At 40.3% G+C, this 72089-nt stretch overlaps 1 protein-coding gene across 1 annotated transcript; it reads left to right on the top strand.

Moving 5' to 3' along the window:
• The first annotated feature begins 48846 nt into the window (after positions 1 to 48846).
• Positions 48847 to 68456, top strand: LOC144981299 (beta-1,4-galactosyltransferase galt-1-like). The gene is made up of 4 exons (XM_020713863.3): positions 48847 to 48961; positions 57040 to 61462; positions 65534 to 65864; positions 65941 to 68456. Exons 2-4 carry the CDS (start codon positions 60849 to 60851, stop codon positions 66115 to 66117), a joined length of 1122 nt encoding a protein of 373 aa, XP_020569522.2. The 5' UTR covers positions 48847 to 48961; positions 57040 to 60848; the 3' UTR covers positions 66118 to 68456.
• Positions 68457 to 72089: the final 3633 nt, after the last annotated feature.

The raw sequence follows: 72089 nt of genomic DNA, 5'->3' as shown, positions 1-72089 counted from the left end.
TTCATTGTTTTTCATTTGATAAATAACTGCTGTTTTCTTCTTTATTTGCTCGCGCAAGAATTTAATTTCCCTGCGGTATTAATAAAGAACAATTCACGGTTTCTCCGGCACGTCAATCAATCATTGGCATTGAGCTTGAAGGCTTTTGTGCATCGATTTGAACCTCCAGAACGAGGCGGCTTCATCCGTTTCATACACAGTCCATGGGAAGAGCCGTGATTAGCTCTCACAAGTGAAGCAGCTTAATCTGTGCCATGTTTTTCCTTCCAGGCGTCACTCCCCACAGTGTGAGCTCTGCTTGTCTGTAAAACTGAAAGCAGGAGCAACGTAGATAAGAGTTTTACCCACCTCGAGGAGGAATTCCAATCTTCTGCAAACAGTATTCAGAAAAAAACATCTGATTAAAATCTAATGTTTGGGAGTTTTGTCTGCAAAAGTTAATTGATTAACTGAGTATCAACAAATTAATATTTTGTTCATGTTGTGATTATTAATCAGCTTCTTGTTTCAACACCACTGAGCAGCAAAACACATAATAGATGGCATTAACCTTGATTACAGCATTGTTTTGATGAGAATAGAGGAATTTGAGTGGCTGTTGCTGGGTTTTTTGGAAGATGTAAAAAAAAAATTAGTTTATCTTCCTCCTGTGCTTGTCCGCATTTTTTTTCTTCTCCGTTTCAGTCTGTCGCGCCACAGGATACACTTCCTTGGCCTCTACCCCACTGTTCCCGTGTCCGCAGAAGTTGCTGTTTGGATACTTCGGCCACATGTGGACAGTTGATGGCAAAATAAATTTCACTCATTCGCACAATGATGGGAGACGATGGGAGACCGGGGCTCTGCTGCTGTTGACTGCAGAGCTTGGAGATGCTGCAGTAAATCATTTGAAAAAGACAAAGCCACCCGGAAACCAGAGGCACTGCACAGGTCTGCGGTCTGCATTTTTCCAACAAAAAAATATCTCCTGACAGGGAGTTTGCAATTAAAAGAAAAATTACCCATGTTAAAGGTTAGGAGGCTGCAGTTGCTAAATCCAATAAATGCGCAGCAAGCTCCAGAAAACTGCACAGACGAGCAGAATGCAGCTCCTTCCAAGCCAGAAGTGCTGCAATGTAAATGCTTTTTTAACAACAGCAAATGTTCAGAATTGGTTTATGGAAAACACACAACGATGTGATGTTTCACCAGGGGGTGTTTGGAAGTTGGTTCCCATCCTATGCGTCTTCTGTTACCTGCTTATTCTTTTCCTCTGATTGTTGCCTCATTACACCTTACTGCCTTCACATTCCCTTTCTTCTTCTTGCGTTTCAGTCTCATAGTAACACTGAACTATGCCCCCCCCCCCTTTTTTTTTGCTTTTGTATCGGCTCAGTCACGATGTTTTTAAGTATTTCTCTGACTTCTTGTCTTTAGAGACCCAGCTCCATATCAAAAAAATGAATTGGATCCTGAGCACCTGTTTACAGTTGATCTCAGAGCTGAAAGGTTTGCACACAGCAGCTTCGAATAGACTCATTTCGTTCATAGACACTGATAATCCTGCGCTTTGTTTCTGGAAAACTTCTTTTTTCTTATTTTTTTACTAACGGTAATGATTCCATCTCTCTTTCAGAACGCCACAGAGAGGAGACAAAAACAAGTGCAAACCTTGACCTTGGAAATCTAGTTGAACAAGAATGAATCTCCTCTTTTCCACAGTTCATTGAGCAGTTTGATCCTTGAAGGAAGTATATGGATGTTTTTTTTTTTTTTAAATTGTAACAAAACCTTAATCAAACCTTTCTAATTCAAGCAATGTTTTACTGATGCTTTAACTTTTTCTCAAACAATGTTGTATAAAAGTTCCTGAAGTTTCACTTTGGAGCACCTTGCATAGTTTAAAACTGGGAAACAAGCAGTCAGAAGAGAAATTCACTAATGACCTTTTCTGTTGCTGCCTCTTCACTTGGAAAAATGGTATTTAGAAAGTTTCTGCAGTTTTTTTCTCCCTTCTTCTGCTGCCTCCTCTGCAGAATTTCTGACGTTTCTTACAGTTATTACAGCAGGATGAACTCTTTCAAACACTGCCCGTCTCCATCTTAACCATATAAGCAACAAGAGGTTGGAGGCAGGATGTGTATTTGTGCAGGTAAGCCTTATTTTCACCAAATAATTTAAACCAATTATTTGAATGCAACTATTTTTTTAAAGCTGTGACCTGTTTAGTCTTTTATTTTATTTTATTTTTTCCCCTAAATCTTTGGGAGTCTGATTTTAAAATAGTGAGCAGTGATTTAGCCATCTTGTCTTTTTTTTTTCCATTTTCTTTCTGCACGTCAATTGAAAAAAATAGCAATCCTTTCTGATGAGATGCCATTTATTTCAGTTTTTGTTTTTTTTTACGTTAGGCTTCACACTTCTTAAATTATTCACAAACGCTTTGAAGATCAGACAAAGCACGAACACTTCCACTATATAAAATTAAAAATGATTGGATTGACTGCGCAGAATTGTAAAGATGGTGTTTCTGACTCTCTGAACTTTGATTTCATTCATTTAAAAACCTCTGCACTCGCAGCAGTTTGGCGGTTTTGCTGGAAATGAAACAGCTGAGATGGATTTCCTAATAAATTTGATCCAGTAAAAACATGCGAGGCTATGAAATCCCATGACCCTGATGATCCGTGCGCTTTTTCAATCAGCACCAACACAACGTCACATTTCCAGTTTGGCATTATTTGCAGACTAATAACATTTCCAGCAGCCTCACATGACTAACCACTGATCAATTCCCATGTGTTGTGTGGAGATAATGCATGTTGTTTGGTTTGCACAGTCTTCCAGCAGGGGGGCGATATAACTAGTTCACATTTGCTTTGCAGCCGGATAATGAACCAAAACACAAAATGGAAGTCATACCACTTAAAAAATGCTCAGTTCTGTATATTCATTTTGCTCTGTAAACCGATGGATGCACATAAAAAGCAAAAAAACTTGAATTAATAATTACCTGTTGGTTTACAATTCCGGCTAAAAGCTACCTCTTCTGTGGCAATTGCTTCAAGGTTAAGCTATGTTTAACACCTGAAAGCGCTTTTTTGAAAACCTTTTAAAGGTGAAAGTAACTCAGTTTTTTTTCTGAACATAGATCTTTTTTTTTCTTGTTTTATTTTTATTTTTTTTGCTGTAAGGACTATGAGCTTTAAAATGTCTGAATGCAAAGGTTATCACTGAAAACACATCCATCAGATCTTTTTCCAAAGCCTCTGTTTCACCTGTTGACTGCAGATGGATGTGGTAGATAAGAGGTTTGGAAATGGATATTATCAAACAAGCCCCTCTTTTGTCAGAGGCCAAGCTCTCTGAGAAGCTTTAAAAAAAAAAAAAGGCTAAATCAAAATTGGTAACAAAAATAGAAAATATGCTGGTCAAGTGTAAAGAGAATGAAAAGTCATTTGTCATTTCTGTTAAATTTAAGATTTTACCAATCATCTAACGAAAGGAATAATATGTTTTTGAGAAGCATGTAAATTAATTTGAGGATAATTAATGCATATCTTGTGCACATGCAGGCTCGGTTTGATGAAAATCGTGTTTTTGGTGTTTGTAGCATTTGATGATAGAGGTAAAAAAAAAAAAAAAGTTACAATTGCATTTTTGGGTGTTTTTTATTCAAATCATTGTGAATCAGGAGCAGACGGGAAAATTTTAGCGGGCCACAAGCTCCATGCTTAGCTTAACCCTGGAGAACCCACTGGGTCAAATTTGGCCCTCATTTTTTACGTATTGTTTTTGATTTTGTTTTTTTTGTTTATTAATTTTTTGGGTGCTGGTAATGACTGTTTACCGAATTGAACAAACAAAAACCACATTTCTTTGGTTAACTTTAAAAGCCCTGAAGATAATTGTTGTTGGGTTCTCCAGGCTTAAAGAGCAACAGGATGGGGAAAGGGGGGTGGGGTTGTTTCGCGCCAACGGTCCAACCGACAACTCAGAGGTGAATTTCTAGTGTACTACTGCCGCAGTGCAGAAACTGTTGTCTAGAAAATGTTAGTTTCTGGGGGGGGTTGTCTAAAAACGATATAATCATAATTAAAAGACCACTGGGAACGCTTTTAAAATAGATCAAAAGATGATCATAGCGGGACTTGAAACTTCATACCATCAAAGGAAAAAAATCTAAGTGTGTGTTAAACAGCACACACACCTTTTTTTAATTCTCCCCATTAAAGCTAATGCTGGGTATACCTGTTTGAAATGCAGTTAATAATTTATCATAAGCAAGTGTCAGAACCTTTTTTAGAATCAGACATTTTGTCAGTTTGCTTTTCTAAAGGCATTCAAGTGTGTGTTAACACGGTGTCAGAGTCAAAGAAGTAATGGTCCAAACAAATCCATCAGTCCATAATAAAAAATTTAACTTGTGAGTGGAAATGGTGACAGCCAGACAGTTGAGTGTAACAAAGAACTAAACCAAGAAAGATTCTTCAGCTGTTGTGGCTAGCTCTTCATCAGAAGACAGGTTGCTCTTTTGTTACAAAGAAAGATGGAGGAGTGAGACCCAGTATTGGTTATTGTAGTCCTAATTAAATTAATGTCAGAAATTCTTAACCATTTTCTCTCGCTTTTGAATTACTTTAATGGGTCAGAATTTTCACCAAACTGGATTTACAGCACAACTATCTTTGTATCCGCCTCCAGGAGAGTGAGGAATGGAAGACAACAACCTCTAACAACCTTGAAAAAAGGTTACAGACAAGTTTCCACACCATTCCATTCATTAAAGTTCAGACAAACACGGCTTCATATAGAATTCTAAAGAAGATCAAGGCTTTCATGGACTCAAGATTAACATCTGCTCTGGTACTGTCCAACTCTGATGGGTTGGACAGTAGTGAAGGTGGTCAGACTGCGGACCAGACACCATGCTGTCTGACCAGCCAAAAGTAACTTGCTTTTTCAACTTTCTTTTACAAACACAATTACTGTATTGAGACCAAAAGCTTCTGGCCACCAAATTGGCTGTGGAGAAGTGTATGCATTTGCTGCAACACCTTTTAAAGTGTTTTATGGAGTATAAAAAATTGAAGAACCTCAGGTCAGACCAACTGAAAGCATTATGCTATTCCACTATGACTTTAAATCAGGGGTGTCAAACTCCTGCTGGTTTTCCAGAAATCCTGCCTTATGTGCTGCTGATTACCTGGTTTAGGAGTGTTCAATGGCAGGCTGTTGGACACCAGCCCTTGAGACCTGATTTAGATGGTCTTCTTTCGGCCTGTCTTACAAATATTTCCCCTTGAATAAAATATGTTTTTAATCTCATTAAGAAAGAAGTCCTGATTTTTTAAATCCAGACCTTCCTTACATCTCTGCTTCCCCATTGACCCAAGATCTTAAATGATTAACCCCTACAAAGTCGACATTTAATCCTAATTAGTAACCAGTCTGCTCCTGATTCACAACGATTTGAGTAAAATAGTCAGTTATGCCAGTTTAATCTTCATTTTCTTGTTATATTTCCTCAATAATCTGAAAAATGCGACAAGAACATATAAAAAAAAAAACACCCAAAAAACACAATTCTTATCAGAGCGGGTCTTCCAGTAGCTTTCTATTTTTTCTACTCTTGCTTGAGTCACTATCTAGACGACAACTTTTTACTTATAAATAAAAGTAACACTGCTCTGCCTTAATAACTTTCTGATACTTTACCCACCTGACTTAATCATTGCACACTCCAAAGGATTTTGTAATCATTAAGTCAAAAGGTGATGGAAAACAAGAGCCAGGTTCCTGTGGGGCTGTCAGAAGCAGACTATTAGCCTCTGCTGGCTAACCAGCCAGACATTGCCGCGGCTAACAAACCCCAGAAGAAGGCAGTGGCAGCGGATGTGGCAATCTCGAGTAACACCAAGATCAAAATGATGTGCAAAGCGAGTCCAACAGTGGCAGTCATGGTAATCTGAGCTCCTGGGGGCAAAGTAGCAGTGAAGATACTGGGAAGAGCCATCAGCTTCAGGAAGCGCATGAGCTTAATACAGGCAAACATCAGCTGAGGCACTGATAATGGCTGACAGAAGGGCTTGTGTTTGTATTACAGTCTGTTTGTATCATGCTAACAAGTTAGCACGAGTCCCAAAGGCAAAGAAAGGTCTGCAACCTTCACTCCACTAAAGAGAACAGGAGTCATTGTAATATCTGCAAATATATTCTAATACTTTTCAAAATACTACCAGTTCATGTTTTATTAAAGATGTTTGGAGCTCACTGGTTCTAACAGTATAGTTTATAGCGCCACAGACATCACAACATTTTTAGACTTTTTCTTTTTAAGCATTGTAAAATAACTGTCAGTTATACTTTTATTTAGGAATTTCTCCTTGTTATATTAGGTTTGCCTTTTTGCTTGGGTCTCAAGAATAGTAAAGTTCTTTGTTTTTCTCCTATGTGCAGCACCAGTGCAAAAATTCTCTTTGTGAGTTATTTCAAAGGCACATAATTGAGGCTAAAATAGAAGAATTTAACAGCTGTCAGATTGCAATAGCAGCAAAGAAGTGAGGGATCGCAGGGATAAGTGTGACAGCATCAGTACTGCTGGACAGACAAACAGCGGGAACAAATGCGTACATCGAGCTTGGTGCACGCTTCTTTTATCCCATGCAGTGTGTCATGTTGTCATGAAAAACATCCCACTCTGAATTTAGAGAGCCTCAGGTCCTGTTGAGCTTTTCTTACTGCTCTCTGTTATGTCTTTCATGACAGAAGCAGCTAAAAACACATGGATCTGTGAAACAGGATTTAAAGCATTGTGGGGAAAAACTGAGATAAAAATTGCTTACCAAAAACAAAACAAAAATCAGTGTAACAAGAATAGAAATTAAAACACCTTTTAAATTTCATGATATTAAATTATTTTTGTAAATGTAATCACATAATTCACAAATTAAAATCCCCTTTGTTCACTAATTTTTTTTTACTAATAATCTTCTGTAGGGGTTACACATCGAAATTTTCCTTAAACGGGCCAACATCCATCCTGTTTTTTGTTCTGCATCTGCTGTAAATCTGCCGTCACGATACAAACTTGAAGGCAAAGCAGATGTATGCATATGGCTCATTTCAGCTGCAAAATAGCTCAAATGCTTATGAGACAATGAAACAACACAGATGCAAAAGATATGAAAACCAGCTTGATCAAAGAGACAAATGGAAGCCGAGATAAGAGCAGACACATAAAACAGAGTTCAATGAGCAGATTTAAATGATATTAAAAAAAAGGTAACAAAATTCAGAAATGTTTTTCGTTTTCTGAAGTAATGAGTATCATGGTTGACCCGGAGTTTTCTTTGAGTTTATTTGCGGCACAGAAAAAATAAATGCTGCTTGATCTTGTTTCTTTTTAACTCTAGGAAAAAAGGAGACCATGAAGATCAGAGAAGTCTGAGTGGTTCATAATTTAGCAAAATACGGTTATGGACCTCAGCCTTTAAACCAATCACGACTTCACAGACCAAGTGGATTTGGAGGATTTTTTTCTGACTGACAGAAATGCAAAACAGGCTAGAGGGCTGAACTGAATCCATTCTCTCAGTCGTGGTTTTCTTCCAGCTTTATAGCGAGCCTTTGTTTTATTGTTATTACTTGAGGTAATATTGTAGACATTTATACACTGGACCAATATTCTCTGATGTCACCCGTAGGATTGTGAACAGCGGAAATGAACCCTGAAGTGGGTCAGCCATATTAATTAAAGTTTACTCCGCCCAACTTGACAACTTTTCAAAAATTGTTCATCAGGGATGAAAAGTTTTGCTTCTTCCACAAAGAAAAAAAAGTGCTCCTCAAAAATGCACAAAATTGAGTTCTAGTAAACATTAAACAGCTTATCCGACCCCAGTTGTCATAAAAAGAAGCCTGCTCCCAGTGGTTCTTGAAGGAACTGCAACATTTGGTAGTTTTGAAACGTGGAAACGGAATGTGGAGGATTGAATAATATTTAGAAAACGTTAATAGTGTCGTTTGAAAAAAGATTTTAGTTGTGATGTTACAAATTCAATGGGTGGGCCTCCATCTCCCTGCTCCGCTCCATTCTGATGCTTCCACTTGTAGACGACTGGATCCATCTACAAGCTGCAGCTACAAGCTTTTTCCAACAGCCTTTTTGTCTGCTCCTGATTCACAGCAATTTGAATAAAGACATACACAAAAATGCAATTCTAGGATCAATATTCTTTATAAATGTCCATCCTAAAAAAATGCTACAAGAACATGTTAAACACCAAAAACATGAAGATGGAGGATTGTTTTTTTAAACCAACATGTAAAGATTGTTCTTTTCTTAAAGCAGCTTAATCACTAGAACTTTCAGAAAGTGTACAAAAAAAATTAAGAGGAAAAATGCAACTTATGTTCCAGTCAAACACAACATCTGCCTTTGTAATTTCAGTTTAGCACAGTAAAGTTTTTATGCTGTTGGGAGTTTCCCCTTCTTGTTTCAGCAGATCTAATTCCGCACCACTTAGATGTCCTTCATCTAACTATCTCATAAAATATTAGGTATCTTAATGACACACAAGTGTGTGTACACTTTTAATGGCAGCTGAGCATTAGCATTATTTTATTATTCATGCTTTTTACGTAACCTTTACGTAACCATGGGACCTGTGTGCAACTCCATGCACGTGTTTGTGCGCAGGGGTGTGTGTGTGTGTGTAGTTCTTTCCTCTGTAGTTTCCCTCATTATGAGAAAGCGCTTTAATGTTTGTCTCCCAGTGGAGAGGGGAAGGCAGTGTGAAACTGTTATTGCAGAGAGAGCGGGAGGAAAAATCTAATAGAGGCAGCCAGACAGACACTCCTGCTTATGCGGTATGATCTCTCAGATGATGACATAGGTATTTGCTTCGCCAGCAGCCAAGCAGGCACCCTCCCCGTCTGCCTGTGTGACCTCAGCAATATAGTTGCCGATGAAAGAAGAAAGATTGGGGTGTTCTACTTAAAGCGATAATTTGGATCAAGTGGTTGATGGGAGGGAAGGAGGCGAGGAAGACTGAGAGAGGTTGTGAGGACACGGTCCGCTTCCATCAGAGTCAGACAGTGCATAAGAAAGACTGAAGAGGCCTCAGGAATGTGTGCGCTTGATATTTGTGTGCGAGCAGCATGGGCACGCTCTGTTGGTCACTGATAACCCCACAGCACAACTGTCACAGTCATGCTTTCACTCACAACCCCAGCAGTCTGCATACTCCCCGTGTCTGCATAGACGTGTCCATCTGCGTCCCCGTGTCACTGTCTGCCCGCCTCGGCGTTGACCCACCACCTTCCCCGATACCTCTCTGGCATCTGAGGCCGCGAGTTAAAAAACACAAGCTTCTGGAGCCTGCAGAGTCTGATAAAACTGTATCTCACAGCCGTGAGGACGCTCGTGGTCATTACTGCTGCACAGCAACTGAGCAGCCAGCTGGAGTGCCAGCAGGTGTCTTCGTGGGCTGGCATTGAACCAAAGCAGAGAAGAGAAATTGGTGCAAACTTTTGCCACTCACTCGTGAACCTGCAATGGAACATGTAGACACACATCTCCATGTTCTTTTGAGTGTTTTTCGGCACAAACAAGAGGCCTCTTTACAAATACCACTATTACACATTTAATGAATAAAGCTCCAGCTGCCTGAGGTTCTCATTAAAATAAATGTTTTGCCCTGAGCCTGAAGACAGAGTTGACATGGATTATACTTTTAATACGCATTAGCTGAGGTACAAACCGTTCCTTTTTATTTTTGCAAAGACTTGTACTTTTTTAATAATTCACTAGGGGTATAATACTTTCATGATTCATCAAGCGGTCACACTGACATCACATTAAAATCCTTCCACAAACCAATAATTTACCAAACTTACCCTAATATAAGGTTTAAACCGAAGGTTAAGGTTAAGATTACGCACAACCAGTATACTCATAAATAGCTGATTTTGTTGTAGTTTTATCTGTTTCTGCCGCAAAAAACTTAAGGATTTTTTATATCTAATCAAGTCTTGAAAAAGTTCCAATCAACATCAAGCATGAAGTCATATAAACGAGACCTTTTCAACAGAAACACACATAAAGAGACTTATTCTTTCCAACTTTTCAATGGATTTAATAGCAGAATGGTATTTTAAAAGTTTTTCAGCAAACTTAAATAGTTTAACGGTAATTTCATTCAAATAGCCATCTCACAATTATAAAAGTGACCTTGAGCAAATGAACTTTTTCAAGCTAATGACTTTTCTACAAACATGTTTTTTTTAACACTAGTCAACTTCTTGACATTAAATATTTGCAGATGAGTTGTCATTCACCAAAAAAATAAAATAATACCCATAGTACATCAGTTGGAAACTTCTTATTTTCAGATTTTTTTTAAGGCAGCACCATGCATCAAGCCTTTTTTGTTGATTTATTTTAATATAACAATTAGAATTTACATAGATGCTTCAAATCTTGGTGTGTGAAATCTTGAATTTGACACAAAGTGTATCTTTAAATTGTAAAAGTAATGTACTGAAAAAACATGATTAGGTTATGTTTTGAAACACAAATCTAAGGATGTTTACATTTAAAATAAAAAATGTACAAACACTGATATTTCCAGCTTTTATTGAAAAGTACATAGAACAATGTCTTGTTACACTCTGAAATGAAAATATAGTACAAATAAGCAACTGAACACAGTCCTGTAATTCAAAAAGTTGTTTGTTTTTACAGCCCTATCTCCTGAACACAGTCGCTTGTTTGGTTACTGCAGGTAGTTATCAGCTGCCTTGTTTTGCTTTTTTATCACTATCATGACCACTTCATGCTTTCAGGTAACGATTTGAATGTCCTCAAGTAGTTATGGGAAAAATGTAGAAAAAATGTGTTTGGGTCATATTGTTATAGGACCAACTAGACTAGAGCTCTCAGGTGAGTTTTTTACCAGCCAAATCCAGCAAGAGCTGCAGTCCCACTTCACAGTTAAGAAAAATACACTTTGTTTTTGTTTGTATTAAGCCATTTATTTATAAAACGTTGCCTTTAAATATTACAATAATTGAAATATAAATGTGTTATATTTTCCTATTTATGACAATGTTAACTTCTTTGACCTTTGACACAGCATAAGTTCCTTTCAAAATAAAATACACCCCACAACAAATAAGATCCTCCTGCTGCAGCAGATTTACTTGAATTAAAAGTGCAAAAAAGTCAAACGTGGCATTTTGTGCCTTTATTCTTTTTCTTCTATTATTATTCCATATGACAACATAAGTGAATAATCCAATTTTACATAAAAAATCTTTTTACATAAAAATGCCATTTGTAATTTTAATATAAACTACTCTGGTAGTAGATAAAACCTTTTTCATGTTAAAATTATGTTATGTTATTATGTTAAAAATATAAATATAAATGCCAAAACTTAAAGGAGCCTCAGGTTGCCGACCTTGGAACTAGACGCATTACAGAGAGAATTGCACACTACTTCTATTTGTAAGATCCCGCTCAACTAAATTTCACAATGGTATGGTACCTGAACTGCTTTTAAGACAGAGAAGATTTTAGGTACTCAAGAAAAGTTTAAATACCTGTAGGACTGACTTTCAAGGTTTATTTTAGTACTCTTACATTTTTAAACTTAAAAAAATGGTCACATTTGTACCATTTAAAGCTATACACTGGATTTTACCACCTTAAATTGGACTAAACAACTTAAAATACTATGGTTATCTAAGAATTTTGACCAGTTGTTTGAATAACGATATCTTAATTTTTAAGAGGATCTATGAACAACTCAACAGTGGATGCAGTCTATGTTTTCTGGACAAAGAACCCATGTTTGAATGCTCTTAACTTTGCAGTCCTTCGTAGAGAAAAACTTCAAAAGAAATTGAATTCAGAACTCTTAAATCAGCTTGTTTCATTAATTGACCAGCAGTCTTTAAGAAAAAATCTGCTTGCATATAGTTTTTTTTGCAATCCAACTATAATGTGTGGAATTTATTTCAATACACATCTGAATTTACCTCGGAATTGACAATACATACAGATGACCACATAATGTGTAAAAAGAGCCAACAAAGTTTTTCTGTAGTTTCCACAAAGCTATACTTTTGTAGGTGAAATAAAGCTGTCAGTCACGAACAAACCAAATGACTTCAAAATAGATGAAAGCAACAAATGTGGTTATTCCCACAATCCCTCTACAATCAAAGAAACAATTCAACAAGAAACAGACACTTTCCCTTTTTTGTGCAACTGATGGACTGTTTGCATAGTTTATTAGAGGTTACTATTCACCTGAAGTTTTACTCAGACAAAGTCAAACTGCTTACTTTGGCAGCAGAGGATCAGATGTAAAAAGGTTTGATAGCTCAATGGGCACAGAACCCTATGCCTCCAGTGGCTTACACAAAGCCTCATTCTCACACTGATGGGGGAATGGGTAGAAGAAAAGCAGTGTTCGTGGAGCACCAAGCTAAATAATCGCAGATCATTTACTATTTAAAAGACAGCCACCATAAGGTGATCCAACCAAGCAATGACATTGAACTACCTAAAATAGTTTAAAACATATTTTTTAATTGATTCACAGGTAATTGTCAAGTGGCTAAGAAAATTTACAAACTGAACACATTCTCTTGAAATTGGTCAGGGAATTTTTTTCTACTGATATAGGTGAAAAAAGAAAAGAAAAGCAACCAGACCTTCAGAAACAACCTTGACAACCAGTAGTTAAGACCACTCCATAGGATTACAAAAGACTCTTTCATCTTGGAGTCAAAGCATCAAGAAACGAGCATCCGTTCGAAACCTCCTCACAATTTTTCAAATAAAATCAAGCAAAGTTGAGAAGAAAGTGTTTGCTTTAGGGCTTTTATTTCTGTAGGTTGAAAGAAAAGCCAAAGTCTATGCAGACGTCAGAAATATTATTATTATTATTATTATGTTTTTCCACCAGCCATGCTTTGCATATTTTTGCAACCAATCTAGACACAAAAATTACACTGTTGTTTTTACTGTATTTTTTTTTACTAGTTTTCCCTTAATGAAAAGCATCTGGGAATTTAAGGACAAAAAGAAAAAAAATTGCTTGTGGGCAAATAATTTCCGTTAGTTAAACCAATAAAAATCAGGTTTTAGGTGTTTTTAACTTGTGATTCTTGGCATTTTGGGCATGCTGGAGGACACATAAAAATTAAGCTCACAACAGAGCTTCTTTATTCACATCGTTGTGAATCAGGAGCAAATGAAAAAATAATGTCTCAAAAAGCTTGTAGTTGTTGCACAAAATCTACAATCTGCAGAAAACTGCAGTTTTGCGCAGCTGTTTTGGCTAAAAACAACACAATCAGAATCAACAGACCACTGGGAACGCTTTTAAAATAGATCAAAAGATGATTGGAGTTGGACTTTATTTTGGCTCGTTTGATTAATGTCTGCAGTTCAATTTCCTCATTTGCCTCTGTGGCTCCATCTTTGTTTAATGTATGTATTTTTCTGGACAGAAGATAAAGAATTGTGTTGTAAACTTATACAAATTTAAATGTAATCAAGTTATCTTAAGAAACAACTATCTAAATGTGCCTGCACTAAACACATGTTTGCAAAAGCAGGCTGTCTCTCTGCAGACAATCCTTTGTTTTTTCTGGGCTGATAGGATTAGTCACACCTCTTTTCTCATAAATTACGAATCAGTTTTATTCCCCGAGGTGCTCTCTCGTGTTCACAGGCCGGGTGACAATGCATCGAAATGTTTGCAACAGTTCACTGATTGCCAAAGAGCCTGCCAGGTCAGTGGCAGCAGCACAGCCAGAAAGATCCATTTTGCTCCTCTGTTAGTGGTCAGTGCGCTGCAGGACTGATTGTCAGAAAACGGCAAGACATTTCTCAGCCTCAATAGCTGCCAACTTACAAATTGCTCCCTGTAGTCCAAAACGGATGCAAGGTCAATTTGGAGGATCAAAAAGGCTTTGTGGCACCGTGCCCCTGTAATTTTGCGGTTGTGGATCTGTTTCCAGATCTGTGCAGAGTGTTATCCTACACACCTCAGCTGCATGTCCTCACATCTGCACTGGCTCCATCTGTGACACGTCCACATGCAAGCAATGGTTTTTATCCAAAAGTTTAAAACAAAGGAAAGAAAAAATCTGCTCATTTACTTCACTCAGGATGGAATTATGGGAAAACATGATTTGACATGGCTTCGTTTTCTCTTTGGCTTTTCCTTTGCTGCTCCTCAAATAGGATTTAGCCTATTTGTCGATTATAAATGATGCAGCTAGAAGGGAGCATTATTTTGAAGAGTGTGGGAAGGCAGGTGTCAAAACTAACAGAAGCTGAAATGCCTTTAGAAGTCCCATTTTTGGCTCAGATGTAAAGTCTGTAATTCTTCTTGTAGCTCACTGCTGTACAATCAAACATGGGGGAGGAGCTGTATATTGATATTATATTCTGAAAGCAGATTTTGTGTCTCACTTTGCTGATAATGATACAGTAGGGTTCAGCTTATTTTGGATATAAAGTGTATATGTTATAAAATGAACCAGGTCTAGCCTATAAGTGCCTGGTGTGCACTGAGACAGGTTGATGGAAACCAGATTTTATGTAAAAAGCTGGAAAAAAATACTACACTAGACTCCGCCATTACTAAGTTAAACAAGCTCAAAGTCAAACGCCTTAGTGGGCATAAGAAAAATGTCTGGATCTGGCAAAGACAAACTAAAACAAGATTAAATCTACTGATATTTAAATCTGTGAATCAGGAAAAGCTAATAAAAAGTTTAAAAAAACAGAGGAAGGAAACAAAGAAACATAATCAGATGTGCTCAAAGCCAGTTTAACAACAGTTGCTGCTAATGTTTTTGTAGTCTTTTTGTAAGATTTCAACCAGTCAGGTTCGACGATCACATATGAGGCGTGAGGGGTATGTTTTCTTTTTTAAAGTCCCACAGGTAAAAATTGTTTTTTTGTTGTTTTCAACATGTTCTTGTGGCATTTTTTCTGATGGTGGAGGGCATGTCTTAAGAAAATTCAGCTCAAAATTGCATTTTTGAGTTGCAATTGTTCTGAATCAGGAACAGACTAAAAACTGCGCGTTTGTGACATAAAAGATACGCCGGGCAGGCCACAAGGCCACATTCTGATGTATCTACTTGCAGACAAATAGACCCATGTCCATCTTTGTTCTCCTTGTTCGAGCTGCTATTTGGATCAAAACTGCATGTCTGGACTGCTCCAATGTTGCTCCTCAGTTTTGTCGCACCGCGACGGTAGAGCGTGTAAACATAGAGCTCTCAGCAATTGGGAGGATTGGGGGGTGTTGCTCTGAACCAATGGCCTCACCCACAACTCAGAGGTGAATTACTAATAAACTCTTGCCGCTCTGCAAAAAGGTATGTCCAAGAAAATGACAGGTTTTTAGATTCTGGCTAAAAACAGCAGAAATATAATTAAAAGATTGTTGGGAACGCTTTCAAAATGGATCACAGGATGATCAAAGTGGGTCTTTAAATAGCATTTTTGTGGTTTACACTGAAAATTTTTCAATATAATTTGCTGTTAATGTAACAGATTGAATTGAAGTTCTGATAATGTGGCCTTTTCGTACTTATTTTCTGGGCTCGTGACATTCTTTTTCGGGGTCACAGGGTTGCCGGAGCCTACCCCAGTTGCTGTTGAACAAAGGTTGGGTCCACTCTGGACAGATCACCACTCTGTCGCAGGGCACACAATCACTCTAGGGACACTTGAGAGTAACTAAATAACCTTCAAAACATGTTTTTGTTTTGGTAGGAAGCATGAGTCCCCAGAGAAAACCAATGTATGCATAGGGAAAACATGCAAACTCCACACAGAAATTTCCTAGCTGGGATTCGAACCCCTTCTCGCTTTGAGGCGAGAACGCTAAATACGGCGCCACCATGCAACCCTGCATTTTTACTTGAAGCAGATAATTATTTTATTAGTATGAAAATAAACTGATTTTCAAGTAAACATTCATAAAAAATATTCCACGCACATTTCAGAATTATGTTTGTGTACATTTATTTTGCATTCTGGACTGCATCCCCCCAGAGTCCCTCAAGAGGAATCCGAGCAGCCCCTCTGATAGTCTAAGTCAGGTCGTAAGGTCAAATCTACAGCTGAGGCAAACAAAACACTAAACATTGGACTCGCTTTTGATGATAACCAATGGCCATATTAACAAAATGTTGGTCTTATGGTTTGAATTAAAACATGACTTCTGACATACTCCCCATTTCTTGAGGAGGTGGGTCAAACACCAAAATAGAAAATTTTGTCTCAGGTGTGACGACTAATTTTAATGTGTGATGCCTCCTTTGAGTCTATAAGATTTCCCATCTGAAAAATATTGTCTGTTAAAAAAGCTGCTTTTCGTTTTTCTTGTATCAACAAAAAAATTTTATGCCCAAATCCGCTCAGTTCACACCTACTAAATGTAACCAAGCATCTCTTTGAAGTGGATTTAAATTCAGGAGGCGAGCCGATCTCCCGCTTGACAGTCAAAAAACTTCTGTGACCTTCTAATGCAGATTTTTCTTTCATGTTTAATACGATAATAATTGCTTTCATTGTGGTTTCATTAAATTTATGGTGATTATTCCTTTATGTGTTTATTTTGTGTGTCCTGGAGCATAAAACAAACAAATTACAAAAATCCCCAAAATGCAAAAATCTCTTCTAAACATTTGATAAAATATGGGGCTGCACTGATTCCCCTCGCTTGATTTAAAATCCAATTAACTATGCACAAAAACCTTACACTCACCCTTTAGACAAAGCTGTGTGTCTCCGTGACAGACACACAAAGGCCCTTTCCTGTTCCATCATGACAAGGCACCCACTGACAAAGTAAAAGTCCATTAGAAAGAGAAGGGCCCTCCCAGTTTGCAGGGAGAAAAAAAGCAGACATCCCTGCAGAGCTCTGACCTCAACCCCATCAAACACCTTTAAGATAAATTGGAGGAAAAACGGGCTGCAATGGCTGATCGTGCAACATCAGTGACCAGCCTCACTAATGAGGAAAAGCAGAAAGCAAATCCTCGCAGCCGGCATTCAAGATCTTAGACAGCCACTCAGAAAAGGAAAAATATTGTTAAATCCTCCAAGTGCTCAGAATTTATTATTATTATTTTTTTTTAGAAAACAGTAATTATTTTGCTCAATTAAATTTTCTCAAGCCCACAAGCTTGATGTTCCATAATGATATAAATCTGGATTTTAGATTTGATGTTCTTGAATGTTGCAGTGGAAATCAAGCAGCAATTATTCTATTCTAAAGGGGTCAGCAGTCCTGCCAGTCACCTACAATTACAGCGACTAATTATAACCACCGAGCTGGAGCAGAACAATTTATGCAAGTGTGCAGACCTGAAAGAGCTTTTTCTGTTGCAGGTCTGGGAAAATAAAACTATACAATCTGAATATATCGAACAAAGAAAAACAGCCTCAGAACCACGAAGGTACAACAACTTGTTTTGTTTTATGCAGACATTTGTATAATGACGCAAAATCAATTTCCCGTCACAACTGTGATGAATTTTGCAAAAGTGAACCAACAAACCAAGAAAGAAATCACCTATTAATTTGTAGCATGTGGAAGTGCAGACAAATGAATATCCACAACCCAATGTAAACACATGCAGTTTGCTGTTTTCCTTCCTCCCTGCGATCAATAGTATAAATGATGATCACATCTGAACCAGCAATGATTAAGACTGTATTTAAAAACAACAGGGCAGCATTGGCATGAACAGATTTGAAGCAATTCTGCTTTAACACACAGAGCTATACAATTTTCCCTCAGCTTAAATAATACAACAACTCTTTATTTGAGTCACTCGGGGTCAGAGGAAACAGGTTGTTATATGGCTTTCCATTAACTTTGTTTTCTGCCACAACAAACTCCAGAGGGAAATATTTGGCTCTTTAGCCTCTAAATGCACCACAGTTTGGACCAGCCAGCTGCTAACTGTGTCTTGCTGCCGTTTGGTGCTGAGCAAGTAATGAGCGGAGGTTTCTGAAGTTTTAGCAAGGAAAACAGCAGACTTTTCTGTTTGATCTGTAAATTTAGCAGCGTACGCAGCGAGTGATGTCAATCAGCTCATTTGTTCACCGGCTGCCAAGCCACCACCACAAATGTCATGTCTTTCTGCTCCACTTACTGTTCAGCCCCCTGACCGAATCTAACCCGCTCTGATCAGAGCTAAATGAAGTTAATAAACTTATTTTATGCCAATACTGAAAATAAGTGCAGCTCCTCGGTTCTTCCTCGTGTGCGGGAAAGCAGGATGTACCTCTCACCCCTGGGTCTTCTCTTGTTAGACTCAAGAAAATTACATCAGTGCCATGGGTGAGCTTCCTCTGGAACTCCATCCCCACCAAAGTAACCTGGTTTTTTTCTCCAACAGCAAGGTGTGAGGAGTCACATCTTCACCTGTGCGAAAAAAAAAATATATATATATAAAAAAACAACAACAAGGAAACACAGAGGATAGAATTTGTAAACGTTTAAGAAGTTTAAATAGGGCTTCAGGTGAAGCTGGAGCACTTTAACTCCTGCGATCTTACTCTCAAAAGAACCGATTTTCATTTCTATGATTCAGAACAGGTTCAGCATCCACTCCTTTTCAAACTGAACTGTGTTCAGTTAAAGGATCACTTGGCATCAGGTTTTTGCCCTACAAGTAATTTACATCAAAGCAACAAAGCTTCTCTTTGGGGATCAGTAAAAGGAGTTCACTTCAGTTGATCCCATGAATAAAAGAGCACTTGAAAGCAAACAAGTCCTCAATACTGAAAGCAATAACGCAGCTCCATAGGTCTACTAACAATTCCTATAAAAAAGACTGTAAAGGAATGATGGCAGATGTGGCCATGTAGTTTGTGACTGGCCAACCTAAAGCCAGTACTTCTCTTTCACGGCCATCTCTTTATACTCTGGATATGACCTTAAAAAACAGAAACGGTTCTAGAAATGAGAACGGGGCAGAACAGACAAGCCTGGCAGATGTTGGAGGATGCCCGTTGAGGCTGTGGAGGCTAAAATTGTTATGTTTACATGTTATTTAAAGACCCACTCTAACAAAAAATTGTGTTTTTAGTGCTTTTAACATGTGTAAAATAGCATTTCTGAATATTTCTTTATACAAATCGTTGTGAATCGGGAACAGATGTAAAAATGCTGTTTGAAAAAGCTTGCAGCAATGATGGGTCGCACAGTAGGTGGGTCACAAGCTCCTTGCTTCGCTCCATTCTGATGCACGCTGAAATGGCAATGCAACAAGTCCTCAAGTGGTTACTTGGCTCCGAAAAACTTTCCCTCATAAAGTGGCTTTAATCAGGAAGTGTCGCCTTCTGTTTGTTAATAGTAGAATTCTCTTTTACAGCTTTTTTTTTGTACATACTAAAAAGTAAACTACAAAAAAAACTGAAAACTGGATAGCACTTAAGGACCCACTCCAATCATCTTTTGATCAAGTTTAAAAGCATTCCCTGTGATCTGTTACTATAATTATGCAGTTTTTGGGGAATATTCAGAAAACCTGTTTGGTTTTTTAGGACAGCTTCTACAGAGCGGCAGTAGTTTATTAGAAATGATCCTCAGAGTTGTGAGCGAAACAGCTGACATGAGTAACGCCGCTTCCCTTCACCTCCCCTTAGTTGTACACTCAGAGCAGGGACCACTCTTTGTATTTTCTATGTCACAAATGAGCTCTTTTTCCGACTGCTTTTTTGAAAAAAAATGCAATTTTAAACTTAATCCATTATCAGAAAAATGCCACAAAAACATATTATAAAACACCAAAAACACAAGTTTCATCAGAGTGGCTCTTTAAGTATAACTAAAGATGTTTTAAATCTTATAACACCAGCATAAATGTATTCCTATGAAATGTTTGTGGATATATAAAAGCTCCCAGCGTTGTTCCTTTACCAGCTATTTCCGTTTTTATCTGGAGTATTTTGTCTCCAGTATTTTGTGTCAGGCTAAATATAGTGTTGCAATACTTCTCCCTTTGTTTCAGCTGAAGGGGACAAACTGCTGCGTCTCAATAAACCCACAAAAAACTGTCACTGTGTCGAGTGGACTGCAAAGTGGAGCTCTGCCGTACTTTCTCCCACCTTCTGTTTATTCCTGTTTGACTGTGCACACACTAAAGAAAAAGTGGTGGGCACAGTGTTGTCACACGAACCTTAACCTACAACTGAGAGAGTGTTTAAGGATAAGGATCTGCTTCTCTCTATAGTCACCTTTTCTGGTCAAAGTCATACAAGAAAAATGAAATTCGCTAAAATATCTGCCGACTGAGGGGGCGATGCTGTTATCTGAGGCTGCAGATTTGGCCTGAAGGTTTGAAGGTGGATGCCTGAGATGCTGTGGTCTCCCGTGGGTCAGCTCATGGTCTGTGTGGGCTGGTTATCTGATGACACCATATAATCCCTCACAAGTGCCCCAATACGGTGTCTTGTTCAATGTTCAACTCTGAGGCTTCATGGTGGATTACACTAAGAAATAGGGTCAGTAACCTTTTAGCCGTTAAGCTCTGCAGTATGAGCTTTCAAGAAACATCTATTTTTTTTTTTTGCTTTTAGAGGACTTGCTTTTCAAAACATTGCACATCCATTGAGAAACGCTGCTCTTCTTTGTGTCCACAAATGATAGACTATTAGTTAATAATTCCAAAACCCTCTTAAACACTTTCCCTTATTTATTTCATTTTGAGTGTGACTTAAATTTGAATATAATGGCTCTGTTCTCTTGCAGGAAATGATTTTTCTTCAAGTAAGTGCCAGTTGCATCCATTTGCATATTTTAGCTCTGCTCAAGGGGTCATGAAAGAAAAACTTAGACTTACAGCACTTTATAGCTTTTCCTGCACAGTCTGACAATTGCATGTTGACTATATATAGCTCATACCGCTGCTCAGGTACAGAATTTATCACTTTCTGCAACTGAAAAAAGTGACTGTTGTCAAAGATAAATTGAAAGATTTTGAAAAAAAAAAATCAAATCTGTCTGTGGAGACTAAAAAAGGTCAATTTGACAAGAGATAGTTAATAAAGTCCACTAGTGATTCAGTGCTTATGTCTTCCTCTGTGCAAAAGTCATGAAAGAAAACTCTAGAAGATTGGAAAAAGAGTTTTCTTAAAAGCAGTAAAAGCAACCCGAGCCCAGGAAATAGCAGGCTCAAAGATAGTTCATTATGACATTTTTCTTTTAGAAAAAAAGCCAGTTGTAATGGCGGTAAATGGACCTGGTCTTTAAATGCCCTCTCAGAAACCAAATGCAACTTACAACAAACCAGAAGGACAACAAAGTGTAATTCTTTTTACTCTAGGGTTGAAGTACATTTGCAAATGATATAAACTGGAGCCATATGAGTTCATCAAGTTCCCACTGGGGCTTTCTTCCATAACCAATGCAATCGCTAGTCACTTCTTTAATACTGTCATTTTTTTTATAACAATTGCATTGTGGGTAGATCTGATTCATTTTTATAAACACTTTTTAAAACTAAATTTAAGATCAAATTTGCAAAAAGATGTGTTTTTAATCCATAAGAACCCCTGGTGAAATGAGTGCAACAGAAAAACATCAGAAATGTGTTCCGTGGTCCACTCGATATGCTCCATGTAATTTTATTTCTAAGGAAAAATTGGTCTGGGCTCTTATAGGGTAAAAAACATTTGAACTTTGAACCCTTAGCTTCAGAAGAACACAACAGAGCAACTGTCAGACTATAACTACGTCCAGGTTTACTGACTGTAATGCTATGTACACACTGAGCATGTAACGCGCGTTCAAGAACAATCTGAACGCAAGGTCTTTATACGCAATTAGCATATGGTGTCAACGCTGGATTGTCACTACCCAATACTAGCACTTGAATACACAGTCACATTCACCCATTCACACACTGGTGGTGGCTCTGCTGCCAAACACTGACGCCAACCTTCCACCAGAGGCAAGGTGGGGTTCAGTGTCTTGCCCAAGGACACTTCGACACACGGGCGTGCAAGCCGGGAATCGAACCTGCAATTTTTACAATCAGGGGTCGACTGCACCACAGGCACCGTAACTAGACGTGTGAACGTAGCCTCACCCAACAGACCATCTAGTGCAGTACTATGTTTTGCTATGTTTTGTTTTTGTTGTTTTGCCAAATATGACATCACACATTGGCCAAAATATGAACACTTTGCAAGACTTTTTATGAATCCAATGTTTTCTGACAAATAAGAGCTTAGATGATTCATAAAAAATGTTTTTGAATTTTTTTTAAATGACAAATCATTCAAATTAAATGCATTGTGGTCTATATTTGCTAATCTAGCAAGCATTACCCTGTGCAGCAGACAGTGGTTAGTGAATTTAGACATAGCCCAAGATTTGACTCCATGACAGCCACCAACAAGCGCCACTACAACTGTGTAAAACACTGGCTTGAAATTATCCCTAAAGACACTGATATTTATGGGATCTCATACAATGTTTTCCCATGCCAAAAATATTAGGATGAACCTGAAGCATTTGCTGCAGTTCCAGATGAACACCTCACCCTGAGGATACCACCCGCCAAGAGTTTTTCTGCCCACCACCAGCATACCAGCTTTACTTCAAAAGCAACCTGAAACACATGGTGCAGCTACTGCTTAAATTCAAAAAGCTGAACTTGCAGAGGCCTCCTACTCCGCTGCCTCTACATCCAGCATGAATAGCATTAAATTCTGATGAAGTGGAAAAAAATGACCAACTCTCCTGCAGAAGCCGACCCCCAGCACCTTTACAGACCACGCTGGACTCAACTTGACATGACAATGAGAACTTAAATTTCGCCTACAGACAAAACCATCAAAAACGTCCTCAACAATCTGCATTTCAAAGAGATCTGACAATTTCTCATCTTTGGAAAATACACAAGTCACAGCCAGATATGAAATTTTTTGGTTCTGGCCTTTCCAACATGGTGTATCGAAGGGAAACTTGAAAGACATCTTGCAGTTTAGAGCTTAGAGTCCACTGCTGATCAAATGCGCATCAATTGTTTTTGCTGTTTAAAGACCCGCTCCAGTGGAAACACTCTGTGTTTTTGTTTTTTTTAACATGTTTAACAAAGCAAATCAGTCTTAAATTTGCATTACTGAGTGTTTCTTTATTCAAGTTGGTGTGAAAACGCATGTAGATGTGACTCGGAAGCTTCTACAGTAAGCCGCCAGGTTCCTGCTCTGCTCCATTCTGATGCATCCACTTGTAGCCAAATAGATTCACGCACGTCGTTTTCCCTCGCCTGAGCTGGTTTCTGGCTCAAAACTGTACGACTCTATAGCTCCAATATCAGTTTTATGGCCCCGATAATGGTGGGAGAGCATGTAAACAGATGGATTTTGAGAATCAGGGGCAGGCTCACTTCGCCCCAACATCCCTGCCCACAACTAGGTGACAAATTTCTAATAAACTCCTGCCACTCTGCAAAAACTATGTCCTTGAAAACGACACAGGTTTTTTATCCTTACATTTTGTCCAAAAATGCATAATCATAAAAGACCACTGGTTTTGCTTTTACAATAGATCGAAAGATGATTGGAGTGAGACTTGAAAAAAAAAAAAGAAAGAATAGGGTTCATAAACTAAATTTACCTCAACTATCTAACATATTTCATTATCTAACATTGATGTCAAATTAAAATTGTGTTTGTTTTTCTATTTTAAATATGGATCCTTTACTATAACAGGGAGAGAGTACTAATTTATTAAACATGCCCTCTCGTCGTCATGGCTGTCATTAGTATCTGAAATTAAATTAGTCGAAATCCTGCCACTTTTGTTTTAAAATAAGCTTCAGTCTGGAACTCAAAGGTTTCCCCTTGGCCTGTTTTTTTTCATCAAAATTTTTCCTTACTCCTAAAAGACTTACAGTATATTTTATTGATTTCAACAACACATTTTTTGTTAATTTGCTTTGTTTTTTTTTTACAAACTTACTTATGGTAGACAATTCAGTATCAGTCCAATTAGTCCCTATAACTATTTAGCTAAATGGATCCTCCTAATACAACATTTGACATTCAACATCCTTTTGAAACACATCTGTATGCTGTTAACAGGCATCTGGACAAACTTTGCACTTCTGCTAATCATTAATTCATCAATTACTGATCATTAGAACCGCCTGGATAAAATTGACCTTTTAAAACCACCCCAAATCCATAGAACTTCTTTTCATTCATAGTTTTTTGGTCAAATAGACGAAACCACATTTTCTCTGAGGTAAAATTTGCATAATTTTCACACCCTTGTAATTGGATGATGTTTAACATGTTTTAAATTACACGGAAAGAGGATTAAAAAGGAGAAATAACTTTTAAACATGCCTGACTAATTACTCACTGTGCTGCATTTTGTAACAGAGATGTGGTTTTCCCTTTATGTTATGTCTATATTGAGTTCAAGGCAAGAAGAAACTCAGCTAAAGCGGTGGAGGTTAGAGACGCTTCCTTCGACTGGCAGTATTTTAGGCTGCCTGCTCTGTGTTCCTCTGGAGGTGTGTGTTTTTTTAAAGGAAGGCACAAGAAGCACTGCGAGCGTGAACAATCCTTTCAAAGGTGGCATTTTAGCTGTGTTGACTGCAGTGGGATACTTCTAAAAGAAACCACTTTCGGTCTGTGATAGGACTTCACACAGATGCATCCTGAGATGATGAAAGAGGCAATATGTATGAAAATGAGCAGAACAAAGTAGAGCTCAGATAGAGAGCTGCATTGCTACAGTATTTTACAGTATGGGTTGCTTCTCACTGAGTCTTATGGCGTCTTTTCTGCAGCAGGAGGAACAATTCAGATAGAAACATGGACAAGACACACATGTATGGATCTGTGTTCAGTCGAGAAAAACAAAACCCAACATTAATGGAATCACCAAATATCCCTTTTTTTTCATGCATTAGTGTTTCCCACCATCTGTCATCCCTATGTGGATGTTCTGTTTTACCATGTGAACCTTTTTGTTCTTGTTAGAATGTAATTTTCAGTTTTTTGCTTTGCTCCACGTTCATAAGCATTCTCCGGCAGTCATTCCTTGCATTTGCTGCTCATTTAGTGCCACTTCACGGTCTGCTTGTCTTGACATTGTTTCTCTTCAGTCAGTATCTTGTTCTCATTTGTCGTGTCTTTCAGGATTTCTGAGGTCAGTTTGCATCTGTCTATGCAAGCTTTGAGGCTATTTCTCATCATTTTTCAGGAATTGTTTAGCGTCCCACTGTGATCTCTTGCAGCAAACATAGGACATCCTTATGTTTGACTGTGATCTTTGAGGAAAAATCTTTTCTTTCTTAGAGCATTTTCTGGCATTGTTGTTGCTGCTGCAGTTCTTCGTCTCTTACTGGTTTCTTTGAACTAGTTTATTTCTCTTTTGATTATTTCGTTGTCCTTTCCTTGTGACCTTTTCTTGAGTCAGTGAAGTATCACATTCATTAAGTTTCTCCAAATCCAAACCAGCTCTTCTGTCAGCACAGAAGTGATCTGCTCTCAGCCTTTTTAAGATTCCTTTCTGTGCTTTGTTGATATCTCATTGGTTTGGGAATTATTGATTTTCTTCAGTTTTTTTTTAATTAATCCCAGGCTTTCTTCAGTTTGTGTTAGCTTGCATTTAAAGTTCTTTGCTTTTTATGTGACTGGTGTTTCCTGAAACCTCCAAAATGTTGCTTTACTCAATAAGTCATTCTCTTTCTCTCTTATTGTTATTTTTAAAAGTACTTTTTTTTTCTATGTGCATCCCAAAAAGACAGAGGCACATTTTTATTTTTCTCTTTTGCCATTTAGAAAATTCAAAAACATTTTTTTTATTATTTAAAATGTTTCCATGCTGTACTTTTCTGTTATAAGAAAAAAGCTGTGCTCAAAAGCGTTGTGTGACTTCACAGGTTATGTTAAAATAGTCAACAACAAAAGAAGAAAAGAAAGAAAAACGCTTTCCCAGCAGCTTTTTCTCTTTTTTTTGTATTCTTTTCTTTTCAATGCAAGACAAAAACACAGCAAAGGTAAAACAAGGTCATTGTAAAATAACACTCTTCAGGAAAGAGTTACAGGATCAAAAAAAGGGTAAAAGTAAAAAAACTTAAAGTATGCATTAAATAATTACTTTTTTATACAATTAAAGTTGCTTCAAAGACCCACTCCTATAATTTTTGATCCATTTTAAAAGCATTCCTTTTGTTCTTTGATTTATAATTATGCTGTATTTAGCCAAAACCAAAAAATCTGTTGTTTTCTAAATCAGTGTTTTTCAACCTATTTTGAGCCAAGGTACTATTTTTCCTTGACAAAAATCCTGCAGCACATCAGCAACCAAAAGTAAAAAAAAGGCACACTCTAGTCTGTATTGATACAGTTCATCTACGATCTTGCTTGGATTGTTTTTGTTGCAATAATTGAGACAAAGACAATTTGAAGTTGCACCTGTTTTTCCTAAAAGTTGAGATCGTTTTCAATAATCATTTTCAAATAATTTAGCCTAAAATTTGCCCAGTTTTTTCCCCTCCAGGTTATTTAAATGCAATTTCATGTAAACCTCACAAAAACCAAATAAAATGACATCCTTTCTAAAAGGTAATTTGTTTTAAAATCCTTTTTTTTTGTTTTTTGCAAGAGCAACTCTAATTTTTGAGCAAATATTTAATCACAGCATGTTTGACATATGTTACACCAACTGCCAATTTAGCGGTCATCGCCCAACCCTACTCCAAATGCTCTTTAGCAAACTTCAGACTGGCCTGCACATGTACTGGCTTTAGCAGGGAGACACGTCTAGCACTGCAAGATTTGAGTCCCTGGCGGTGTAGTGTGTTCCTGATGGTAGCCTTGGTCACTTTGGCCGCAGCTCTCTGCAGGTCATTCACTAGGTCCAGGTCATTCACTAGGTCCCCCGTGTGGCTCTGGGATTTTACCCTCACCGTTCTGTTGATCATTTTGACCCCACAGGGTTAGATCAGCGGTCTTTTATGTCTTCCATTTCCCAGTAATTGCTAGCACCGTTGATTTCTTCACACCAAGATGCTCACCTATTGCAGATTAAGTTTTCTCAGCCTGGTGCAGGTCAACAATTTGGTTTCTGGTGTCCTTAGACAGCTCTTTGGTCTTGGCCATTGTGGAGTTTGGAGTGTGACTGTTTGAGGTTGTGGACAGGTGTCTTTTATATAGATAACAAATTCAAACAGGTGCAATTAATACAGGTAACGAGTGAAGGCCAGAGGATCCTCTTACAGAAGAAATTACATGCCTGTGAGAGCCAGAATTCTTGCTTGTTTGTAGGTGACCAAATACTTCTTTCCACCATAATTTGCAAATTCATTCTTTAAAAATCAGACAATGTGATGTTCTGTTTTTTTTATTTCTCATTTTGTCTTTCACAGTTGATGTCTATAATGAAAATTGCAGACGTCTCTTGTATTTTTAAGTGGGAAACCTTGCACAATTGGTGGTTGACTATTAAAATAATATGAATGTAAATTATATGGTTTAAAAAGGGGGAAAATATGTGGATATCACCAACAAACTTGTAAAACACTTTACAAACTCTAAAATGAAACTTTAATGGATAAAATGACAGAGAGCTCATTCTTTCTCATTTTGAGACAGCTGGACTTCTAAAGAAAATGGTTGGTGATGAAGTTAAAAATGGCAGAGAGCAAGAACAAAAAGCAGGTGTGGGAACAATGGTGGAGGCGGAGCTCGGTCCAGTCAGATGGTGGAACGCTTGAAAAACAAGAACCAGCCGTTTGTCCCTCTCCCACCCGTCTGCATTGCTTCCCATCTTTCTCTACCGTCTTTCTGCCAGGATGCCGACAATAGCTTCAATAAAGACACATTAAAATTGGCTTTGGTTGCATTTGGATTTCCAAGATGCACAATAAAGGAGCAGCTCTGTAATTATTGCTCAGCATTCCATCACTTCACTGTAAACGTGTTTTCCTTGTGTTCTTTCCCAATTTTATCCCTCTGTGATTCTGTCTGTCTGTTTCACCTGAGTCCCCCCCTTCCCTGTTTGTACCTGTCTCCCTGCACGTCTCTCCATCTTCCCTCACTCCCTTTCACTCCCTCCATCTGACTCTGCTCAACTGAGTGCAGTCGATTATTGTTGTTTGCTAAAGTAGAACTATAATTTCACAGCTGAGGAGCCAGATCAGCTCTTGAGTAGTGATTAATAATCTGAAGGTGAATAATGATTCCATCCTCCGTATTCAGCTGTGAGTAATTATTCGCTGTGTAATTGTGGAATAGATTTGCTCATGAAAAACAGACTTATTCAAATGGGAGATGGAAACTGGAACGTCTTGGGTGTGTCGAGGCATGCGTGAAGCTAAATTTACATCCTCCAAATATAGGGCCGGGGAATAAGATTAGAACACTTGTGTGGGCGTCACTTCAAGCTTCTGTGGGCTCGGGGTCTTTACCTGCCTTGATGTGTGTTGTTCGCTGGAGTGAGGCGCACCGCCTCCCTGTTCCTCATCATCAAAACTTCGACGAAGGTTTAAAAAGAGGCGATGCGAGGCATATTGTTTCTTTGTCCTTGTGCTCGGGTTTCTCTGTGATGGCAAAGCGTTGCATTGGTTTTCTCATTGTGTTAGTTTGTCACCAATTTACCTGCATGTTTTTTTCTTCTTCAATTTGGTAACCTATAATTTCCATTTCTTTATTTTTGTGTATTTGCTCAGCTTTGGTTGCTCTGGATTATGTGGATGATGCTGGAGGAGAACAAAGCAGAGTTTGATTTAGTTTTTCTTCACAGCGCTGCTTCGTTGCGGGAGGCTGGAGGAGTAACCGTGCAGGTGGGTGGGTTTGCTCAGGTTTGCTTATTTTAGGTGTCGTCAGCAAGATGCAGAAATCATTTCAGGAGTAAGGGTAAGTTTCCCTCTGGTTGCTAAGCAACCGGAGGCCTTCACTTGGACAAAAGGCACATGAAGACACACTCCCAGGTGTCACTCCGGTATACACTGTGCTCTGTTGGCTGATAAACAAGAGCTAGCAGCTGACAGGTTAGAGTGCATGTGTGTGTGCATGTGTGCACATGCGCAGTAGGGGATTTAGAAAGTCCCATTGCTTCAAGGGTTTAGATAGTTCAGCCAAGCAAGGTATGAACAACCCTCTTGTGATGGCGACAAACATGTGTGAATGATCCACATGTGTTCAAGTGCACATAGATGCTCATCCTCATTCGGATGCAGAAGACTGACACCTTTTTTTTCCCCTTTACGATAGGTGTGGTAATGGGCCGTCGCATTAACACGAAACAGGAGGAGGGTTCAAACGAAACGTGGAGCTTTGAGATGGAAACCAGTCGCTCCTCTCCCACTGATTTAGGATTTTCTGCAGTGTGCCTCACACGCTTTGCTCAAAACAGGGTCAATGATGATAGAATGAGGCAATCTCTGCTCTTTACGGCGTGTGTGTGTGTGTGTCAGAGCAGAAAGAAAGGCACAAACATGAGAAAAGGAATTGAGACAGAGGGGATGCGCATGTGGGGGTGTGTGAAAGTCAGCATGTGCTCATTAAAAGAGAAAAAGAGGAGAGAAGGAGCTTGGAAGGGAGAATCCTGCACACCCGTCAGCAAGGATTTACTGACGAAGTAGTAATGGGTCTCTCATCTCTACTTAAGACATTTCCACCTCAGCTTCCTGCTCTTCCTTGATGTCACTTATTCATTGCCAAAGTCCTTCAGTTTGCACATGCTGAGTAAGAATAGAGGGCATTGCACGCCGCTTTGACAGTCTTGTTGTCCAGCCGCTGGGAAAACTTTCTGCACCAACTCTTTTCAAAGTAACGCAAAAGCAACAGGTCCTTCTGCTCCGGAGGAAACCAGCATGAAGTCAAAACGACTCGTCAGAGCATCTTTCAAAAGATAAACAACACCTTGGTGGGGAATTATGAAAAGAAAAAGACAGTAAGAACATCAAGAATACATTCTGATAATGGCAGACCATAAAATGAGAAGATTTTATCATTTTTCAAAATAGCCAAAAAGAACAGCCTCAAGGAATACAATACAACTCCATCATGTGCAGTGGAAGGCTTAGTGATTTTTTTATGAGCACCAAAAAAGCAAAAAAAAATATATAAATATTTTTTTTTATATATAAAATATTTTTTTTCATGAAGGCTATAACAGGCTCCAGTCACGACCAGGACTAATGCAAACAGACAAGAATAGCCGTCATGTGAACACCACAGAGAAACCAGAGTTAAAAATAAATGAATAAAACCAATAAAAAAAGAAGATAATACTCAATACTCCAAATACAAACCTGTTCCATTATCTTCAAACTTTGTGGAATGAGTTTAAAGATTTGATTGAAAGCATTCTCAGAAGATGACACACATTCATTTGTAGTTTCTTTCTTTGAGCCAACAAAGAGTTTTTTGCTCAAATGCTTGAACAAAACAAACACTTGATCATTTAAACGGAACCAGCAAGGAGTCAAACTATCAACTGTCTGATTGGTAAATGAATGCACCAGCTCTTGTTTTACATTTAAAATGAACAGCAGGCGTGAGGTGAACCAAAAAAAAAACATTTCATTTATTCATTTTATCAACAAGGAATTTAGCAGCCATCTATCAGAAAAAGTGTTTGTTTTTTTGTCATTTCAGTTTGACACTGAAATTTACAGTAAAAAAAAAAAAAAAAAGGAGGCAAAAATGGCAAAAATTAACTACTGCCAGACATGGTATATCAAGAAACCCCTCAACACAAACTGTATGGATTATCTTTTTTTTTCATTTTGTTATTTTTTAAATTTAAACAAATCCACTTTTTAGAGTGCAGAATAAAGCAAACTTTTGGATCTTAAATTATTCAAGTAAAACATTACTGTCACGGTGCCTGTCAGTTCACCTCCCCCTCACACAGCTCTCCTGCTCTACTGATTGGAACCAGCTGACCTTCATCTCCTCATCACCCTGCCAGCCTTCATAAGGGAGATCCTCACAAGTATCCAGCGCCAGTCCGTTATACTCTCTCCGGTGCTTACGTCTGGCCTCTAGTCAAGTAACCTTGTTCTAGTAAATCCAAGCCTTGTACTTACTCTTTGTCTCATGCCTTCAGGTCAGCTCTCCACTGGTCACGCTGGTTCCTCGCCTCGTTCCTGTCACGCCGTCCTCGGCTCCACCACTCCCCCAAGCTGTGCCCGCCGTCCTCGGCGCTCCTCTTCATCCACGACTCTCATCTCCCCTCTCAGATTAAAACTTCTGACTCTGCCTCGTCTCCTGAGTTTCTTCCGGGTTCCAGCATCTGGGTCTCCATAGAGTTCGACCATGACAGAACGGACTGGCCATTATCCAGACCCAGCTGGCCCGGAAGGACTCCGCTTGGCCGTCACTCACCAAGGCATCGCTCTAGGACGGCAAGCTGAATCCCTCAACCAGATGGCCGCCGCCCAGCAGGACCTTTTCCGTCGTTTGGACGGTATTTCTCAGACTCTGATGGATTTGTCCTGCCGAGGACCTACTAACGCCACAGCCACCAACACGGTTTCCACCACCGGAAGCCCGGGCCCCGCTACAGACAACACAGCTAACGAAAACATCCGGCTCCTTCCTGTGCCTTTCCTGGGTGACGTAGGAGCCTGCGGGGGTTTCCTCCTGCAATGTCGTTTGATCTTCCAGCAGGCACCTCGGCACTATCATGCAGACCACAGCAAAATCACCCTTATAGTGAACTCTCTCCGGGGTAAAGCGCTTCAATGGGCACAGGCTTACTTAACTGCTAATCCCATCTCTCAAATCCCCTTTGAACGCTTTTTAGGAGAGTTCCGGCTGGTTTTCGATCAACCCCGCAAGGAAGAGGAGGCCACCCGCCGACTGCTAGCCCTCAAACATCGCCACAGATCCGTGAGTGACCATCTAATAGATTTTCGGATTCTAGCCGTGGAGGCGGGTTGGCCGGATATAGCCCTTAAAGGGGTGTTCTACCAATCCCTTAATGATTCGATCAAAGATCATTTATGTTCCCAGCCTGAAGCCAGATCCTTTGAGGAGTTGGTCACAGCGGCCCTTCGTTCTGACGTTCGCCTCCGTGAACGTCAGGCCGAGCGCCCCCGCCAAGACAAGAGACCCTTTACCAGTGTTTCTCCTCCTTCCCCTGTTGCTAATTATGTTCATGTTATGTCTCATGATTCTGTTGGACGCTCCACAGAGGAACCGATGCAGATCGGACATTCTAAGCTCACTCCGGAGGAACGCCGAAAACGCAAGGAAGAAGGTACTTGCTTCTATTGTGGACAATCAGGTCATCATGTGCAACAATGCAACCTGCGTTTAAACCCCAGAAGCCCCCTGCTAGAGGACAGGCCGCGGGAGGGTCTTCCTCCTACTATCCAGGAAAAGAGTTTCCTTTATGTTCCTGTCAAACTATGTCACCAGTCTGTAACTCATTCATGTCAAGCCCTTATTGACTCCGGAGCCGAACAGAGCTTTATTGACAGTTTTTTGGTTGCAAAACTCAGTCTCCCCACAGAACCGCTGGACCATCCTGTTAAAGCTGCTGGCCTGGGTGGTCAATTACTCACCCGCATCACCCATTGTACCAAGCCTCTACAACTGATCACTTCCGGTAACCACCACGAAATCATTCAATTTTACATTACACAGACTCTTCAGTCCCCTGTCATCCTAGGTTTCCCTTGGCTCCACAATCACAATCCCCAGTTCGATTGGGCTAATCACCACATAATCAACTGGAGCACTCACTGCCTAGCTAACTGTCTTCGCTCCGCCATTCCATCGCTTCCACCTGATCTCGATCCTGTTCCTGAAGAAATTGACCTTTCCAAGGTACCCCCCTGTTATCATGATCTCAAGACCGTTTTCAGCAAAAATAGGGCTGGTGCCTTGCCTCCCCACAGGCCTTATGATTGCTCAATTGAGTTACTTAAGGGCGCTGCTCTCCCCAAGGGACGTTTATTTAATTTGTCCGGTCCTGAAAGGACCTCTGGAAAAATACATTCATGAGTCCCTCGCGTCAGGTCACATTCGCCCCTCCTCCTCTCCCGTTGCTGCGGGTTTTTTCTTCGTTCAGAAGAAAGATAAGACCCTACGTCCTTGTATCGACTATAGAGAACTTAACCAGATCACGGTTAAAAACAAATACGCTCTGCCACTCATCAATTCTGCTTTAGACTCCGTTCAAGAGGCGCGTGTATTTTCTAAATTAGATCTCCGGAACGCGTACCATCTCGTTCGTATGCGAGAGGGGGACGAATGGAAGACTGCCTTCAACACCCCCTTAGGACATTTTGAATATCTGGTGATGCCTTTTGGGCTCACCAATGCCCCTGCAGTTTTTCAGAATTTGGTTAATGACGTCCTCCGAGATTTCCTCAATAGGTTTGTTTTTGTTTACTTAGACGACATCCTCATTTACTCTCCTAATCAAGAGATCCACACTCTCCACGTTCGTCAGGTCCTCGAACGCCTTCTCGAGAACCAACTTTTTGTTAAAGCCGAGAAGTGCGAGTTTCATCTATCCTCTGTCTCCTTCCTTGGTTTTATTATAGAGGCTGGCAACATCCGCCCCGACCCAGCCAAGGTTTCCGCTGTGTCCAACTGGGAACCTCCCAACTCACGCAAACAGCTTCAACGTTTTTTAGGGTTCGCAAATTTTTACCGGCGATTCATTCGCAATTACAGTACTCTCGCTGCCCCTCTCACTCAGCTTACGTCCATCAACAAACCCTTTCATTGGGGTCCTGAGGCTCAAGCCGCGTTCGACCAACTGAAACGTATGTTCATCTCCGCTCCCATCCTCATACAACCGGACCCGCAACGCCAATTCATTGTTGAGGTCGACGCTTCCGACACTGGGGTCGGAGCCGTTTTGTCCCAGCGCGAGGAGTTTTCGGGGAAACTCAAGCCGTGCGCCTACTTTTCCCGCAAACTGTCCACTGCGGAACAGAATTATGACGTGGGCAACCGTGAGCTTCTTGCAATCAAACTCGCTTTAGAGGAGTGGCGCCACTGGCTTGAGGGAGCTGATCAACCTTTTGTAGTGTTGACGGACCATAAAAATCTCGCGTATCTCCGTTCCGCCAAGCGTCTTAACTCTCGTCAGGCACGTTGGTGTCTCTTTTTTGATCGGTTTACTTTTACTATCACGTACAGACCCGGTAGCAGGAACGTTAAGCCCGACGCTCTTTCCCGCCTTTATAGTCCCCATGACCAGCAGGAGGTCTCTCACATAATTCCTCCCTCCTATATAATTGGTAACCTCACTTGGGATGTCGAGACGCGGGTCTTACAAGCCCAAAATGAGGAGCCAGATCATCCTCCTCCTCCGGCAGGCACACTCTACGTGCCCACCTCCCTCCGCTCTGAAGTCCTAGTGTGGGGGCACACTTCCCGAATATCATGCCATGGGGGCGCCCATAGAACTTTTAATCTCATCAAACGCAGGTTTTTCTGGCCCAATATGGAACAGGACGTCCGGGATTTTGTTGCCGCCTGTGCTATCTGTGCTAGGTCCAAGTCCTCCAATTCACCTCCAGCCGGGCTCCTCCATCCTCTGCCCATCGCTGAACGCCCCTGGTCCCACGTATCCATGGACTTTGTTACTGGGTTACCCCCATCCGAAGGTAACACAGTTATATTGACTATTGTTGACCGTTTTTCCAAGGCAGCGCAATTCATCCCCCTGGCCAAGCTCCCCACGGCCACTGAAATGGCCGACGTCCTGGTCCACCAAGTCTTCCGACATCATGGGATACCTAAAGACATCGTCTCCGACAGGGGCCCGCAGTTTGTATCCCAGGTCTGGAGGTCCTTTTGCTCCGCCCTGGGTGCGACCGTCAGTCTCACCTCAGGTTATCACCCCCAGTCGAACGGCCAAGCCGAACGTGCCAACCAGGAGCTGGAAGCCGCCCTCCGTTGTCTGGCCGCTCAGAATCCCTCCAGCTGGTCTAAATTTCTTGTTTGGATCGAGTACGCTCATAATAACCATCCCTCCTCTGCAACCGGTATGTCACCTTTTGAGGCTTCGCTCGGCTATTCACCTCCTCTGTTCCCCTCTGATGACATAGATCTGGCTGTCCCCTCGGTGCAACATCACCTCCGACGCATCCAACGCGTTTGGCGCCAGACCACAGCCGCTCTCCTTCGCACCCGGGAGGGTAACTGCCGGGTGGCCAACCGACGCAGGAGAGCGGGGCCGGACTACCAGCCTGGGCAAAAGGTTTGGTTGTCTTCCAAGAATGTTCCCCTCCAGGTCACCTCTCGTAAGCTAGCACCCCGTTTCATAGGCCCTTACATCATTGAGAGGGTCATCAACCCGACCTGTGTTAGGCTACGGCTCCCGGCTGCGTTGAAAATACATCCCTCCTTCCACGTTTCCCAAATCAAGCCCTTCCGGGAAAGCCCCTTATGCCCGCCGTCCGCTTCCCCACCGCCCGCCCGGCTCATCGACGGCGCCCCTGCGTTTACTGTCAGTCGGGTTCTGGACATTCGCCGCCGGGGCCGCGGTCACCAGTACCTGGTGGACTGGGAGGGTTACGGCCCGGAGGAGCGCTCTTGGATCTCCCGCTCCATGATTCTGGACCGTTCCCTCCTGGACGATTTCTTCAGGGCTCACCCAGATCGCCGTCCTGGACCGCCTGGAGGCGGTCGTTGAGGGGGGGGGTACTGTCACGGTGCCTGTCAGTTCACCTCCCCCTCACACAGCTCTCCTGCTCTACTGATTGGAACCAGCTGACCTTCATCTCCTCATCACCCTGCCAGCCTTCATAAGGGAGATCCTCACAAGTATCCAGCGCCAGTCCGTTATACTCTCTCCGGTGCTTACGTCTGGCCTCTAGTCAAGTAACCTTGTTCTAGTAAATCCAAGCCTTGTACTTACTCTTTGTCTCATGCCTTCAGGTCAGCTCTCCACTGGTCACGCTGGTTCCTCGCCTCGTTCCTGTCACGCCGTCCTCGGCTCCACCACTCCCCCAAGCTGTGCTCGCCGTCCTCGGCGCTCCTCTTCATCCATGACTCTCATCTCCCCTCTCAGATTAAAACTTCTGACTCTGCCTCGTCTCCTGAGTTTCTTCCGGGTTCCAGCATCTGGGTCTCCATAGAGTTCGACCATGACAATTACCTTCTTAGTAGGATGAGTCATAGGTTTACTTTGAAGATGCAAAAGTTGCACGTTTTATCCTGGACATGTTTGCAGGTATTGCGGCTAGAAGAATGTTAATGTTTAGTGTTTATGAGCACATTTTAAAAAATGCACCATCATTGGCTGATGACATCTTGCCGCAATTTTTTTATTTATACCAGCAACGACTCTCATCATGGTCACGGCTATTTGAAAAAGTTTGAAGACAGTAAAAAAAATAAAAAAATAATATATAAATATATATATATATATATATATATATATATATATTTATATATATATATATATATATATATATATCTATCCTGGAGAAACAATTAAATAACACACACTCCTTTACATACTATAACACCACAATAATTCACATTTCCACCAGCCTTCACTATTGTAAAGTGTTGCATATCAATGTATTGCTGATTTTCTCCACTTCAGAATCCGCTGGAATTACATGAATTGCATAAACGGTTAAAGAGTAGTCAAAAGAATATAAACATTGGAGCTAAATCTTTGGTTGTTAAAGGGTTAAAGGAAGCCTGAAATAATGTCGCAGGGTTACTGGAGCATAAAGCCTCTGTTGGGGAAAGATAGGTAGCAATTCACCAATCTGTATGCTTGGCCACAAAGAGACAATCACACACAGTCCATCTCATCTCAGTCCATCTTATGATGACCAGGCATTTGACAAACGTGTAAAATTGTCGTCAATTAAACTAATTCTTGTGCAGTCATTCATAGGTTGATGCTTAAAAGTCAAATATTTGTGTACAATAAAGGCACAATACGAATATTTGTTAAAATCATTTTTGTTGCATAGAACATTTACAAGAAAATTCGTTACATCTTTGTTTTTTTTTCATTCAATTAATGACTAATTACTCCCTGTTGAAAATTACTGTGATTTGTGGGACAAAACTATTCATAAATTACATGAATGGGCAAAAATATTTGACACCACAAAAAGTGCTTAAAAAGATCCTGTTGACATACGACAAAAGGCAAAATGTTGACCTGAGTTAGATTAGAAAGTCTTATCTATAAGATTTTTTTAAAAAAAAGCTTAAAATCAAAAATTCTTTCTGCTGCAACCTAGAAGATCCCCTCCAATCATCGTTTGATCGCTTGTAAAAGTGTTCCCAGATTTCTTTTGATCACGATTATGCCTTTTTTAGCCACAATCTATAAACCTGTGTCATTTTTTAGGACATAGTTTCTGCAGAGCAGCAAAAGTTCATTAGAAATTTTCCTCTGAGTTGTGGAAATGACTGATGGCACAGAACAACCCCACCATTGTTTCCTGTCACCCAAAACTGAGCTATGAATTTAAACTAGCTTACAGTGTACGAACCCTGACCTAACAGTGGTGCAACAAAACTTGCGAGAAATTCAGGAGCTATCCAGCTATACAATTTGGAGCCCGATGCCAGCTCAGATGAGGAAAACAGAGACGTACATGGATCTATTAGTCTACAAGTGGATGCATCGGGAGCAGGGAGCTTATAGCCCGCCCAGCGTATTTTCTACAAAACAATTTTTCCCTGTCACGGTGCCCCAGGCTGACTCCTCCCCCTCATCAGCTACACCTGATGCCTCCAGCTGCACCTCCTCATTCTCGTCTGGCCGCAGATTCTTAAGGAGACCACGGACCTGTTATCAACGCTAGTTCGTTGTACTTCCACGGTGCATCTCCTGGCCTCGTATTATTCTCGTTCATGTTTACCACGTTCTCGACTAACCTAGCCTGTCTTTACCTCGTCTCAGGATTACATCTCCGTTTGGACCCTTCTGGTGGCTGCTCACCTCTCGCTGGTCACATTCCCGACGCTTCTCTGGATATCCTCCTTGGATTCAACGGTTGTCGCCGCCAAGACCCTCCAACCACCTCCGTGCCTACCACAGGAAACCTGGGACTCAGTTTCATCCCCGCTGCCACATTAAAACCTGTTACACTTTCCTCTCTGCTTGCCTTGTGTCCTTCCGGGTTCCAGCACTTGAGTCTGCCTTAGCCTGCTAGCCATGACATTCCCCATGCCACTTTTTTGGTCTGCTCCTGAATCACAACGATTTAAATAAAGAAATACTCAGAAATGCAATTTTAAGCTTACATTTTCTGAAACATGTGCGCTATCAAAAAAAAATGCTACAAAAACATGTTAAGAACATCAAAAACACTGTTGGAGTGCTTCTTTAAAAAAACCTACTGATTCAATACTAAAACTGTGATTTTTATTTGTCACCCTTTAAACTTAGATTGAAATGGAAGTTGCCCAAATAATTCTGATCCATCAGCTGCAGGCCTGGAAATAAACTGAACATGCTCTACAACAAAATGGCTACCTGACAGGACAGCTAATGTGGTTAATGTGCCGTGGTGAATCACATAATTGCCTTAAGATTGAGTAGGGCGGGCAGTGCTAATGACTCCACTCTCATCTTAAATGAAAAAATAGTTTAGCAGAAAAACAATTTATAAATTCCACATCAAAAGATCTTCAAGAACAAAAGATTAAAAACCATTTGACACCTAAATAAATGTTTTACTTTACTTTTTAACTTTTTGGTTGAATTACAGATTGCATGTCCTTCAAATAAAAATCATGTCACAGTGTAACAGGCACCCCTTAAAATTACAGCCCCTCCTCACAACAACAATGACCGTGATACAATATATATAATCCTTAGCATTTTCTGCAGCCCATCTCTTGCTCAGGGTGAAAACCTTTTATCTTTACTACGTCAAATTTAACACACTGAAAAAAGCTGGTTTATGTTTTATTCTGTGACAATTTATCTCTGGAAAAAGCAGTGAAATGTTTGACAGGCCATCAAAACTGAGCTTTTTCACCCAAAAAAAGCCTTTTAGTGCACAGGTAATGGAGGCAGGCACTCCAATAACACACAAATAAGATAACAACTCATTCGAGTTAGTGCTCGAAGGTAAAACAGAGAGTCTTTACAAACCAGATGGAGGGAGAAATAATCTCAGGGCTGGATTTGTGTGCTCGCTGCTCAACATCAGCAGCAGATCGACATGAATGAGTTTTAGCTGGCTAGTCAAGGCCGTGCTAAAGAATCCATATCAGGAGGGAATGAGAGCAGTGAAAGGCAGATCAATGTGCATACAACCAGGCTTTGCAAGAGCAAAGAAAACCCAAGAAAATTGCTCTGGCTATACACATTTTTTTTCTATTTTACCATCCTCCATTAAGTCAGAGTGAAAAAATGCAGCTTTTGCCAGTGAAAAATGTGTTTTCTATTGGTGAGGGTCTTGAAAAATAAAAGTGGCAGTCCCTGAAAAGTAGAATCCGTGTCTGTGCTGCCTCATTTCTCTGGTGTCATGCACTTTAGTCTGGTGTGAACACTCGTCTTTGATTACAGAGATAAGTCTCCTTGGATTTTACGTAGAGCCTCTGGAACTTGCCTGTTTGCATGCCGTGGAGGATGAGAGCGGAGCGGCAGCTACTGAAGTTCCTGTTGGATTTTCTGAATCCAACAGGAAATGAAGTTTTTATTCAAAAGGATCAGATTTAATCATCTAACAAGTAAGTAAAGCAGAGAAAGTTAAGAATAAAGGTAACTTCTACAGACAATTGTTAAGTGCAAAGGGAGCACAAGTCAATATTTGTGTAATTACACCGTTTCTTTCTATTGGTCTTCTTTCCAATCTGTTTCTTCACATCTTTTGTCAGCTTCAGAAGCCATTTTAGCCTCCATCTCTCCACTCTTGGTCACAATAGCGAATGATGTGCTTTATGGCAGGCAGGGAGACAGCAACAGAAATACTTGGAGCCTGCTCAGACAGACGGATCAGGAGTGTTTGAATTATCAATGCAGCGAATCACAGCAGCACAACTTGTGATCACAGGGGGGATGAGAGACAGGGAAACGAGGAGAAAATGACAGACGTGAGGGGCGAGGAAGAGTTGGAGGAAAAACAGGTGAGGTGAGGGAAGGAGGAGGAAGAGGAGGAGGAGGTGTAGTTGAAAGTAGGAGTAAAACATAGCGGTAGAGGGAATCAATGTTCCCCATGCGATCTATAGAGCTCTCAATTATCCTACTGCAGTTTGAGGACAGCAGCTCTTGAGGAGATGAAGAGGGAAAGAGGAGGCGGTGCAGGAAATGTCAGTGACAGAGGGTTGGGGTGGGTGGGGGGGGGGCAGTCTGTTTGAGCGCTGTCTACTTGCAGTGCAAGATGTGATGGCGAAGAGTGTGTTGCAATGCAAATTTACTGTCCTGTTTGTGTTTGCCGTCCTCCAGAGGACGAAAACACAAGAGTCAAGACGTGGAAAAACGGAGAGACGAGAGGGACGAAGGGGGAATGGAAATGAGAAGGAAAGACAAAAGGAAGTGAGACCAATAGAGGAGGAAAGATGAGAAGCAAAGAAGGATAAGGGGAAAAAAATAGCACGGACGCTCTAAATGAGATAGGAGAGAAAAGACAAGAAAATAAGAGAGATATGGATAAACAGGAAACAAAAAAAGGCAGAGAAAAAAAATCCAATGGAAACCTTCCACTTACAGTAGCTGACTTCCTCTAAGAAAATCAATGTAGACTGAAGCCAGAATCCCCACTGGTCTAAGAGAAAAATCTACAATGCATGAGTATTTTCAGCTTACACTAGCGCACATGTTGGTTGTTCCACCTGCGAGTATTTCGTGATGGCTCACAATTTATTTGCTCCAGGCTTACCAAACTCTGAAAGCCTCATTGTCTTAAACCTCGCTTGATCAAAGTCCAGCGCTTTTTCAGATCTTTCTGCCAAATTTTTTGTGCTGTTTTTTTTGACAGGGGGCTTCATGAAAGTTAAATGGGAAAAAAGCCGTCTTCTTTTTTCCCCTTAAACTTTTAACTCTGTAATGATGAAAGAAGATGCAAAAGAGACTTCAACTGCTTAATAGGAACAAGTGATTGTGACGTCGTATTAACAACTGTTGGAAAAGCAAAATGACTTGCAGCCCTTTGAACTCAATCGACCACACACTGCAGGCGAGACATTAAAAATTTAAAACACACAGAGGATAAAAAGAGCAAAATATTCAGTGCAGCAGCTGTTAATTTCATACTTATGGTATATAGTTAGCTACCATTTCGTTTTGTTGCAAACTTGCAACTGAAAATAGCTTAATTTAGGACAGTTTCAATGTACTTTTCATTGAAAATGAAGCATGTGGAGTCTGCTGTCAGGCAGCAGAAGACATCATATCAGTCATTTATGAAGGAGTCACATGAATTCTTAGAGTACACATTGAAAAAGCGGCAACATTGCCAGCCTCTTGCATAATAAATCCAATTTGCATTGACGTTTTAAGAAGCTTCTGCATTGCGCTGCATTGATCTTTACTGAGCATTAGCCTTCCTGGAAAGTTATTATTTTCACACACATTCTAAAAAAACTGTCAGTAGCTAAACAATTAGACAAGCACCAACAGACATAGTTTCAATGATAAAAGTACACAACCAGATTGTGTGAGGAGAAACAAATGTTGCTGGTGATTAGACATTTTTATTCCCCAGCAGAAATTTTTCATCAATCGATGTAAAAATACTTTAAGATGGAGAGGAAGATGTCAAAAAGTGTTGGAATATTAAAGTAATTTTCCATTAGTTCTGACATTGTCTCATGAGTACCACATTTGCTTAATCTTTCAAAATAAGGGCCTAGTTTCTGTCTGCTGTTCTGATAGACAAATGAATTATACGTCTTGGTGTTCAACACGAGGAAACACGTTTCATTATGGAGGAACTGAAACACAGCAAAAGCTAATGTTGGCTGTCTCTCAACCTCCTGTTTTGAAAATGTGCACCGAGCACTATAGTTACAGCAAAATTAATTAAAGATGCATACAGCGTTGAAAGGCCATCATTCCCCTGCTGCCCGTCTGCAGTGAAAGTCTCTTCAGACGTCTGTTGGTGTTCAATAGAGTTTCTATTGCACACAATAAAAGAATTGTTGAAAGTCATGTTTTGATCCAATTCTTGTTAGTTAATAGGCCCAAAAAAAACCTCTGATTAACGGAGTCAAAGTCTTTTACCGACTAAAATTAAAGCCAGTAACTTGAAAGTCCATAAATCCTCTTTCTGATAAAGCAGGTTGACAATTCTTAGGATGCGCCCTTTAAAGCCTGGTTTCCACTGAGCAGTACGGTATTTTGAGCGATTACATTAAATTGACCCATTAAACCATACCATTGTTGGGCCCTCGTTAGTTTTAGGTCTATAGAAAACTGGAATGGAGCAATTAGGGTGGAGCTACTATCGTCACACAAAACACGTTGATTGGTGGAAGGTCATCACAACAAAAGAAGGCTCCAAACCAGCGCCAACCTTTCCAAATATTCAATTATTTTGTCTTCAGTTGATGTGTATCTGGAAAAGTTGCTTGTAACAAACGGCAAGGTCTGGTTGGCACTGGAACTACAAACATTTTTTGCCATCCTTGGTGATAGCTTGATAGAGAGTGAGGTGCTGGAGGACCTCTATTGTTGTCATTGATAGCTTCACCTCACATGCGCCGGGACCAACTTTGAGTGGAAACGCTCACCTGAATTGCCTGGACAATTCTAAACCGTACCATATTGTACCGTGCCGCTCAGTGGAAATGAGGCTCAAGTTTCCCATAAAACTGATGATGGAAGGTGTCATTCTAAACCTTTGATTTAAGCAAAGAAATAATAATAATAAAATGATACTCATAAAGCTGCATTCACACCAGAGGTCCTGTGGCATGATTTGAGCTTCATGCATGGTGGTCTGGCAGTAGTGTGTATATTTTTGACAAGCAGCAAATTTGATGCGAATTTGATGCTCGAATCGCATTTGGTGGGAACACAGCTTAAGAATACCCTGGGGGGAAACTTTGAAAAAATACTTAATATGTCCATTGCTGATGTTATCAGTTTGTAAAATGTTAATATATAAGGGACTTTCTGGTGTTACCCCTTCAAGTGGTTACTTGGTGAACTGCACTGCAATTTATTTAGTTTTAAACGCGCGTCACTCCAAAAGTTCCTAAGGAGCAACTTGTGTTATTCACAGCCATCTTTTCTAAAATGTGAGAAACACTGAAAGCTTAGCTTGTCTCTGTGTTTGGGATTGTCGAGTCCACATTACTTACAACATTAAGAGAGATATGCAGCTCGAAGCAATTACTGACCATTTATGATGCTGATTGAACATTTATGGACATGTTAAAATGACAGCTTTTCTAACTCTACAAATGTCATCTTTGTGAGGTAAGTGCTCTGAATAATTACAAAGGTTTTGATATCTATTTGACAGAAAAATATTAGATTGTTATTTTGGAATCAAGCTAGGATCCTCATGAAGGTCTAGGTCATGTCATGATGTGTTATTTTTCCTTGATAAGGATGTGTTGTTGCTTTTAAAGCCCTAATTAAAACAAAACGTTTGTCTTTAACTATCTAAATAAAAAATAAGATTTTTTAACTTCCTGTTTAAAAGTATTTTTTAAAGTTTAAATTCCATATCATAGAAATTAAAAGAAAATTTTATTTTAACCTTTTGCAAACACTGTATTGACTTATGGGACAGTAAGACTGACAATACTCTGTCTTGAATTATTTTACATTATGACTGCCCAAAACCGCAAAGATAGAATTTAAGTATCTAAAAATATTCCAACTGCATCTAAGAGAAACCATTTCTCTTCAAAGGAGTGCGATCATTATGTAGTTATGCTCAGTGTGTGTGAACATTTGCAGGATTTGTGTGTGTGTGTGTGTGTGTAGGTGTGATAATCAGGTGTAGACAACAGCGAGACGGTAATTAGGGATATGCCATTTCCCATCTCTTTGAAGCTGCATTGTCTTTAAAGGTGCTTATGATTATGATTGATGAGCCTTTTTTTACGTGCGTGTGTTTGAGGGAGAGTGTGTGTTAGATTAAGATAAAGGCCTATTGTGTTCGGACTCAAGCTGCTCTGCATTGAAAGGAGGCTGTACCAAGTCATTATGGTCAGTGAGATGTCCATTGATCAAACTGTCAAGCATCTATGCGTGTGCATTTCGTCTCAAGAGTGTTTGTGTGCTCGCCTGATAAGCTAATTGCCCCTTGGCCAATGGATACACACAGCCTAATGGCTCAGAAACATTAAGTCAATTAGCTCACATAACAACAGGCAACCATACAGTCATTCACTTACATGTATTCTCTCTTAAAACACTATATTCAGCTTCCTCTGTCTGTCGTTTCTCTTATTTTTTTTTTTGCTTTGGGTAGGAACGCGCACATACACATGCCTGAGCTGTTACACATGTACAACTTCCACTCATGCCGAGTCATACTAATATGCACTTGTCTTTGCAGAGTAGCTAGACTAAGCCACCCATGAAGGGAGGATAGATCACAATATTTCCAGTTCTTACAAAAGCACAAATAGACAAATGTAAAGCGTGTCTCATATAACCAATAAGGTGTGCAGCAAACACAATCAATTTTAATCACAACTTATTCCTTCATCATCCACTGGATTTAAAATTAAAGCTCAGTTCTGTCAATTCCCACCTTCTCAGGCAAAACGGATGAAAACTTCACTCCATGGAGAGAATCTAGAAAGGTGTTGTATTAGTATCATTGTCTTATCTCGACATCCATCAGGCCGCAGATTGAGCTCTGCAACTCGTCAGAGGGACTGACAGATTCTGGTTCAGCAGCCAAGGTCAGCCCAGAAAAAAAGAGATAGCAGTTAGCACTCACATGCTTCAGTGGAGCTCCAACAAAGCTGACAGAGGCTGACAGGAGCTCTATTTGCAGATGGGAATGTTTATGAAACTAGTAACCAAAAAGAGGATTGAATTTGTGCAAAACTCATGTTTATCACACTTGGCTAGCACCAGCTTCTAGCAGACTTGGCTGCACTTAACACATATCTGTTTCAGATCATGTGTGCTGTATACAGAGCTTTCTGTGTACACGTTTATTTTGTGAAGGAGGATTTGCACCAGTGCTGTTTGGTTTGGACAACAGTGTGTTTCATCATATAGTTTGGTTCATCTGGCAAGTGTAAAAGCTGAGCTAAACCATGGCGTGAACGAAACAAGTACTCCAGTCTACCTTAAGAGGGGCTTTTATTCACCAGCAAAAGAATCCTGGTGAGAATCTTCACAGTCTGAATGTAATTTTTTTTTTAATAAGGTATGTAGTAATTGTACATAATTAATGCAGTAGTAATGTAGTAGGAATGTGTGAGTTTTAATTGAGGAAGCCTGAAACGCACAGTTACTTAGAAGTGGAATCGACCACTCGAAAGTTCACTGCAGAGGGTTATGTGTACGTAGCTATAGAGTTGCCACATGTCAAATAGCGAGTGATATTTAAGTGTCGCTGGCAACATTTCCGGTGTTAAAGGGTTAATCTCGCAAGCAGTTTAAATTTCAAAAATGCAAAAAGCAGATCCTAACAAAAGGTGGATATTTTTGCAGCATCCCAGCACATTTAGACTTGGTAAACCAAAGTTTTCTGGTAGCACCCCAAGTAGCTCATGCACCATGCATTTGAATGAAAAACAAATAAATTCAACAGGGTTGATCCATTTATTTGTGTCATTTGTGATTTGTGTCATTACTGCCTCTAAATAAACTGCTGTTGAAACTGCATAAAGTCGTGTAGATGGATGGTCTGCTCTAAAAATTGCGATCTGACAGCAACAAAATCAAATGAAGATGTGACATTTTTGGAATTTACCGCCCAATGAGACCAAGTCAGTTTAATGCTTCGCAAGTCCATGTTTGGTACCTATTGTACTACAGGACAAAGTGGTGCTGTATCAATATAGAAAAGACATTACAAATTGAAGGGGGATGTCTGCAACCACTAGAACACAAAAAGAATACACACGAAAAAAGCAGATAATTGACTAAAAGACATTTCAACCTTGTATTTTACAGATCCCACTGCTCTGTTTAGTCCTAGCCGTTTGTAAATTCTTATAAATAGGTGAAAGCCAAATTTTGCGTATGGCATTTTCTTTACTTCTCTCCCCCCTTGTTCCATATGACCTGATTTATCCATCTAACTTCTGGCTTGCTGAGCCTTACAGCTTTCTCTCTGATCTTGTCTAAATTTACATCTCTCTCTACATGCCTCAGTAATAGCCACTAAGAAGTTCTTATTGCTGATGATGAAAGAGTAAGAGGTCGATCACATGCAAAGCAAACTCTCCCTGTCTGAATGCTGTTTTGCATCATAGAGTGTTCTCTTTTTGTGACCTGCCGCTCAAAACACCAGCAGAATTGTGAGGCAGCAGTGTTCCATGAAAAGCCATTGATAAGAAGTTGGCATTCCCCCATAAATAAATTCTCAAAATACACATAAGTGATCAGTGAGTCTTTTCTTCAGCTGCAGCAAAGATAGCGAGAAAAATATGTTTGCATTTATGATTGAAGGGAATGCAGGGAAAGAAATTTGCTGGACGGTATCTGATGGAGCGGAGTGACAGGGGAGACTCTCGTCTATAAACCCAAATACATTAAAGAGGTTTAAAATAAGGCTGTTGGAGTGAATCTGAGTCATTTCACAACACAATAGCAAAACGACACAAGGAGCTACATCTGCAGAAATCGTCATAACAGTTATCAAACCAAACACCATATAGGAACCAAACCCACTGGTTTCAGATTTGCTTTGTTAAGACAGTTTTGTGGAGAATGTCCTAAATAGCACATAAAGTATATATGGTAAATAATTATTTCAAAAAAACGAATTTCCTAATAAGGGGTTGAGGGTGTAATGTTGATTTTAATATTTCAATTCATATCATAATTTGTGGTTGATGACACGATTCGTAGTTAATTTGGTTCATTATGAATGATCTGATTCACTGACCCATGATCGATCCAGGACATTTTTAGCCAGTAATTCAACCAGTGTGACTTAGATGAGTACCTGGGTACTGAACAGTGCAGGTTAGGTTTTCCATTTTCCTTCTAAATATAACATTCCAAATCATCCAAACTGAACATTACTAGAACATTCTATTGCACTGTATGGTCACATGTCTTTGCTAAATTGGACTGTAATGATGGTTTGGTCATTTTATTGCTGACATCACACGTGCGTCCTCTGCTGTTAGGTACTTGGTTCCTCCTACATTATAGTGAAATAAACCCACTTCAATTTATCTGGTATTTTTCCATCTTGATACAATCAATGAATTTTGAAATTATTTTATTATGGTCAAATAATTGTTACACCCGTAACAAGGATAGAAAACTACATGCATTGCTAGGTTTTTGATGTAGCTGAAGCTTTTGAAACATTTTCAAATAATCAAACACTGGTAAAGTTGCATTTTATCGAGGTGATATAAAGTATAATTTAACAGGTAAAAACCAGAGAAAAAGTTTTTTGATTAATGTCAGGACATTGTTGGGTTCTCTCCATTGACTGTATAAAGAACTGGATGGAGCGCATGTGACGTTACCCAAATAGAAACCACCACTTCCGGCTCCAGCAAAATGAAGCCGATTCAGTTGACAATTTTCCCCAATGCGGATGTCATCATGTTGGAGCCAGACGACAGTGATTGGTCCGAGTGGCTTGAGTCATTGTTTGTATGGCAACTACTGTCACCAATCAGGAGTGAGCTTGTTTTGAAGTCCACACTGCTTCCACTGAAGGTGGGCTAGGGAGAATCTGTCAATCAAAGGTGGGGGCCAGCGGGCACCACATGCTTTTACTGAGGGATCTCATTGGTCAGTTTATAACTTGAAAAACTTGCGATACAGAAAAAATAGAATGAAAAAAAATTATGATTAGTAAGAACATGTTAAAAAGAGTCAAGTAGAATGACAGAGTAAAAGCTGTTTATTTCTCAATAGAAGTCTATGAGAATTTGGCTTCTTGGAACCGGCAGGAACTTCCTGTTTGGAACGCAAGGGAGGAGGGGTCACTTTGTCCAGTTCTCTTATACAGTTAATGGTTTTCTCATTGGCTTTTTTTGTAGACAGGTATGGGCGTAATTTGTTTATTTGGTTCAGACGTGTAAAGTTTTTATCAAATATGTAGTTTGGTTTGTACAGTTTCTCAGTTTAAGACACATATTCAATAGTAAGGTGTGATTTTTTTTTTTTTTCATTTATTGACAGAAGTCAACCAAATACTGGTCTTGTTTAGATTTTTGCTGTGATCAGTTCCGCATTTCTTTATTAAACAATCATTTCATTAGCTTTAAAGGTCAAGATAGTCTGAGTTGCTGCTTTTCTCATTTAAATATTTTTCCCATCAAAATGACACAGGGCGAATTCCTATTAATCATGGAGCATACTAATAACTTTTCCTTTTTTATTATTGAAAAATATATACAAAATAACCTTTAATTTGTAACCAGTGAGTCATTCCTCTATTTTTCCAACTTTTAGTCCAAGTCCAGTACGCTTTTAAGGCCACTCTTGCTGGTATTTTCATGTTTATTAAGCATTTATCTGTGACTGTTTGGCGCATTATTATGAGCTGCTGCTCCACTGAAGTAGTGTCTGAAATGCATTAGCATCTGGTGTTCCCTATCCATCGCTGAGTGTTCTGCATAATTAATTTTATGCTGGGTTTTACTTTGGGAGTAAACAATTAGGCGGTCTGAACACAGCATTGGATGAATGAAACAGAGCTGAAATGCTTAGCAGGGTTTGCTATAAAAGCAAGCTGACCATGTTTGCTGCATCAAAACCAATGCAGACTGTCAGTTGCTCAATGAAACACCACGCCAGGGTTTCTTTGAGTAACACTTCATCCTGGGGACATTTATTCAGTGAGTCAGAAGAGGTGAAGGCAAGAGTCACACTGCAGGGTAAGTGTTGTGTGTCTGGGAAAAAAAATGTTCTTGGCTGTCTTTGGTTCTTGGATCTTTAAAATGGCACCTTGTGCCTCCTCTCATTGCACAATTAACCACACATGCAGTTCCTAGAAACTTCTGCATTTCAGAATTACATTCACAACTTGTAAAACAAGAAAGAATATGTAGTCGAAGTTTCCAAATTGCTTGTCAGGCAAGGAACAAAAAGCCTGAGATCCAGCTCAAATCTAAAGTATACTAATATTTCATTGTTATAACTGTTTTTTGTCAATAAATATGACACTTTTGGGAAGCTTGTATTATTTCTGTCAGGTTGGTAGGGCTGGTGAGCATGAAGGACTGTAGGCATAGCATGAACACATGGCAGAAGGGAGTCAGGGAAGAGACATTGATGGACCAGCACAAGAGGAAGGCAGAGACAAGACTCAAATACAGACAGGACTGACAAGACACAGGTGACACGATTTTTGATTTTTGATTTTTGATTGGAAATGGTTTATTTCAAGCAATCAAATAGGAATAATACACAAAAACAATACAATCATCAGTTATACATTCATACAATAACTAATCAAACTTGAATGAAAACTTTATTAATCCCAACGAGGAGAAACTCAGTTAGAATAATTAGACATAAAATTAAATATTGCTTGAAAGGGAGTGGAAGGAAGCGAATTTATATAATCCCACCCCTGTTCTACTGTAACCATTTTATTACATGATTTATCAATATCCGGTTCCTAGCTTTTATCAGACAGAATTAAGAATCTTGAAGTATCAATAAAGCACATGATGAAGATGAATTACTTAAATTATTTTGTAAAAAATAACTTTTAGAAATCAACATGGCAATGAAGTATCCAAAATATAAGAAGATTATGTTACTTATAAAAGTCATGATTAAAAAATAAAAATAATACTATATCAGTAAAATAGACATAACCCTGTTTCAGGAATTTTCATAGCAAAATTTGATCAAGTATCAGAAGTTAAAATGTGCAAAATTATGTAACATTAGGAAAAATTCATGAATCAACTTATCAAATTTTTTGGAGCAAGTGAAGATATATCATTAAGTCAATCAATTTGACAACTTTCAACAATTGATTAATCATTTGTTTTATTATTTTTTTGTATTTTTATCATTTTGTTTGCTTTTTTTATGATAAAGTAATGCTGTGAAGTAAAATAAAAAGGGTCCATATTTGTCGAAAGACCAAGGCTGGTATTTCTTCTTCTGCTGATTAACAGCCGTTCTTCTCGGTTTAAAACAAAGCTTATAGTTCTCTTTGCTCTTATGTCTGCAGACATTAGATAGAGGTCCATATCCTTCTTCAGCTGATATCAGCGGCGCCTAAGAGTTGAGGTCAAGTTGTCTGCATGTCAGAACTTTGCTGATAATCAGGTCACTTCAGACTTATGGAGAAAGTGTTGAATCCAGGCGTCATATTTCTTGAAATTATTTGGCTCTTTGATTTATTACTGCATGTTGTTTCAGACGACCGTGATCAAACACTTCTCAAAGTCCTTCATGGTGATCAAGAGATCAGGAGAGATTGGAACCAGGGAAGTAAAACTCAAAAACATGACATGCAGGGAACCTTTCAAAATAAAACAGGAAACAGAACTCAAACATGACAAAAAACAAAACGAAAAGCAAAAACCAATGCAAGGAAACCCAAACCATGACAGTTTCCTTTTAATAGTGTCACATTTGTTAGAAACATGCATTTGTAAGATAGGTTGCATCCATAAATTTTTGGCAAGTACCATCCAATTTCTACTGACATTAGCTCTGGTTTGGTATTGGAAGCTTGGAGAAACAAGACATTTTGGAAATGTACAACAATTTAACAAACGGCAGTCTCAATAGTGTGTAAAGGGAGCACACAAAGTCAGTTCAGTAGGGTTGAGCGTAAAGCAATGGCATCTTCTCTGGTCCCATGGATTTATCCCACCCATGGTTGTTCGTTTCCAGACAGCAAAGACCCAATTGTAGGACTGAATTTGAAACCATATCAGAAGTTAATGTTTGGCTCCTCTGGCATCTCCACCAATTTCCTCATGTATTGGACCATGCACCTATTATCTTGATTGTCATTATGATTGTCATTATATGAGCTTCTATGTTGTTATTCCAGGTTATTGGTCAGTTGTTTAGTTTTCAGCCTTGGTAGTCATGCTCCACCACTCTGTTCCGGCTGTCTCATGGTGTCTTCCATTTGTGTTGTACATCTTCAGTCTTAAGTTGTGATAGCAGTTGTTGTTTGTGCATGTTGAAAAATTGAACTACTAGTTGCTTTGTAGATATGCTTGACTGATGTTGGTTGCTCAATGCACCCCCTGGGAATTGAATGCTGGTTTCCCGTGTGCCAGTCCTATATCTTATTGAGTTATTTTCCTTATTGTCCATAGAATTCACGAAAAATTAAAAAGGTTTGATTTATCCATGAATACATTTTTGGGGGGGGCTGTTTTCATTTTTCTTTTGTTTAAATCAAACAAACTCCTTGACTTATCGCCTTTGCCTTCCATCACAGAGCATTTAGGAATTCTTGAAATGTTTTTGCATCTGAAAGAGATTTTATTTGACTGTAAAAAACACATTTGCACACGGTTGTCTGGTTCGCAGCTGCCAGAATGGATAGGCATTTTGAAAATGGTGGGGATTAACGACGAGGCACTCATCGTGTTCATCTTCCATCTCCTTTAATGATAGCAACGCTGTCAGCATGTTTCTAAGTGGATCTGAGTGACACATTGGCTCTTCATGCGTTTCCATTGTGTAGACCTTTGTCTCCGTCCAGGTTGAGAAAACCATTACTCAGCCTGTTAAAACAGGAACTGGCTTATTTACAATGGGGTTCCATTGACTTTAATGATTAGTTACTTTTTATGCCACCCCACCACAGGAAGCAGCATAATTTGACAGGCTCTTTGTGTAATACAGTATGTGCTTTGACTATGGGACATAAGCTGGGTCTGTTGCATCCAAACTATGATGTCACACAATAAGAGTGTGGCAGTCAATATGTTTGACAGCTGCTTTTATTGTGAAATTACTTCACGTTTAATGATGCATCATTTGCAGACACTTCTTTAAAAGCTTAAATGTCTTAATACGGTTCTTTTATATTGTGCTAAAAACCAACAGATTTAAGCTCTGCTTCCACAAATTAGCAGAGATTCTACCGTAATTGAGCTTGCCATTAATAGTGCGCTTTGTGCTCTCTGCTGTGTGCCAACATGGAGATGACTGGGCATATTGTCAAAAGGGTTATAACGGGAGCAGCAGGAAGCTTCATCTGACCCACTACAACGTGTATATTCCAGCTTTTCACCTGTGTACTTGGGCTGGTCAGCGCCAGCGCTCATTTGCATGTCTAACAATCTGATCCGACTTTAAATGACATGAACTTTTTGAGTCTCTGATATCAAAGATGGCTGTTTGTAAGTGCCATCTGTCTCACACACACAAAAAAAGAGCACAACAACAACCCAGCCAGGCCTTGACAGGTGGCAGCAGATTAAAGTTTGCTCTCTGGTGCCACCTGCTGCTTGATAACTACACAACAGTATTTAATTAATAAAAAGCTGGCTTTCGTAGTGAGAATTATTCACATCTCCTAATTGCAGCAGATTAAATTTAAATTAAATGTATTAATAGCTAATGATTTTTGTGCAGTCTCATGGGGTTTGGACTTGAAATACCAGTTTATTTTCACTGTGATGCAGAGCTGCAGTGCAGACAGTGCCTCTGTTTTGGCATGTTTTTGTTCAGCGGGGTCAGACTTAATTTTTTTTGCTGGGAAAGAAACAAACCACTCCCAAAACCTAAAAAGTGCCAAGGTAAACAGACAAGTTCTTATAAGATTAGTCAACTGTGCACAGCTTAAACATATCATACAACTTGATACAAACCATGTAGGATTTTTGCTCCTCAGTCATAAAAACTAGGTTTTGTAAAAATCTGTCCAAAAAGTCAGATTTGAAACAATTTTGCCTCCAGTATGAACACATTTAGCCTTAGGCTGAATCTTAATCCCATTTTGGAGCTGTTTTTTTGGGGATTGAATGGTAGATCTGTAAGTATAAGAACTGAAACAACCCCCACAAGTTTATTTCTTCAACCAAAGGATCCACCTCTTTACTTTTAGCCCTGCAGCATTTCAACCTTTTGACTATTCTGGTGTCCCTGACTGATAGAACAGCTCTACAGCATAGTAAGAGGAGAAAACTAAGAAAAAAAAGTCAAACATCCTTAGATTTTGCACATTTGGACTTTAATATTGAATAATACAAACTGCAATTTTAAAATAAATCCTTTTACATTAATTTTTTGTCCCAAAAAATGAAATGAGATTCCTATACATAGAAACGCACAGAAGGGTGAAAACAAATGAAAGAACCTCTTTTTTTATTTTTAAGGAACAGATGAGTTATTCCTTTTTATTCTGAACTTCCCAAAAATAAACAAATTAAATTATGGTTACTCATTTTATTATAGTAATTCATTTTTATTTTAGTAACTGTTTTAAAATATATCAATTTCCCCAGACAAACCAGAAACTCCTGACCTACAGAAACAAGACGTTTAATTGCTGTGTGACACATCATTGGCTACAGTACTTTAACTACTGAGTCCAGCTAAAGCTTTACCCGGCTGACAGTTGAGGGCACAGCCTGTTTGTGAGCAGACGTGTGCTTGAATGAATATTAATGAACGGGAGTAAGAGGCGCTCTTAAAATGCACGTTTGCCATCAGATAAAAATCAATTGATCACTTGGCTCTGTATGATGGTCTCTGAAATGCCTTTAATCTCATCCCAAAGACTCAAATTGCTGAATCTATTTGCTTAAAACATTTGCTCAATTTAAGGAGCGCCAAGTTTAACCTTGTAATGGGTCAACTGGTGGATGACGAGTCCGATCTGCATACCACCGAGTGATTAACTGAAGAGAATTGGGTAATGTTGCCTAATTGGTTTAGTTGAAGTTAAACTGTTCAGTCATCTTTAGATGCAGCAGCTTTGTTTTACTTTAAAGTCAATGACCCGTTTCTCCTTCATGCTCTGGGCATAAGTGATGTCATGGCAACTGAAACCCTCGTAATGAGGGCGTTTACACATTCATGGACCATTCCCTCGCTTATGTGCTGTTGGACGACAATGTTAACATTATAATGCAGACGTTCCCTCGCATCTTGTTGATATGCTTAACCCAACCCAGCAGAAGGAAGAGCAACAGAGTATCAAGAATTATAAAGCGCAGCATGCTGGGAACGGGCCGCCTGGCTGCGTGCATCAGTCTGTGAATTACAGTCCGTGTGAACGTCCTCAGTACACGACGCGCTTGAGAAATTTGGAGAGCAGTTCGAGACTCAGCTCAAGTCGTGTCATAATTAACTCGGCACTGAGCGACCCTTCTGTTCAGCCACTGGAGAAAATCCATGTGGACACCCAACTGTGGCACTTCAGTGTGAGCATGCTGCTGGGGAGCAGGGCCCATCACCTTTGGAGGAGCAGTGCTGATCGATGTGAAAACAGCAAAGCATATGGAAAAGTTTGGAATTTCTGCAAAAGCGTTTTTTTTTTTGCCATTGTACTTAATTTAAGGCAGGTTAGACATTTGGATTATGATTAGACACTTCATTAGACTCCTAATAATAAGCCTTGCTAACCTCTGCTAACTCGAGTACAAATCTTTACCCAGAGCTTTCTTTAAATCCAAAAGGAGATATGACTTTTACTTCTGGCTCACATTATTAACCCTCCTTAAATTGGAATGTGATTCTGCAAGATAATCACGTCCCTTAAGATGAATTATGACCACTTTTTTCCCCTTTTATTCTGCTGAACAGGAGCAAAACAGAGACAATAGAAGAAAGAACTTTAAAAAAAAAACACAGGAAGAAAAAAAAAGAAACAGGCAGCATATAATACAAAGAAGAAAAAAACAAAACAAAGGCTGCCCAAATACTTGAGAATTGATGTAAAAATAAAAAACCCGTCTACCCGTCTCCATGTGAATAAGACTCAACAGCTCTTGATAGCCTTGCTAACATTGCTTGTGTCACCGGGGCTCTTGAAGAACACCTCCTGCTGTTTGATGGCTTGTGATTTGTTGGGCAGTCTCTGTGCTTTCAGCACACATGCAGGCTTATGTACAGATGCATGAACCTGCATGGTCTGAGCAGCCTTTGAAGTGGTAAGACTCCAGCATCATGATAGCATCTACCAGACATCAGCTGCAGGATTAAGAGCTGGGGTGTCAGATTCATCGCAGAGGCAGACAGAATGACTGACATTTCTTAAACACACGCCATAAAAAAGCGCTGAGTAAAGTTGTCATTTAGAATTATAGGGCTTTAATAAGAATTTCGGATACCGCACAGTTTTATAGAATTTTTCGCAGTGGGTTAGCTTTAACAGAAGCAATTGAGATAAATTTGCAAACGTGTTAAGCAATGATTCAGGAAAAAGCTGCTTTTAAAAAAGGAAACCTTTTTGGAGAAATCCATTATAATAATCAGAGTTGTCATTTTTGGGGTGCCGGCAAAGCAGTAAAGCAAGCTGATGAACTCTCCCTGTGTTTATCAATGCATTTTAACTCAATTTAAAAGTGTAAAGAAAAAAAAGAACATGATTTTATGTATTTTAGGAAATGGTGTCTTTGAATGTTTTTTACAAAAATACACAAAATGATACAATTAGCTTTTATGGGCAGGAGTATTTTTGTGTATCCATGTGATGCTAAAATCATAGTTGTCGAAGAAATGGGCAGATACCTGGACTCTGATATCGCTAAGGCTGTATAGTTTCATATGACTCTTGCCTGCAGCTGCATGTTTTGTTTGCCAAGACCTTAAAATGTCTAAACCTTTCAGTATCAATGAAATTATTTTCCTTCCCCTTTTTACATCATTACCACTGTTTTTAATGGATCAAAACTGAATTTAGCATTAAATCTCTTAAGCTTTTTCTCTACATTCCATCTCTTCTTTCACAGCTATGCAAACCGCTTGAACTCGTTTCCTTGAAATTCCTCCCCTTCATAAGTACCAGGTATCAGAGGGTTGGGCTGAGCAAAAATAACATATGTAACTTGAGTGTAAGGACGAATTTTCATCCATTTTATTTATCATGTGGGGGGAAAAAATCCAAAATGAGATGCTTTCAACTGGAAAAGTGAGTGATCTTTTCGGGAAAAAAAACTGTTAAGCTGAATTTTACCATTTCATTCAGAGGCCTGGTTGTTTCCAAACTGTTAAGAAATTAACAGCAACTGAGGCGGTCTGACAAAATAAAGCACACACAAACAACACGGGTTTTTCAGAATCAAAATAAAAATTAAATAATAGCAATAAAGGACAGTTGTTATATCAGAGTAAAGGCTAGATACAAACTGCTCTTTTGCTTGGTTGATTTTAACTCTCTAACTTTAATTGTTATGTTTGTCTTTAGGTTTAATCATATACGGTGGCCCTGACGTGCAAATCACACCAACAAGTTATTCATTTTAAAAACATTGTAATGAGCATGACAATTTAAAAAATAATATTTTAGAAATTAGAACAAAATTCAAGAAACAAAAAAACAATTCTAAAAAAAATAAAATAAACAAGTTTCAGAAAACAAAAGTAATTTTCAGAAATCAGAATAAAATATTAAAAAGTAAACCATTAAGAAATCATAAATTTTGTGTTTTGGTATCAAGAATTTTGTTTTGATTTCCAACTGTTTTTGTCATTTGTTTTGCCTTTTTAATGACTTTTTGCGAGTGATTTGTTGGTGCGTTTTACTCTTCATATAGGGCAGCAGCAGGATTTGAACGTACACAGTAGTATATGAGTAATTGTCCTTTGCTCTTTTACCTTTATCATTGCCTTTGTTAGCTGTCGGAATATTATTAGTTAAATATAAATAACAGGAAAAAAAAAAAAAGATTCCATGTCATGATGTTACGTGGATACTGAGTGACCCAAATGCTGAAACCCGGAAGGAGATCCAGACAAAGTGGTAGGTTCTAGGAGGTTAAATTTGCCTGAAGGTGAGTAATGGCGTTTTTCTCAGGGAGAGGAGCGTCGGCTGGCTGGAGGAGTCTTGCAGAGGGAATCCGGGAGCGTAGTTCGTGAGACCAGAGGACCGCGACCAGGTGAGTACCAGAACTGGATTTTCCTGATGCAGAGCAAGAGGAGCAACGAGTGACATGAAGCATGACAGCACACAGGACCGAGACTTAGGCCAGACTAAGCACCATAGGAGGAACAACAAACTGGCGTCGACTGATGATCCACAGGCTCCTTAAGAAGGCAGAGGCAGTGATGAGGAGAGTGAGAACAGCTGGTCGCATTCAAGGCAGAGAGGGCGGGGGAGGGGGAGAGTAACTGACAGGCCACCATGACAGTCCACTTTTGTAGATAGCGGAAAGTAAAATGTAAAGGCAAATCTTTTTGACAAAGACAAAATAAATACCAGTTTGATAATAAAGAAAGAAGTTGCTTACTATCATATACATATAATTGAAAATTTATAAAAAAATAAGTGTGACCTACCAAACCATATAAGGCAGTCTACTTGACCTGTATCATCACAAAAGTGAGTGCCCTCCAGAGATCTGATGTTGCGTCTACTTAAAACCCTTTTGTTTTCCTCTGAGAACCTTCAAAAAGCAATACAAAGGGTTCCTACAGCTGAAAAGGGGGTCTTATTTGTCCTCTTTCTGGAGCGTTAGCTACTGGTGCATAAAAGACAGCATAAAAATTGATTTGTGTTTTGTAGATACACAAAAGAAACCGAACTGAATGTCCCATAGTCAAAGCACACACTGTATTAATCCGCAAGGCATAATGTCACTGTCACAAGAACAGGCTCCAATTGTAGCAGGTTTATTTGCTCAGCCAATAGTCCACAAAGCTAAATTATGGTCAGGCTTGCAAGAGTCAATAACGTGCATGAGAACATTAGAGGAGACTGGGATAGTCAGGATCCAGGTGAAATTCTGGGCTGGCAACAGGATCAGAAGCAAAACAGGGTCAGGAAATCATAAGATCAGGTCTAGATATAACCCTTGGTAATGCAAGTAGCGTGGCACAAACAATACTTCGCACTGAGTGAGGCTCAGTGCAGTGTTTTAGTATACTGTGAGTGCTTGTACATGAGAGTCAGGTGTGTGGCATCCAGGAAGTGTGCACTAGGGTTGCTGGGAGATTTAGTGTCTCCAGAACTCTGGACGGCTCCTGCCAATGACCGGAGGGGGAGACAGAATTCTGACAGTCACATGAACTAGAATGTGGTCAACTTAAATGATTAAATGATACTTTATTTACAGGTGGGAGTGAGTTGCAGTTCAAAGTGAGCAACTGTGTGGTGCTATATTCGTTTATCTGTAAACCATTTCCTGGAAAGAAAGAGAAAAAAAAAAAAAGACTATGCAGAGCTAAAAGAAACGGTCCTTAAACCTGTAGATCAGGACTGCCCGGTTCTGGTCCTCAACATCAAATCTTGTTTTCTCTGAACTGCTTTCTGCCATTTAAATGACACAGACGTTTCCGCCTTCTGCTTGGCTCATCACACATATAATGGGCATCTGTAAAAGTAGTAGGCGGTTTCTCAAAACATGCAGTAGAATTTCCGAGGACCTGCACACAGCTCTCCTTTAGCAAAAAAAAAAGAGGCTTCGCTTCAGCAGACATCTGTAAGTTTAATGTCTTTATTTCTACATTATGGCCAAAATCCATTCAAATTGCCCCTTAAGGGTAGAGTTGGAATATTCCTGCTGGATGAGGTTTGATACTTTTTCCAGTTTCTTCCTTGTTTTAAGTGATCCTTTATTGTGTTGTTCCAACAAACTACATTAAAGTGATTCAGACATGAAAATGTGTTAAAATTGTTGGTGAGGTTAACAAAACAGCAAAAAATATGTAAACTTTAAAAAAAATGTAAAAACTTTTCTCCATTAAAATTGCTTTGATTCTTCCATTTGATATCTTAACTTGCTGTTTAACTCTACAAGATGAAACAACTTCTGTTATTACCACGTGTGCCAACACGTTTAAAAAAAAAAAAAAAAAAAAAGGGCAAGGATTTAAATGATTGAATAGACCAAAATGTGGTGGTGCAATAACACAGAGGGATTTCTGGAAAGAAAAACGGCTGTAATGGGTTATTTGTCTATTATTACACTTAAAAAGTGGGTTGAATTAGAATTCACCTGTGATATTTCTAAATACATTAAAGAGGTGCTTTCTTTAAAAAATGTTAACTTTCAGCAGATCACAAGGGTGTCACTTTCATCTTTTTTATAAGAAACCAACTGATGGTCCTTTCCTCCTGCTGTTTTAGTGATTTTTATTTTTCATTACAGCTCATACTTGTCATATAAAATGCATTTAAACAAGAAAGCATTGCAAAAAATAATTTTATAAAGGAATTATAAAGGAGTTCAGCTATCCCTCCTTGGAAGACAAAAATTCAGGCTTATCGCATAAATCAGGCATGTCCAAAGTTCGGCCTGTGGGCCAAATGTAACCCGTATTCAGATTTCCACCGGCCCCCAGACTCTAGTCATAAAATAAATAATATGTAGCCCCCAGCACTTTGTAAGAGTTGTGTACAATTTCTTGATTTTAATTGGCCGTATTACATTACAAGCATTGTAAACTGCTGGTAACAATCTGTGGCTGCTTGACCTTCAGAGCCAAACAAGAGGAACAGATGTGTTCCTTTCTGTGATTAAAATAAGATAACCAATAAGATAACTCAAGATTAACATTTAAAAGTTTACAGTGAGCAAAAATATGTAACATTTAATATACTTTTTTTTCCTTCACGTTATTTTTGATCTTCATACCTGAAATTCAGTTATTTTGATAAAAATGTATTCAAAGATATTTCTGTTCAATGGGATAAAAATGAAAATGATGCCACAGAAAAAAAATATTTATTCGTTAGGTTTGCATACTTCATCAAATTTAGCTCTCTTTGCAAAAAAAAAAAAAAGGTTTGGACACCTGTGGCATAAACGGTTGTTACGGTATGCCAAAGAGGGTGTTATTTGGGTGTTAAGACATCAAAGACAAAAAACACCGTGGAGAGAAAGACCATGAGAACTAAGAAATTCTGAAAAAAAACGTCTCCTCAGAAGCAGAATAGTGACCAAGTATTGCTGATGTGGAGGTTTAGTGTCAGCATGTCAAAAAATAATAACTTATTTTAAATCAACACAGAGTTTTTGCAAAATCTCTGAAGAAACAAGATGTCCTCCAAGAAGTGCCTTTCTATACAGTGGCAGACTTAGAAGTTTGGGGGCCCAAGGCAAAAATCACATGGGGCCCTCTGCAGTGGCTGTAGTAATAATTTATTAAAGCATGTCCATCGAATAACTTCTTCACTGGCCCACTTTTAGACATTGCCAATGTCAAAAATCCAAATGTTTGGATAAGAATTCTAAAAGCTGAAAACATACAAGTGTTAAAGAAATGTATTTTATATGCATCCAACTTCCTGTTGATGGAATAGTCCATTGCTACACGGAGGCGGAGGAGGACGAGACACTTTCACATGACATCTTCAGCTCTCCCAAAATTAGTGTTCGATGTCCAGAGGCTTCAGTCTACAGAAAAGGGGAAATCAAGTGGCTGAGGCCAAGGCACACAGGAGAGCAGCAAACATTAACAAAATGGCACTGATGCACACTGGTATTCTGATCTAATCCTAACAGTTTCCTGAATAAAATACAGAGATATCTTTGTCTGATTATTATATTTGGATTAAAGTCATATTGTAGCTGAGAATGTGACGTTAGCCTGAGGTTTCACCAGACTGTGTCCTGGAGACAGGTGATGAACCAGAATTTTTAATCTGGCTCTGTTCTTCTCAGGATGGGAATATTAATCTCAGCAGCCAGGATGAAAAAATATATATACCTGAAGATCACGGCCCTGCTTTCCATCGTTACTCCCATCATCATCTACATTTGGACAAAAACCACAGTAGGCGAGCTGATTCGAAAACAACACGAACCTTCAGTTTTCTGTCCATGGATGATCTCTGAGCAAACCATCACTCCACTCAAAAATACCAAGCACCTGCTGGTGTCAGCCTACATGGACCAAAGATTAGGAGGGTTTGACTTGCGCATCATTGGTATTTTTAAAAGAGACTTAGTCGATGCCCTTTACTGCTCCTTCTGCTGTGCAGGGTTTCTAAGTGAAACTACACCTTCCATCATTTTACCACACCCTGACCACTTTGGATTTCCCTACGGCACCATGGATGTCCTGTGTCAGATCCCTGATAACTGCGATGCCACGTATGTCACCCTTCTCACAGCACCAAGCACAGTTACAACATCGGAACAACTTTGGATACCTATAAGAAACAAGAAAACCTCAAAAAAGGAGGAGAATGAATTGGACTTCACTGTCTGCATTTCTACCCTCTTTGGGAATTACAACAATGTGCTTCAGTTCGCACAAACTCTGGAGATCTACAGGTAAGAAAAGCTGCAGCATGAACTCATTTAAATCAGTTTATCCAAGAGTGTTTTTTAATGAAACCCGTTGAGATGACCATTGTTGTGAAATTGAGCTAGATAAATAAAATGGAATTGAATTGAATTAATGAGTGTTTTGGGTTCTCAATTGGCATGCATGTTGTATTTTTTCAGGTTTCCAATCAAATTATAGGAAAGTTTCTATTTATTTAAGGAAAGCTCATTAAATGTGTCAGTTCTTGATTTTTTTCCCCATTAACCCTGCAGGAATAATGTAAAAAAATACCCACATTTTTTTCAAATTAAGTCTATGTGGCGTTATTGCATTGTTTAAAAAAAAAGTTGTTGTACAACTACGCGGCGGCTTTTGAATGACATAACACCTGTGTCAGGGTGGCGTGAAGTGTGGCTAGACTCAGAGAGACGTATGTAGGAACCATGTTAAGTGTTCAAGAAAATTTCTCTGGCAAGTAAGCTGTTGGACCCTCTTTTTTTCTCTCTGTTTAAAACACGACATGATGTCAGAGGTCCTGATAAGTTGTTAGACAAAAGATAAAGCCGATTTTGAACATGGCAGACGAGAATGTGCAGCGAATGTCGCTGTGGCCGAGCACCCCCTTCAGTCTTCAACCTCCAGAACCTTTTGACTTTTCCAAGTCGCAAGAATGGGAAAGTGGATACGGTTTGAAAGATCTCACATAGCAAGTAACCTGAATGCAAGCTCAGAGGAAATTTAAATAAATACGTTGATTTACTGCATGGGGGATGAAGCAGATGACGTCATGCGTTGACTAAGCATACCTGCAGACCGACAACGGACGTATCAAAGGGTGGGAGATGGCTTCCAAGCATTTCTCATAGTGAAGAAAAACGTAATCTACAAACATGAAAAATTTAACATGAGAAAGCAGGACAAAAATCAGACTGTGGATGCATTTATTACTGCACTATAAGCATTAAAAGAACACTGTGGCCACGGTACACTTAATGACGAGGGGATACGTGATCGACTAGTGGTCGGGTCTGTCAGATAAACGCCTGTCTGAACGCATGCAGGTTGACCTGGATCTTACTCTGGATAAAACTATTAACATGGCAAGACAGTGAGGGAGTGAAAATGCAGCAATCTTCACTGTAAGGTGACACCATAACACAGCAAAGAGATGCTAAACGTATTGACAAGGTGCACTAAAGCACCAGAAAGATTAAAACCAAATCATATTCAGATATCTGACAGAGCAAATTGTGAAGGCCTCAACGCAATAAACCAAATGCACATTGTAAAAATTCATCCTAGGATCAGTGGAAGAGACTTTTGACGAATTGGCTGGAGCCAGAATTTTCAAAAGCTAGAAGCTAATATGGGATTTTGGCAAATTCCCCTTGCAGAAGAGTCAGCCAAATACAGCACCCTGATTGCTCCTGAACCTTTCCAGAACAGAATGTCAGAAGTCATAAACAGTCTAGAAGGTGTGGTTTGCCACATGGACGACGTGCTGGTGTGGGGCACAACACAGGAAGAACATGACACTCGCCTACATGTTGTGTTCAAGACGTTGCAGGAGCCAGGCATTTCACCGAACGTTGAAAAATGTGACTTGTCAAAGTGATCTTCATAGGACATGTCATCTCAGCCAATGAAATCAGTCCATTTCCAAGCAAGACAGAAGCAGTGAGAAAAATGATAGAACCAACTAATGTTTCTGAACTGAGGAGTTTTCTCAGAACAGTTAATCAGATTGGAAAGTTCATCCCTCAACTGGCAGAAAGAGACACACCTCACACTGGGTGTGGGGTATTGACCAGGCCCAAGCATTTCAAGATCAAAAAGACTATTTGGCTTCACCTCCAGTTTGGGCCATGTATGATCCAAATCATGACAACGAAGTCTCAGCAGATGCATCATATGGACTGGGGAGTGTCTTACTCCAAATATGGGGCAACGATTGGCACCTGATCCATCCACTTCTGCTTATCCGGGACCGGGTCGTGGGGGCAGCACTCCAAGCATAGATGCCCAAACTTCCCTCGCCCTGGCCACTTCCTCCAGTTCCTCTGGGGGGACCCCGAGGCACTCCAGCCGAGAGACGTAGTCTCTTCAGCTTGTCGTGGGTCTCCCTAGGGGCCTCAGCACAATGGGGCATACCCAGAACACCTTCCCAGGGAGGCATCCAGGAGGCATCCCGAGTGTCCAAGACACAAGGCAGAAGGTCGCCTGAAACAACTTCAAAGTCGATCATTTACCTCATGCCTTGGGTGTCCTGATGCCACGTGTATTGATGGACACCCTTTGCACTGGAACATGGTGTTCGTTATGGACAAACTATGACGACGACAGAAGTCCAACAACAAAACACCACTCAGGTTCAGATCAGGGAGGCCATTCCTACCCATCAAGCCCCTCCAGGGGCCACTGTCATTGCCCACGTGGGCATTGAAGTCCCACAGGAGGAAAAAGGGAGTCCCCCGTTGGGGTGCTTTCCAGTACCCCTTCGAGAGACACTAAGAAGTAACTGGGTCCTTGATTGTGCTTCTCATGAAAGGATTCTGAACTTCTCTTTGTCTGACTCCTCCCATATTAAATAATGAAACACCAGACGACAAGGAGTTGTTGGAGGACACAAATATATTGCATGTGTGGAGAGAATAATTGACAGCTTACCAGTAAGCACTTCCTACTTGGAGCACCTGAAAGTACACTAGTCACAACCAATGGACCCTACTGGGCGGAACTACTGTCACCAGTACTTGTCGGACTGCTGCTTAAGGTTGACAGGCTTGTTATCACTTCTTCAATGAGAAATGGTGTGCTCACAACTCCTCATGAAGGTCACCAAGGAATCATGAAATGCAGAGAACGTGCACAGCAGTCGATGTGGTGGCGTGGATTAAGCCACTGCCGGATCTCCAGTAAAGAGATGTCGTCCTGTAGAGCCGTTGTTGCCAACCCAGTAACCAGCAGTGTTAGTTGTGGATTATGCATCAAAACTTGTGGAATTCACTTTGCTTACGACCACAAAGACTTCAAACATTCAAACACTTAAAATCTTTGCACGCCAAGGCATTCCAGAGCAGCTGGTGACAAATATTGGACCTCAATTCTCTGGAGCTATTTTTGCATTGTTTGCACAACCTTATAAATATCATTACATCACCAGCAGCCCCTAACATCCATAGAGTAATGGTGAGGCTGAAAGAGCAGTCAAGACCATAAAAGATCTCCTGAAGAAAGCTGCTGATCCCCATCTTGCACTGCTTGCATACAGAGCTACAGTATTCCACTGCAGAATAGATACAACCCTGCTCAGCTTCTCATGGGAAGGAAGCTTCGCACCAGCTGCTAACATTTCCAGCTCTACTATAAATTGCTCTTCCAAACATAGAAGCCGTTTCTCAGCAGGAAAAAACAAGGAGGATGAAAGATGCATAGCAGTACAATCAGCGGCATCGACCATGGGACCTTGACCAACAATGAGTTGTATCGCTAGTGGAGACATGCCCGCTTGGGAAGTCTGGTTTTTTTGAATGCACCATTACTTACGTCCACATACTAATGCAATTTTTCTGATTAGAGAGCAAATCCAGTATCGCTTCACACCAAGTAACCTTCTGTTGAAATGGACAAATATTGTCATCCAGTTAGTGATGTCCCATAGTACCTACCTTTTCAGGTTTCTTCTTTAGTTTAATTTTTAACATTGTGTTTTAAATTCTGAAAATTACTTTTGTTTTCCAAAATGTTTAATTTTTTTTATTTTTGTAATTGCGTTTTGGTTTCTTGTTTTTAATGGTCGTTATCTTTAATATGTTTTTGCTTTGAGCGATTTGTTTGTGGAATTTGGGCTTCGGGGTTACCATAGTTTCTAGACTAAAATCATTTTCCCGATTAAACAGGATAATGAGCTGATGTTGAATCAGAGAAAAATTGTCTGTGGTTTTAAATACTTGTAAACTACACACCTGTAAAAGTAGAAAAAGGAAAAGAAGAAGGACCCCCTCACTGCTTGTCCAGCAAATGCATGTTGACAACATTTATGCTTTTCAACTAAAACTCTTTGTTTTTCTCTTCAGGTTGCTTGGTGTGAACAGAGTGGTGATCTATAACAGCAGCTGTGGACCTGAACTTGGCCGTCTCCTAAATGGTTACAGTCAGGAAGGTTTTGTTGAAATGGTTCCATGGCCCATCGACCAGTACCTGAATCCATCCAGAGGCTGGAACTTCAAAGAACATGGAGGAGACCTCCAGTATTTTGGTCAGATCGTCACCCTCAATGAGTGCATCTATAGATCCATGGAGCGTTCGCGCTACGTCCTGCTGAATGATATAGATGAGATCATCATGCCCTACCTACACGACAACCTGAACTCTATGATGGATATGCTGCAATCACACTATCCAAATGTAAGTCTTTCCACATATGCATGCAAAAGACAACATTACCTCTTTCAATTCATGGCAAACTCTTGCTGTTCTGTAGGTAGCAGAGTTCCTCATTGAAAGCCACGTCTTTCCCAACAAATATTTTGAGCCAAGTAGAAAATTCCATCTTCATCGATGGAGCAATGTGCCAGGAATTAACATTCTGGAGCACATCTACAGAGAAGACCCAGACTCAAACTATCATCCATACAAGATGATAGTTCAGCCAAGGTAAGGGAAAATTTCAGTTACTTATGCAACAACTGGATTTATTTATTTAATAAAGTAACTGCAGTCAAGGCAGTTTCTAACAAGCTGCCTTCGTTTATTTTAATTGAGACTTTTTGACTGAAAAGGGACCTAAGCTTTTGGCTTTGGAACAGTCTTACTGGACAGGTTCCAAGAACTGTTAGGTTCCTTTATGTCAATTTTTGCAAAACAAAACAAAGTCATAAATGCCTATTCTCAAGAGTTCAGGGGATTTGTTGATTTTACAGTCAGACAAGTAGGCAACACAATGAAAAGCGAAAATGTGACTTTAAATAAAGGGTAATACAAACCACGGATAACCAGTTGCAGTAGTCGCTGAAACCAATCATGAGCTAGCTCTGATGGAAATGTTAAAATCCAAAGTAAAACAATGAACGAGACATATTCCTACCAACATGGTCACATACATTGAAATTGATGATTCATAAGGCCAATCAGACTAAGCAATGGTCACAGACCCCACCTCCAGTCTCCTGACAGATCAACATTTGTATACAGGGATCCCTCGTATACTGTGGCTCAACTTTTGCGTTCTCAGATTTTTCAGTGCAATTTTTTGCATGATTTTTTTCAATTCAATTTCAATTAAAATTTATTTATATAGCCCAAAATCACAACAACAGTCGTCTCAATGGGCTTTGTACCAGTAATTGTAAACAAAATCATAAGGATAATGAATACATAGAATTCAATAGGTAAATTCTAAACTGAACTAACTAAACAGACTAAACTGGTCATCCCTGCCCTCAGACCCTCCTTAGTGGTAAGGAAAAAACTCCTTAACAAAAAAACGGATTCAGGAAAAAACGAAGAAACCTCAGGGGTGTCCACATGAAGGAGGGATCCTCCCCCAGGACAGACAGGCAATGTACCAGAACTCTTAGAGAAGAATTAACTTATCTAACTCTACAACCACATGTTTATATAGTACACTGTATACCGTGTCTTGATTGGGTGGTGACCTTGTCAGTCAATCTCCTCCGTGCCAAGTCTCCTGTGCAGAATGCGTTCAGTTTGCTACATTTAATATAAATATTTAATATAAATAATAGAGTGAGGCATTGTAGGTGTTACATTTATCTACTCTCTAAAATCCTTCTTTGCCTTTTGGCTGCTCTTTTCAAGGGTCACCACAGAAAATCAGTAATTTGCTTATTTGATTTCGCTTTGGTTTTTAGATCTTCTTCCTCACAAGACCCTCTGCTCTTAGCTGAACAAAAGACAGGGGCATCAAAGAACTTGACTCAATGATTAATTTTTTTTTTTTTTTTTTTTTTTTTTTTTTAACTTGTCCTGTCCAACAGCTGGGCAGACAGATGAGAGCTGAGGGCCTCTTGTGTTGGACATATTTTATTTTAACAAGAGGGGTTATTAATCTTCAGACAAACCAAAGGTATGTCTGAATAAACCCCTTTTGTAATTGAGGCCAAACTTTATTAATTTCAATCATGTCTGAAAATCTTTGGTGTTGGACCGGACGGAAAAGGAAAGAGGGGAAGAAGAGAGAGGGACGTTAGAGAGAGGGGGGGTAGGGGGTGATAATAGGAGGAAGGGGGATAAGACCATGAAGCAGCATAAAGCAACAAGTTTACTGGTTGTTAATCATTATGGTAAGGTTCAAATGTAGAAAAAAAAAAAAAAAAAAAAGGGGCGGAGCCTGTCCACACACACACTCAAATGTTATAAACACACCTGCTAGCTGCAAAAATGTCCACCTGTCGACATGTACACAAAACAGATAGTGTTCACACGCATACTTATGCCTTAAAACCAACTAGTGTGAAATATTTCAGTCATTCAGTCATGCAAACTGTTAGTGCAAAGGTGAGCTAACACCAGTGCTCAGGTGAGTGTTTATGTTCTTCTAAAATGGATGGTGGAACGTGAAAAGAAGGAGGGAGAGTGCCCAGCCATCCCCACCCCAAGACCCCCACCGCAGCAGCAGCGGCAGCCGGAATCCCCCCAACGCCACACGGGAACCGGCAGGGAACAACCGCCGCCCGGGCGACCAAGCCCGCCACCCAGGCCAGGGCCAGCAGGGCCGCCGCAAGGCCCCCAGAGCCAGAGGCCAGGGACGCACGGAGGGAAAGAGAGCGCCGCCCCAGCCCAACCAGGAGAGCAGCCCCCCCGCCGCGCCGGGAGAACCCAACGCAGGGCCCCACCGGAGAAGGACGCCCACAGCCCCAAACGAGCACCCCACCGCCACCCAGGAGTTCCGGGCATCCCCCGCCCCAACCCCAGGTACGAGCCAGGACCCCCCAAGGGAGACCCGCTCCGCACTCCAGGCAGCCACCCGCCCGGCCCACGGTTGGTCCAGGGAGGAGCGAGGCAGGGGCCCGCCGCCCCCGCCCAGGAGGGGGGAACCCCGGGGAAAAAAGAGCCCCCCCACCGCGCGGAGAGAGCACCGCCGGGCCCAGGAAGCCGGCACCCCGGGGACACAGCCGCCGCCGCAAAGGGGCCCGTACCCCCCACCAGGGAAGAGGCAGGGGACAGACGGACCCAGGTCCCACCTTCCTTGCAAAATGTGTGTGCGTGTATGTGTGTTTGAAAGGGTGTGTGTGTGCATGTGTGTGTGTTTATGTTGGGATGTATATATTGAGGGGGGAGGGGTGTGTGTATTAAGGGGGGTGCGGTTAAAATTGGCGGGTAGGGTGCTAGGAGGACATCCGCTGCTTGCTGGCAGTGATGTCCAAGCACCCCCCCTACCAAGGGCCCTACATGTCTAAGGTGCAAATAAAACCGAAAGAGGGGGGGCCCACTCCATACGGCAACCACAGGAGGGGGGCCACTGCCTAGTAAACCCCCCCCCCCCTAGGCTCATCGCAGGCTAAGCCCCCCACCCCCTCACCCTATTATGAGGTTATATGAGGAAGGGGGTAAGTTGGGGACAGATGATAGACTGCCCCCGGTGGTCAAACAGCTGTCCCCCGCCCCCCCCAGCAAGGGGGCCAGGCCCACCCAGCCCCGGGGCACCACCCCCGGAGGCGCAGACACCCCAGGCCCAGCACCACCAGCCCCACACAGAGAGAGAGGAGCCAGAAAGCGCCGGCCCCCCCCGGAGCAAGCCCAGGCCCCCACCCCCAAACGCCGGCCCTAGAAGAGCTCTGGTCAGGCCTCGACGGGACCGAGGCAGCCAACCGGCCGGGGAAACCGCCGATGGCCTCAGCGGAGACCCCGACCCGTCAACCCCCCCTGCCCCGTACCAATAGTGGCCCCCCCCTCCTCCAGAATGCCCCCCCCACAGGACAGGGCCGACAAGACCCCCATCCCACCCCACCCCCAGACCCCGCAGCCGAAGCGGATGACACCCAGAGCGACCGGGGGCCCCATGAGGGTTGCCCCGTCCCGCCCCAGAGCCAGGGAAGGGCCGATCCCAGCCCCAGGTGTAGATGGGAAGCCCAAGCCAAGCCAGACCACCCCCCCACCCCCCCACCACGCACCCCCACACCCAAGCACAGAGGACCACGCAGCGCCCCAGGCCGCCCCACCCAGGCGCCGGACCCGACCCCCCGACCAACGGAGCCCCCACCACCCCCGGCCAGGCACCGGAGGCCCCGACCCCCACCCCGGCCCACGGCAGAAGGGCAAGGAGCAGCGACGACCATGCCCCCCCCACCCCCTAAGTCATGGAGTCAACCACAGGAGACCAGAGAGACCGAATTCTTTCAAAGTTACTTGAACTTTGGGCTGACATTTTTTCCAAGCTGATATGATCAAGCAGCAGATTTCTGTGTTGACTTATATTTATATTTTTTTTGCTTTTCCAATTTATTAAAATAGTTTTTTTAGCAATGCAAAGAGTTATGAAAATGATAGAGCCTAATCCTCCTTCTACATCGATGGCACTCATGTCACCAAGCACACAAAGTGACGGTGAAGCTGTGATTGAAACCTTAAGCCAGACTGATAGATCGGCACATACCTGCTGCCAGAGAGCCTGGACAGGCGTGCAGAACCATAGTGCATGCATGTAATTGTCGGGTAGATTACTGTCACAGTGCTGACAAATGTCTGAGTTACTGAGACCCATCTTGAACATCCTCTGTCCAGTGTAGTAAATTCTGTGAAGAGTTTTGAAATGGATTAGCTGCAGATTTGGACTTTTTGTCATTTTAAAGGTGTTTAGACAAATTTCTGACCAAAAACTTTCATCTGTGCTGATGCTCAAATCCGCATCCCATTTTGTTGTCGGAAGTGAAATATTGTTATCTAAATTACATAAAAGTGTGTATATTTTGGAGAGAGTTTTATTCATTGAGAAATTGATCAGAGTGGTAACTACATCTGGTAGCTTTAAATCGTTGTCTCTGTATTTAAACTTTTTAGTAATAATTGATTAAAGTTGCTGATATTCCAAGAAGTTATATATTCCATGTTTGTCTTGAAGTTCCTGGGGAGTTATGAATCTTCTATCAATAATTATGTGCTCTAGTTGTTTTATGCCCCCTGCTTGCCAAGCTGGGAAGTGGATAGTTTTTTGTTTATGAGGATGTCTGGGTTGTTCCAGATGGGTGTCATTTTGCACGGTTGAATTGATGATTTTTATATCAAAATCAATGATTAATTTTTTCATTATTAATTCTTCACCAAGTTCTGACCAGAAAGATTTTTATTTTCTTTTGTGTCCATCAATATGTTACCAAACCAATTTTATTATAAATCTGCTCACATGTCGCACAAACAGCAGCCAAAAATAAATAAATAAATAAATAAATAAAAAAAGAGCTGGCATGGTACTCACCATGCCAAAGTTTAGATGTAGTGAAAAAAGTGTAAATACAAAAAGATGACCAATAAATGAATTGAATAAAAAAAAAAAAAAAGAATCTTTACAAGGCTAACAAGACAACCAAAATAAATTGAATAAAGCAAGGTCTAAACCAAAAGAAATTTCAAAAAAGGTTTGTGAAACTGTGGTTACCTTTGCTTCACAAAAAATGTTGGGTAATTGGAAGCTAGCACCTTCAGATAGCAAAAGCCAAAAATCAAAATTATTTATTTAAATTCAGTCCTGACGTCTCAATAACACTTTTTCCAACTCTTCCAGGTTGGTGGAGCAGACATCTGTGCATGAATTGCTTAGGAGTCTTGGAGAACAGTTCTACGTTCCAATGCAGATCTGTCGTATGATTCACGTTCGTGTGTCCCAGTTAAAGTCATTACAATGGGAAGAGCTAAATGAGGACAAGCGACTGTGGGACTTTCAAGAAAAACTGATTCCTAATGTGGACAAGGTGCTGAGGAGAGCAGGGCTGCTGACAGAAGATTAGAGTCGTTTTGGATTTACATGGTTACTGACAATTGAACATTAGTGGCAGCTGATATTTTGAATTATGTTTGTTTACTTTTAGCCACAAAACACCAGTTTTAAAAAAGAAAAAGAACAAACAACTAGCTGAAACCTGTTTAAAGACTTGTTTGTCACTTGGCCTGTACTTCACCAATATGTTGGTAAAAATCCGGCATGACTGAATTGCAATGACTGGCCATGGGACCGAAGTAATTTAAAAGTTGTGCATCCTGTGGCAGCTACTTGTTGCAGAATTCAGCAGCAAGTAGCTGTTTAAACTCTCCCACTCCAGCCATCTTTGATACATTTTAAAAGTGTTCCCAGTTGTCTTTTAATTATGATTATGCTGTTTTAAGTCAAAATAATAAAAAAAAGAAATATAGTGTTGTTTTCTAGGACATAGTTTCTGCAGAGCAGCAGACCACCCCCCCTCCTGTTACCCATAACTGAGCTCTCTGTTAACACCCTCTTCAGCTAGCTTACAACCCCCCCAGACCCCCAACCTAACATTACCAGTGCAACAAAAATGATGAGCAATATCAGACCTATCCAGCCATACAGTTCTGAGGCAGATGCCAACTCGGACGAGGAAAATTGATCTATTTGTCTGCGAGTAGATGCATCAGTACGGAGCAGAGTAGGGAGCT

This window comes from Oryzias latipes, chromosome 22, assembly GCF_053564925.1.
Source record: "Oryzias latipes strain Hd-rR chromosome 22, Olatipes_Hd-rR_3.1".
Lineage (NCBI taxonomy): Eukaryota > Metazoa > Chordata > Actinopteri > Beloniformes > Adrianichthyidae > Oryzias > Oryzias latipes.
This window is presented reverse-complemented; position numbering and strand designations above follow the sequence as displayed.

Excerpts from the sequence above, each read along its gene's own strand:
- LOC144981299 (XM_020713863.3), top strand. The coding sequence starts at position 60,849 with ATGGGAATATTAATCTCAGCAGCCAGGATGAAAAAATATATATACCTG. Across the intron at positions 61,463-65,533 it reads CAAACTCTGGAGATCTACAG|GTTGCTTGGTGTGAACAGAG; the intron begins GTAAGAAAAGCT and ends TTTTCTCTTCAG. Across the intron at positions 65,865-65,940 it reads TGCAATCACACTATCCAAAT|GTAGCAGAGTTCCTCATTGA; the intron begins GTAAGTCTTTCC and ends GCTGTTCTGTAG.